The sequence below is a fragment of the Filicampus tigris genome, chromosome 3, assembly GCF_054856515.1.
Source record: "Filicampus tigris isolate MCC_2025a chromosome 3, RoL_Ftig_1.0, whole genome shotgun sequence".
Taxonomy (NCBI): Eukaryota; Metazoa; Chordata; class Actinopteri; order Syngnathiformes; family Syngnathidae; genus Filicampus; species Filicampus tigris.
This window is the reverse complement of record NC_141219.1, coordinates 2,545,648-2,606,595: the sequence shown is the minus strand read 5'-3', so window position 1 is coordinate 2,606,595 and position 60,948 is coordinate 2,545,648. Positions and strand designations below refer to the sequence as shown.

Here is a 60,948-nt window from a genome sequence, read left to right as displayed (position 1 = left end):
CAAAAATAACTCGCGGAAGATATTTGCTGCATCATTTCCAGGACATATCAAACATAACGAATTGGAAAACTGATATCCCACCATTTATTTTCCAATAAAAGCCTTTTTTCTTTTTTGTACCTCGCCCTCATTGCAACCTGACATTCAAACAAAGCAGTTGGGGTTCACCCCGCGATTGCGCTCTTCGGCTAAGCGTCCGAGAACCTGTCGATGACGGACATTCCAAGACGTGCGGTTAGTTTGAACGACGTTCCCGCACACTCGCTACGCTGAAACCGCCGTCTTTGCAGATGTGCCACGGTCGCCCTTCTCTGTCAACGCCTGAATTCTGTTATTTTCACTCAACATATGGAATAAGGCTTCACATTGCTAAGGCACTTACACGTTTGCGTACACTATCGTGGGGAAAGCTTAAGTGGAATTGTAGGTTTTCAACACAGCCAGCCTCGGATGGTGTGGTGAAAAAACAAACATACTTACTGCTAATTCCGTGAGCCTCGTTATTATGGCTGTGTGGCTAAAGCACTTTGAGGGCCTTGTTCACATTGGCTACCGTAAAGCTTCATGTTTGCTGCTTTTAACAGTAATTACTTGGAACGGGATTGTTATTTGTTGTTGCTCTACGCATTGGAGCGATTAATGGTATAATATTGTGTAAAGGACTGACCTCAGAAGCACAAAGACCTCTCCCAAAGCTAGGGTTGCCAACTTTCTCACTCCTAAATAAGGGACAGGTGCACGGTGCCACGGTGGTGTGAGCATGATGTATGAATTTTTTTTACGGTAATGCTGAAAGCACATTCACGTAAGAATGAGAAAAAATGAAAAAAATGGACAGTGTTTTTCACAGGACAGTGACGATATGTCACCTCATATGAAACCACAATTTGGCTCTTTTCATCAAAAAATGGGTGTAAGAAATCTGAACTGGAAAAGAGGAGTGTGACTCACCAAATGTATTTTTTCTATGGATATTTCTGGCTGCTTTTGACTGACTCAAGCATTCTTCTGTCATTTTGCGCAGCCAGAGAGAAGTCCTTACATGACAGGTGGAGTGATTGCCGCCTGTTCTGAGATTGACGCTTTATCTGATCTAGGATCTGTCCTGTGTAGTACCGAGAGTCTCCATTAGGAGCGCTGTAATGTGCTATCACTGTTTAAGAACCAGCAATGTATGTATGTTTTACAAGTATACGAGTAAAAGACATTGAGATGCCAACCCGTCTGTGTCCGTCGTTATTGACAATCGATCGCCATCCAAAGCTTTACTAAAAGTTTCTTATATTACAGGATCGGTAGATTGCAGTTTCCTGTATTTGCAAAAGTTGATATCAATCAATCATCAATCATTTAAGATCCCCTATGGGACAAAACAAATTAGCCCAAAATACGGGACGTCCCGGTTAATACGGGACAGCTGGCAACCCTACCCAAAGCAAACCTGATACCCCAAGTTAATTCGTTAATCATCTGGCTTATGGATGGTGTTAGCATTTGTATTCTCAGGAGGTTGGACCCTTTCATTGACGTCAACGTGATGCACAAGGTGAAATTAAATTCCTGTATCTACAGCGTTATCCTAATGCTCATAATCAACTACCAGGAAGAATTTTAGTTTGCCTTTAACTGAACTTTAGTGGACTCCTATGACCTTGATCTGGACCTCATCTTCACAGATATAGAAGAAGCACAGGATTGGGTCATGGGAAAATTTGGGTCTCCAAACAATTGATTTTGTTGATTTTACTCAATTTGATTTCATCATGTGGTTGCACCAAACAAAATCATCTGGTCCCCGGTACATTTTTAAAATCGATGATGAATCCACATAAAGAGAAAGTCAACCCCCAAAAAGTTCTTTGCAAGAAAATATTTCTATGCCGCCCCACTAGTTTAAAGACAGCATTCTTATTAATATTGCGCTTGCGTAATATGAGTTAAGTGGTAAAATCCACCCGTTTTTGTCCATCGCAGGGGACGGCCATTTTGCCACTTACTGTTGACTGAAAATGACATCATAGCTGCTGAGTCCTCAGGGAACAGCCAATCACGGCGCCGCTTCAGAAAACAGGTGAAAGTGGCAAAATGGCTGCCCCCTGAGATGGACAAAAATGGGTACATTTTCCTGCTTAACTAACATTCCACAAAAGCAATATTAATCAGAATGATGTTCTTAGCCTAATGAAGCCACACAGAGCATATTATTGTAAAGAAAATTTTGGTTTGACTTCCACTTTAAGAAGTGTCTCCAGATCCAGACGATTTCATTTTGTGCTACCACGTGACCAAAAAAAATAAAATTGAGTTAGTTGAACAAACCTTTTTTTTTTCAGTGTAGCTAAAATTCTCGGAACGCACCTCATAGTCAATATTCAGATCACAGATTTTGGGACAATTATCTGCTTCCATCTGAATGTGAACAGTGTGGGGAAGGACCTCACAACTTGAGAGGAAAATGCAAATCCGACCCCGTCTCGGTGACCTCACTAATATTCTCCTGCATGCGTGGGCTATTAAGTCCCACAAACACTCCAAAATCACCATCTGCATGCAAGTAAGGATAATATTCATGGGTCAATAAGATAAAAAGCAGAAGGTTGTGACTGCGGCCGCAATGCTCCAGAGGTTCATGGTGTGACTACAGAGAGGCTACGTCTTGTTTCATTACCTTCTCATCCTGAAGGTCAGCAACCGGAGCGACGAAACATTAAGAACGGGACAGAGAGGGGAGTGCGATCAAGGGAAGGGAGGATTGAAATCAACGTGACTTTTAAAGCAGCAACGTTAGTACGACTGCAAATGTTACGGGTTCAGTCAGCGCAGCGTGGCCCCGTACTCGTCGGACTTGCACCTGGTTCCTGGTGCCTGATAAGGCAGATGCACAATATACCAAACAAGCAGAAGCAATTCAGGAGGGGGGGGTGGGGGGGGGGGGGGGTGGGAGTGGGCGGGGGGCTAAACAAAACAACAACAACAGTAATATAATCTTTTCTTGTTACCTGCTCCCTTCACTGCAGTTAATCAATCTCCACACAACACAACAACCGAGCCTATTAGGCTTTTATAAAACAAACCCCCGAAGAGCAAAGAGGACAGTCATTGACTTTAATGGGATGAACTGATCAACCATATCTAATAGAAATCATTCCCCCTGGCAAAAGCTGATGTGCAATTGAATTACGTGTGGAACACAATGCTTTTACTGCTTCTTAGAAAAACCTTAATTTGATCACTTTAGTACAGAGAAGAAACAGATCAAGTCCATAATGTAAACATTATTTTTGCAAGTTTAGTCGCATGCAGAATATGAAGTTTTTTTTTTTGTACTCCTCCAACTCAATACTCAAAATGACTACACAATCAAATCTTTTTTGTTTTCATCCCTAATTGCTTTTCATAGTTAATACATAATGATAGGTAATTCATTTTATCCATCATCAAGCAGACGCACAATTTATGAGGGCTCGTGTTTGTTGCGATAAATTAAAGTCTGTTTCATTTCGAACCAACGCTGGGCGAGTCTGTGGAAATTGTGCTTAGTAACGAGTGGAAGTGCAACCATTAATCGATTATCAAAGTAATTATTCATGGTAATCGCTCAATTGTTTCGAGACCTTTAATTCAAAGTTGTCCAAATCCTCTGAATTTCAGCCTCTCAACAGTAAATATTCTCAGAGTTCGCTCGTCCTCCATGAATGCAGACTGATAAGCTTTGTGTTGATTCCAAATAAAACATTTGCAAACATCTGCTTTTACTTTGAAAACAATGATCGACATTTTGGCCTCGTTATGGACCAAACCAGTAACTGAATATAATTAATTTGTTTGTGTGTTTTCTGCACTGTCATCTTGAAATAATGGCCCGTTCTAGAATGAAGGGATGGAAAAGATTAAACATTGTGATTTTTATCCAACGCATCAATTAATTGCCAAAATAATTGACAGATGAATTGATTGTTTAAATAATGGTTAGTTTCAGCCCTAGTAACAAGTAAACACATCCAGAAGTGGTATCGGCTGTTGAACGTGGTGGTGTGCCCCATAAAATGCTTGCAAGACGGTTCGATACTGTAAGTGGTTAGGTCTTTCAATTTGCTTACTTAGTGATGAGTAAGGCGGCGCGGTGGTCGACTGGTTAGCACGTCCGCCTCACAGTTCACAGGTCGTGGGTTCGATTCCGGCCCCGGCTTTCCTGTGTGGAGTTTGCATGTTCTCCCCGTGCCTGCGTGGGTTTTCTCCGGGTACTCTGGTTTCCTCCCACATTCCAAAAACATGCATGGTAGGTTGATTGGGTTCTCTGAATTGCCCCTAGGTGTGATTGTGACTGCGGATGTTTGTCTCTGTGTGCCCTGCGATTGGCTGGCAACCAGTTCAGGGTGTACCCCGCCGACTGCCCAATGAAAGCTGGGATGGGCTCCAGCACGCCCGTGACCCTTGTGAGGATAAGCGGATTGGATAATGGATGGATGGATAGTGATGAGTAAGCATGTCCAAAAGTGGTTGGATCAGGGATTCCCAAACTTTGGCATGTGCAACCCGTCCTCCACAACGGACAATAAAATCATTAAATGTGAACATTCTCTATAAAATGTATCTTTAACTCCGCTTAAACGCAAACTTGGCTTTGACTCCTTTGAAGGTGTGCACAAAGGAGGGGGGGTACAGCAAGTAGTGGTTGTTGAAGGGGTGCGTGGCTTAAAAAGTTTGGGAAAGAAAAAGTGAGATTTTAGGTTTTGAGCGGCAAACATTTAATTGTTACTCAAAAATGAACAAAACCAAAAAGGTTAAAATCTGGGATTCATAAAGAGGAGTGCACGTACCCCACCCTCCAAAACACAACATATTAATATTCCCTCAGTAAAATGCATGAACTCCACTTGATTATATATATATATATATATATATATATATATATATATATATATATATATATATATATATATATAAAACACAAGTCATGTTGACAGTGATTCAACGTGATGCTTTGGGCTTTTTTTTAAAATTTTATTTTATTTTTTTTATACTTCCTAAGGATGTGTGCAGGTGACAGGGGTTGTACCAACATGCGCGATGGCGAAGGGGGCGCGTGGCTGCGTTTGGGAAGGACACCGTTACATGGGCCGTTTATTCTCCTTAAATAAATGTCAACAGTTGACAGAACGTACATGAAGCATTTATGAGAACTTGAGCTCCACATACACAACAAGAAAATAAAGGAATACAAGAAAAAGCACATCCAGTCGAAAGTGGAGACAAAGTGGCCAATTATGGGACATCGATCACGTGGATGGGGAAACCCGGTTTAAAAAAAAAAAAAAAAAAAAACACCCTTTTTTATTAGCCTCTCTGGTTGGATGAAGGCGAGTCTTAAAAGTTTCTTCAGGATGGGCCAGCTCCCTTCAGACGCATCCAGAGCAGAGCGGCGTCGGGTCATGGAGACTTGTACTTAAGTTACCAAGTACGTGCTTTTACGCCAACCTTATCTTTGATTGTCTTACCAACAAGCCCGCGAAGCTCTATTGTTTTCTTGACGAGACATGTTCTGCTTGATTTTCTTAATTGAGCTTGTTGGGTACGCTTAAGAACTTCTTTATCGAGTCTTGATACATTTGTGTCTTGTAAAAAGTATGCATTTGTTCCGCCCAAAATGAGATTGCAACTGCACCTGGCAAAGTCGATTTCTCGCCTCGCGTAAAGGCGCAACTTTTACGCACGCTCACTTAATCTCTCCCCACCTCCTTTGCCCTTGGCAGCCCATGTACGCGAAGGTGTCGCCGGCTCTTTTTCCCGTGGAGAGCACCCGCCCGCTCGCACGCAGCCCGCTCGCACACCGCCCGCACACCGCGCCGAGTGGACCGTGAGAGCGCAGCCCTCCCCTCCAAAGATGAACATCCAGGTTGTGCCCGAGAACAAGCTCTCGTCGGTGGCCCCGCTCAAACAATGCAACGTGGAGAAAAAAGAGGTCGAGCTGTTGTTGGTCAAGGACCAGAACGGCGTGCAGTACACCAGCTCGTCCATCGTCCCCGCGCCCAGCAGCCGATACGCGGGGCCGCCCGGGTCCAACTCCGAGGAGGAGCGGGAGTTGTGGGGCAAGAAAATTGACTTTCTGCTCTCGGTCATCGGCTTCGCGGTCGACTTGGCCAATGTTTGGAGATTCCCTTACCTGTGCTACAAAAATGGAGGGGGTGAGTTACACACTTTTCCAATCCAAAGAGAGCATGGCCTGAAATTCATTTTACTGCGTTCAAAAATTCACCTGTTCATCGAATAGTGAAGAGACCTTTAATGCGCATTTCTGCTCAGGGATGCAAGTGAATATAACTTGACATCTTAACCAATAAATAATGTGCTTCGCTTTGCTTTGCCACATGCACTCTTTCAATTTGCTGTTTATGTTCAGGGATGTACTCTAAGTGTATGTTTCAAAATGTCCATCTTAACACAATATTGTCCTGTACAATTTTCTGAAGTCGTGAAACACTACAATTACAAATTCATGGGTACAAATGATAAATAGTGTTAAGCAACACACATGATGATGTTGATAACAATTACCAATGCAGTTCATTCAGCGCAAATGCGGCAAAAACCTTCGATTGAGTGTGGTGGTCTAACACTGTTTCGCAACCTTGATTGAGCCACAGCACACATTTTACATGAGGAAAATCTCACAGTAGACCATCAAACCAAAATGTCACTTTGCTGAAATAACGACCATCTTGTCTCAATTTACTCACAAATTGACTAACTCAATGTGAGATCTGGACCTGTTTAATTGAACGTAAACGTGTACTTGTCGCATGAAGCCAGGACTTTTTCTGTTGCATGAATGGCGGCAGGTGCATATGTCGAGTTATTCTACCTTCTTCCAGAGCATTTCATTGTTGTTCAGGCTGTCACTATACATCACTGGCATAAATTCGAATAGACGCTCTGAGCACGCGCTGCTCCAGTCTGACCGTTCGGAAACTCAGAGCATTTTCTAAATGTCCCGGTCGGTTATTCAGGGCGCCCTAAAAAAAGAGTGCCGGAGTGTCCGACTTCTGACGTAGTGGGGACACGGTCGGATGGAAACAGTTCAAGCACCAGCTGCTGATTGGTTTATAAAATCATCTGCGTTCGGAAATTAACGAGAGGGGAAAGCGCATGGCCTCTCCGAACACACACACACAAAGTCTCGGGGTGGTGTCAGGCCATCCGATTTAATTTCCGGAAGCACCCATAGTAATCACTCATGAATAATTTTGGGACAAATTGAGAGAAATTGCATAATTTCCCGTAGTCCTCCTGATGATCGCCCACGGCACCCTGGGTGGCAAGCACTGGACTAATACATTTGAGCGAGTACTGTATGCACTTGGTCGTAGATCACTGGATTGTCCCGGTTGGGCACTTGGTTGATGGCAAAGTCAAACAATAAGGCGCTTCATGGCCAGACAGGTATGACAAATACAAATAGTTCACGTATCACACGCCGACAGACATAGAATTAAGAAGAGACTTCAGACACACTCTGATCCACTACGCACCCTTGGCTATGGCTGGGCCAGCCAGACATCCATCTTATTTCAACTGGTGAAAGGCTTTCGCGGCACAAAAGAGAATTTGGATCTGTTCTCGGTCGGAGGGCAGAAGTGACGGCGAAATGGCAGCTGTTTCAAGTAAGATGCCAGAGGCCGTGTACGTTGTATGATTCCGTGCAAAGCCATTTGCCTTTCTCACCAGTCAGTCCCAGTGTTGAATGCTTTTTAGTGTTTCCTAATGCTCAGTCGTGCTGTCTGGTACTTGGAACAGTTTTTTGGGTTGTCTTGTTCTGCGACTCTGGTGCATTTTCAAGGAATGCAAAACACTACAAACATTTTGTTGCTGACATTTAAATTGAGCAGTTTGTTTAAAAAGTGCATTCTTGATTTTTTTTTCCTGCCTAAAGTTTCAGTCCATGAGTTCCATTTTAAGGTACTGTACGTACAAATGAATAAAAAAGACAATTAAGATGATACTACATTCAACTTCGATTAAACTTTGCAGCTTGTGCCGGCATTCCTGACGGAATGATGGAGCCACTTAAAGTGAACTGATACTGTGGCCTTAAAATTGTTTTAGCTGTAAACGATTAGTGCAATTTAAACCCATAAATAACATCTGCAAATACCAAAACAAATACTTGGAAATATATTTCACTTTTCTTGGGCACCACCGTTTTATTTTTTTTTTAATGTAGAAGGCAGTGAAAGCAGATGAGTAATACGATGAGTAATAAGAAAATGCACTGTGCCTGAGAACACTAAATTAAACACTTGGTATTGCTTTTTCATTTTTCTTTTAATTGAACACTTATCCAGAATGTTTTCTTTTCCTTTACCAGGATACATAATTTAACAGTAGTAAATTATAATTAACAATCAAAATGTACCTGAAAGGGACAAAAAATGATTAGGAGAAACATTTTTTAGCAATATCAATTACACGGTAACCTGCGTGTGCTAATGTTAGCTAGCTTGCTGACAAAACTGTTCCTATGTTAGAAATTAAATCGGCATCAGCCACAACACGCTTCCTTTTTAGATGCTTGTTTATCATCGCCGCGCTGCCATCAAAGGGAGGTTTGCATTGTGTTTAGTATTTTTGGGTGAAATGTGCTCAAACCTTTGGACTCTGGTGCTAAAACGGGTTAGCCATGACACTGCATCACCCACAGTGCTTCTGTTTACATCACAGATGACCCGAATTGCCACTACTGCTCATGCCCTTATCGGACAAGGCATACAGCTAGCGGGAGAAGCGCAAGATGTGGTAGTTATAACAGAAAAACAAAGTGCCGAATAACTAAATACATAAATAAAATTGTCGACCATTTAGTCGATGTCATTGTGACTAGTCGACTAGTCTTGACAGCCCTACTATAAAGTACAAATCAAGAAACAAGTGCTAGAAGCGAGAGGTGCACAGGTAGGTTTATGTTTGCTGTACAAGTCTAAGTCTAGTAGTTATGCATAAAATAGGCAGAGCTGGGCACTTGACCTGGGATTATAAAAAACAAGTTAAGACGAGGTAGGCATCAAATGAGTTTAAAAGACTTCCAATCCTCTGTCCGTCCGTCTACAAAATGGGCCACATCTGAGAATAAGATTATTCCTCAGTGATGCTCATGGCGTGTTAACTGGGATGTCCTGAAAGCACACTTCCAAGCACCTGGAAAATCAAGGATGTGGCTTAAAAGATATTCTTTAGCAATACAGGACTGTCCGGTGGTTCATGGAAAGTTTTGGATTGATTTTATGAGTTTGTAATATTTGAATGTCCCATGAAGCTGTTGGTTCACTCAGCAGGTTGGAGTTAACAAATGGTGGAAAGAGAAAACCACCTGAAGGACTGACCGGCTGCTTATATTCAGGCCGTTATGTCTAAAAATATCTTTATACAGCCACATGTGCCTCCTGTTGAACACCAGGATCTGTTTTTGTTGGCTTCAAATGCTGAGGAGGATTTGTTCCTCCGTGCTCCATGAGGGAGAGTGACGGCTTTACAACTTTCCTGATTTTCATAAGAAAATCCCCTTCTAGTAAAAGCAAAAACCTTTTACAATACAATAAAAGCTGAAAAGGGGTTCCGTGTATGGTGCTTTGACGCAGAGACTGCAGTTGGTGGATTCTTATTTTCTGGCAGAGAAATAAAAAAACAACTTAGACTGTTTGTGTCACTTTTGATTCTTTTAAAGTTATTGGGATGGATGGACAAACAGGCAAAACAGGCAAATTAATATACATAATAGACGTGTAGATGAAATCAAAGATGTCTGATTTGACAGCCATGGATGGATGGAAATAGATGGATAGACTGACTTAGGTTGGGTCACCAACATGGTGTCCGCAGGCACCAGGTTGTGGCCCACTGGACCACTTGAGTAGCCCGAGGGCCTGTTCTAAAAACAGCTCACTTAGTCAGTGTTAGTGGCGAGTGAAATTCCTGAATTCCTTGGAATGTTCAAGAAGTGATCATTTGAAAATGTAAACACTTGCAGAGATCTATAGGAATAGATAGTTGCATATTCGATGTTTACTGGATTTATTTCTTACGGTGTTGTGAACTTCCCAGTGTCTTCACATAGAGGAATGTCTTTATGTATCATTAATAACCATAGGTGGGCATTCCGTCAGTCTGTCTGTCACTGATGGTTGCCCATTTTGCTGACGATTGGCGAATAATAAAAAGTGAATGATAGACTAAGCAGTGATGGAAGTGCATTTTTATCCGTCAGAGTAATCATCAGTAACTGGGTCAAGTACCGATGGACCTCTCAGTCCGTCACTGACAGACACTTGTTTGGTTAGCGTGTTTTTTTGTTCTTTTTTTGAGGGGGGGGGGGGGGGGGGGGGTTACGGACTGATGGACTGACCAACTGATCATTACAGGTTGGTTCGGCTTGAAAAAAATGACCGACTGGTGAATGACGGACGGGTACCTAGGCCGACCGGCAAAATTTTGTAAAATGCCCACCTATGTTCAGAACATACTGTAAATTTACAAAGTGTATATCAAACTGGACTTTGCATTAATCAGTACCCAATAAGCAACTCTCTGTTTCAAAAATCTTGGTGAACCCTGAAATTAATAGACGATAGATACAGTCAATGGACAGAAAGACAGATGGATGGACAATTGGACAGACAGTATGACGGATGTATCGATAGATGGACAAAAAGAAGGCCAATCGGACTGACGATGGATTGATCTATGGACTTGGATGATGGCAGACAGATCGCTAGAAGAATTTACAGACAATGATGGATGGACGGACGGACATAGACACGTAGATGGACAGAAGGAGCTATATGGAAAATTTGAAAGAATAACGTTGGGAGATGAATGGGAGGACAGACGAAGAGACAAACAGAACGATGGATCGAGATATGGATTTCCGGATGGACTTGACTACATGGACGAACGGACATACAGTAGCTTCGTAGCTGGCTGGATTGACGGGACTGAATGCAGTTCGTCAGCGCCGTGTTTAAAAGTCAGCCTTAAAGCTGTGGGATGAGCCATTACGAGTTCATCATTAATGACATGTTGTGCTTCTACCGACACTCATCATTGACTACTTTGCATTGGGGAGGGTGGGGCAATAGTCCAAATGTGTGTATGTGTGTGGCCCCCAAGAGGTCTCAGCTCCACCACGGCACTAGCCTGTCAATCATATCAGCCCGGGGCAAAAAGCTATTTATTACTGTACATAATGTGTCGTTTGGAACATGAGGGAAAATCCAATTACTGGAGATCATTTCCTCGTTGTGCCGCGTGGCAGCCTTTCCTGCACGCACATGTTGGCGTTCCTAGAATGTCAAGATGGCCACCTCTTCAACATGCAAGTCCTCCGGCTCATTCTGTCATCAACTTGTTGCCTCTCATTACCATGAATGGCCTTGTTCCGTTAGTTACTTCATTCTATTGTCCACCAAATCACTGTGACATTTCCACATCATTATGTCACACATCCACAGGGCGCTACGCTCACTTGATTGTCTTTTTTTTTCCTCCTTTTATTCTCAAACGCAATTATTTCTGTTTTTCTTTTTTTCAGGAGCTTTTTTGATCCCCTACATTCTTTTCTTGGTCATCGCGGGGATGCCATTGTTCTACATGGAACTGGCCCTGGGCCAGTACACGAGGGAGGGGGCGGCCACCGTGTGGAAGATCTGCCCCATCTTTAAAGGTGAACTGGAACTGGAGCACCACACACTGTGCTCACACAAAACTCATCATCAGCCTGTTATTTCCTTTGACTTCTGCATGTAATATAGATAGAAAACAATAATAATATAAAACGTTGCCTTTCGGGAAAAACAACAACTACTAGATTCTCCCTCACTACAACACAGATCTCTACCAATGTGCCGTGACATATGTTTCACTTTGATAAAGGTGAAAGGGTCCATCATGATGCAAAAGCGAAAAAGTGAAAAATAAACAAAAGTGAAACATTTGCAGACTTACTTGTGTTTGTCCATCGTTTTGTCAATCATCTGCTTATGTCCTGGTTCATGGAAGAAGACAATGAGACAACAGTACTGACCCTTTCTTTTTTTTTTTTTTTTTTTTTACTCTTGAGAAAAGCAAAATACTCTATAGAGCCTCAGAGAGTAAAAAGTCAATGTCCCTAATTCAGACCCGGGCAAAGTCCGGCCCCGGGGGCCACAACCGTCCCACCCACAGTCTTTGACCGGTCCTCACAGTGACGATGAAGTCAAAGTGATATGTAAAATATGCAATGCTTTTATTTTGAAAATTGTGCTTATATTATATATGCACGTGTGGACACGAGTACAAGCGAGGTAGCGAGCAAGAGCGATGACTTGCGTCTGCAGTGTTGCCAACTTAGCTACGTTTTCGCTATATTTAGCGTATTTTCCAACCCTGTGTCCAAAGTCACAATGGCACAAATCGCCGTTTTAAACCGCGCCAAGCTGTCTATGAAAATACCAAAACAAAGTCTAGCACGCCCCTGTGCAGATTTAGACCGTGCTTTGCGCCAGACTTTTGCTGCTAAAAAAAAAAAGGAGAAAGTAGTTGTTGCAAATATTGACATGGAGTCTTGCTTCCCAGGCGTCGGCTACACAGTGATCGTCATCGCCCTTTACGTGGGCTTCTACTACAACGTCATCATCGCCTGGTCACTCCACTACCTGTTCTCCTCCATGACCCGCGATCTGCCGTGGCTGAAATGCGACAACCCCTGGAACAGCCCCAACTGCACCAACCCCCAGGCCATCAATGGCTCGGTCTTGGGCAATGGTACCTCGTACGCCAAGTACAAGATCACCCCAGCAGCAGAGTATTATGAGTAAGTGACCTTTTTGTGTACATTTTTGAGTGAACTGAATTCATTCTTTGGAAGGTGCTTGTTCCTCAACAAGCGTTTACAGTAATTCGCTGTCCTTTCATTATGTCACCGGTTCATGGAGATGTCAAGTATTGCCTGAAGTTGTTTTTGCAACCACTTATAAAACTCAGATGCTGACTATTAAAATGTTTTTACGCGACATAACTTTATGTAAGATACCTAACAGAGCAGACATCAAGAGAGAAAATATTTAAGCAAGAATGTATTCACGATTATGATTTTCGAGTAATGATTATGTTGTGCAATTGACCAGTATGTGCTTTTATCCTATTGCATAATAAATGACAATAACTGTCCCACAGTCATGTTCTTGACATAATTTTAAAAACATGGACATTTTGACAAATTGTTGTGGGAGTGAATATCCATAAGTTGGTAGCTCTTTAAACTAATAAAAAAAGAATACTGCGTTTGTCTTATTAAAGCACTTTTAAGGCAGACATTTAAAAATGCTTCAAAAAAAGGCTACCTAAAAGTTCAAATGTGATCTTGGTAGCGCACTAACAAGTTCCATATTTGCAGGCTGTCCTTAAGATTGCTGGTGCTTCCCTAAAGGGAACTCAGTGGAAGTTCAACTTACACTGATGACTCTCCAAGCCAATAGTTCTTTTAGCTCCACCCCTCCGTTAGGTCCTCCAAGGGTCATGCTAAATTTGTGACAAAATATGATGGAAAGAGCGTTCGTATGTTTATTATTATTGTTGTTTAATGAGCAATTGTGGGTTAAATGATTTTGTGGGTTTTCTTCTAACAATTCCTCTGGGGGGTTAATTATTAGCTCACTCTTTTGAAATTGTTTTGTTTCTTCATCATGACAATTTTGAATTTGTGGTTGGAGTTGGCGAGGCCTGGAATGGCTTGTATCATACTGAGAGCTGTTTGCAATACTCTGTTGGACAGTTTCAAAATTCCAAGGCAAACATGAGTATCTGATACTCAAATGCAAATCGGTCTAGACTAGCTCTCCACTGCAAATGACATTTGCGATATTACGTTGACAGCAAAGTCATATTTTGGTGAGTTTGAATTGATTTAATGAAAATATCATGATATAATGAAAATATCATGATACAACGATTTTTTTTTTTGTTTATGTTCTGGGGCTGATTTGCTGCATCCAGCACACAGAATCTTGAATCTCCAATTAAATCTTAAGATTTGGTCTCAGTCGGACGGTGGTTCTTTCAACATGAGAACACCCCAAAACACACACAGATGGCAAAAAACAAAACATCAGACCATTCAGCAGAGCCCTAATCAGAATACGATTGAAAATCGGTGGAAGTGTTAACAAAACACCCTTGGTGCAAACTACTGACTGGTGAGGAAATTACCGCTTACGAAAATATCGATTTTTATTCATAATTGCTTTGGTCCATTTGTTCAGTTTCAAAACTAATAAGACTTTTGCCGATAAATAATCAAAAGTGTGCATTTTTGATACAGCACTTGTACTGATGTGCATTTGTACCAAGCCACTCATTTGTTGGATGAGTGGAGCTCACTCAGTCATGTGGATTACTGATGACTGAAGCAAATGTACACAGATGCTGTGCATGAGTTTACTTTCTTTTGAAGTGTTGTTTGGAGCCAAATAAGTCGATGGAGCAAAGTTCCTATCGACTGTGAGTGTATAGTGGATAAGGCAGATCTGTTGGCCCGAGCGCTTTCTGTCAAGCGAGTCGCAAATGAAAGAGAATCTGTGATTGTGATTTGCCCGAACTTTTTTTGCTCTTTTTTGACGTCATCACTTATTCCTGTTTTGTAACACAACAAAAGGGCACTTCATTGGAAACACACAGAAGAACTGACTGTGTAGTAATATTATTTCAAATTTGGGATACAGTTGTTGACTAGCAGATTAGTCGTCCCCAAATTGTTGCAAAAGGTAACCATTTTTTTTTTTTTTTTTCAAAAGGGCGAACCCATTGGGGCAATTCATGCATCAGTTAACTCATTCACTGCCAGACATTTTCAGACCCTCATTTTGTTTGAAAAACTTTGAAAAAAAATAATTCCTGGGATTGAATGGTTGGACTGTGCAAAGACAAACCAATTTGTCTTTGGCAGTGAATGAGTTGTTAAGGATGTGATGTCACGTAAACAAAGGCTGGCCCCCACACAGATAAGCATGAGTGAATCCCTCATCCAAACCAGACCCGATTACCAAAGATAGGACTAGTTTCTTTGAGCTTTTTTTTTTTTTCTTCAGAAAAACACTTTTATAAAAAGATTCAATCATGCCGGTGAAATTGGTGTTTGTGTTTTTATTTAACTCGCATCAGCGTTCCATTTGAAGGTGCCGTTCTTGTCTCGTTACTCTCGTTAATCACCGTAAAGACGAGGCTGCATCCACCGGCATCATTGTGAAGCGAGCACAGCAGCAGAACCAGCTCGCTGTGTGATGATAAGAGAAATTGTGCTTAGAGTAACTGGGCCAAAGGGACTTGGTTTGATGTTACCAGCGAGCGTTTACGCTATCAACTGGATAAGGAGGCCTGACGGCACTGCAAGACCGACACGCAGCGTCCAGGTCAGAGCGTAGGCTGTACATTTTTCATTCCAAATGAGTCTGTGTCCTCCAGTGGCTATCTGGCTCCCAGAAGTCCCCCGAAAAAAAACAACAAAAAAAAACAACCTTTGAATGTATTATCAGTACTCAGATAAGGCCACATAAAAGTGCACTTTCACAGATCCCTCTGGTTTGGCCGCCTGGGTGTCGTTCTGCTTTGCGTGTCTCATTTGGGCTTGGATGTTGTGTTGTGTTTCGCCGTTTATCAGCACCGCATCACATGCCAACTCAATTAAATATAGAGGACAGGAAACAAAACAGAAAAATATATCGAAGTTGAACTCAGTCGGTCCTTGGTGCTTTTGCATCTCACTGGGACAGCGTAAAGTGGCTTTCTTGCAGATCTTGAGTGTTTCTGTCTGTTGAGGTTAAACAGAGTTAAAAAACGGGTTTTGTCCTTTCATGATATACTAGGCTTCATACGATCAGGATTTTGGAGTCGATCATCAATCAGCGACTTAAAAAAATAAATAATAATAAATAAAATTAAAAAAAAAAAAAATATATATATATATATATATATATATAGAGAGAGAGAGAGAGAGAGAGAGAGAGAGAGAGAGAGAGAGAGAGAGAGAGAGAGAGAGAGAGAGAGAGAGAGAGAGAGAGAGAGAGAGAGAGAGAGAGAGAGAGAGAGAGAGAGAGAAAGACTATACAGACTAGACTATAAGCCGCATCCACTCTCTTTCTTAAAAAATAATGAAACATTAAAAGCATATATAAGCCACACCTTTATATAAGCCGGACCTATGGTGAAAAATGTAAGATTTAACTCAGGGAGCCTTCCTTAGCCATCCCTACGAGGAGCTGGAAACAAAGACCTCACAAAGAAGACAAAGAAGATATATGTCATCATAAACCAAATTCATTTGTTCACCTCCATCTCACAATAGACTCTTGGAGCAGACAGCCAATAATAAAGATGTATTGTGTACATTGCTGTCAAATAAACCCTTGTTTAAATACCTCCATGACAGTTGTTGTGTGATATTAATATATTTTTTTGCAGCTGAATTCCATCTCCCATTTTTCCCCACTATGTGAGCTGCTATATTTACTGCGGAAGATGTGGTAATGGGCCAAGAAAAGTATTAATTTAGTAAGTGAGTACCTGCTATACATTCCAAGTATCTGCCAGTGTGCTGTCAAGCCCATATGTGCTATATAACATATTTATAGTGTGTTAAGAGGAAGATTCCACAGTAGATGCATACTTGATAGGCACTCGGCAATATAATGCTGCAGCTTGATAGAACCGGACAGTGTTATCATCCATACATTTAAAAAAAATACCTCCCTCTCCATATGTGCATAGTCTCATCTTGTTCTCATCTTGTTCAACTTTTCCAGTGAGGCTCCAAACATGAAATCTGGCATTTGCACTTGTAAGACGCAAAAGGAGCCTGAGGTGGTTTTGATAGCTTCTTTCTGGAAATAAATAATTTTTACAATGATTTGGAGTATGTCTTGAGACATTTTTATGCCACATCAGGCGTCTTGTGCCGTATTTCGTTCAAAAGCAATCGGATTCTTGCTCTGACGTGGCCAAACAATACACGGAATTGACGATTGCTTGCAAATGGCGAGCGTCGATTGATTTTGTATTTGACGTTAGACGCCTTTGTCTCATTCCGAATCAGTTCTCGCTTGACGTGGACAACTATTGCTGTAAGATTGGACCGCGTTATCATGCCATGTGTGTGTTTGGGTCCATGCAGACGCGGCGTGCTGCACCTCCACGAGAGCAGAGGCATCGAGGACCTGGGCCTCCCCCGCTGGGAGCTGTCATTGTGCCTGGTGGTGGTGGTTTTCATCCTCTACTTCAGCCTATGGAAAGGCGTCAAGTCCTCGGGGAAGGTGCGAGAGCCCACCACGCCGTACTCTTCCCGTACGACAGCACGGTTCCATTTCTGTCCGCTTTTGCCTCAGGTGGTGTACATCACGGCCACCATGCCCTACGTGGTTCTCTTTGTGCTGCTCATTCGAGGAATCACCCTGCCGGGGTCCATGGATGGCATCCGGGCCTATTTGCACATTGACTTCAAGAGGCTCAACAATCTGGAGGTCAGCAATAAGGCGCACCAGCTAAATGCGGCTATGGAATACTCACGCCATTTTCCCATTGTGATCGGTTATGTTTGGAATGCTTTGTTCTACGGTTGTTGTTGAGACTTTTGTCTTATCCCTCCATGGGATGACACAACAAGTCATCGGCATGAATTGTTTGACTTAATTTTTACATTTCCAGATGCAACTGCCTGTTTTTTGTTTTGTTTTTTAATCCAGGCTTTTGACTGGCAGCAGGCCATTTGTTATCCCCCTAAAACCTTTATTAGTTGCACGGGCAAATGTAAAAAAAATATAAGCGCAAGTTAACAATTCTACTATTAATGTATCAAAAACAATAAACCTCTTAAACAAAGGGTAGGCAATCTCTTGTGCTCCCGCAATTTTGCAACTTCAGGTGTTAATTGAGAATTCTCGAGACTCTGAGACTTCTTCCAGAGCAGGAGATGTTAATTCCTGCACGCCACAACCAACCCCCAGTTACTTCACAGTGGGGCCGACATGCAGAGAGCTCATCCTCAGGCGCAATTTCCAATTTTTGCAGATGAAAAGATTTCCCTGGTGGTTTCATTTATACTCCAGAGACCCAACTAACATGTACAAACAATTAAAAAGTACATTTTTCCATAATGTCACCTTTTAGTCAGGTCTCCTGGTGCTCATCTTCAAAATTTACAGCTAATCAACAGGTGGTCAAACAAACATTTTACGAGCTTCTCTAAAGAAAAAAACCCACCAAAAAGCCTCTCCAGAGAATTGATTGTGCAATTGCTTCTTATTTGCACACAAGCTTCTATCATATTGACTTATGTAATCGTATTTGGAAATACAGTCTGTAGAGAGGTTTTCTTTCTGTCTGACTTAATCAAGTTGTTTGGTACCGAATTAAGACCTCGGGGATAATAAAAACGTATTTCCAATGACATACTGAAGATAACGTCTCGCTAGCTGGGCTAATTAGAGAATCTTATTGGAATAAATAGAATTGACTTGTGGCACAACATCACAATATAAATCTTTGTAAGCAGAAAAATAGTTGTGTTTTTGTTTTTTTGCCCAAATTGTTGAAATTTACAAAAGTATTCTTTTTTTCCCCCCCACCTGTGGAGTGACGGTAATCTTTCAGGTGTGCTTACCGGTCTTATAATATTTTGAGACGTATTTTCTGTGGGATTTTATGGGATATTTTTTTGTAGACGTGTTATTTATTTTACTGGGCAAAACCATTTAGTAGAAGCTGTCTTTGTGTTGTTTTTGCCAATAGGTGTGGATCGATGCAGCCACGCAGATATTTTACTCCCTCGGAGCAGGATTCGGGGTGCTCATTGCTTTTGCTAGCTACAACAAATTTGACAATAACTGTTACAGGTAAGTGTACTGCACAACAACCTACTTCTTAAGCTTCAGAAAACAGATGAGCCATGATTGGTTGTTACCTGAGCCCTGAGCAGCTATGATGTCATTGTCAGTCGACAGCAAGTAACAAAATGGCCGCTCACTGAGATGGCTAAAAACGGGCGGAAAATGGGCGTCGACAGAATCACCCTCTAAAACCGGAAGTTTTCCCAGAAATTCAACACAAACCAAATAATTGTTATCTCAGCCCCTGTAGCAGATTGAAACAATAATTCCAAAAGAATTTGAGATCTTACACATGTGGTTTTCACACAGGCCCAAGTTTATTACTATTTACTGTTTCAATCAAACATGTAGAAATAAAGTGTCAGTGCATGAGAGCCCTATTTTTAATTGTTAAAAATCGACTGGTAATTACCATCCTCTGTTCTGTTCCAAAGCCGTCAATATCGCCATTGTCTACTCTTAACCGTATATTACGATCGACTGGTTCCACTGGTTCAAAGTCCATAAGCGTATCACGACCGTCACTTATTTCAGAGCTCCCGCGATCGTCTGCATCCACCATTTCTGCTCTGTAAAATTCTGGGAAATCCTACGACGGCTCACGACACCGTCACGTGTATGTTCTGATGCATTTCATTGGCTAAGAGACCGAGAAATTGATTTTTAAAAAAGAAAAGAAAATGACGTATCCGCTTTCCCGTCTCTAAAAGTAGAACGGTGCAACAGCGCGAGTGGTAGAAATGCGGTCGCGCGCTCCTGGCCTTAATGGGTTAACTCATATCCACTAATGCAATATTAATCAGAATGCCATGTTGAGACTAGTGGAGGGTATGTCGTCTTCCTCCCATGTGCCAAAAAACATGAACGTTAGTTTGATTGATGATTCTGAAATTACCCACAGGCGTGAATATGAGTGTCAATAGTTGTTTGCCAAATGTGCCCTGTGATTGACTGGTGACCGGCCTCTCACCCGATATCAACTGGGATGGTTTGAGTCTCAAAATAGCCGAATAATGAAGCGCATTTCACCTCCACTTTGAACACCCTGGTTGAAGTCGTGGTTTCGATGGGGCCATCCAAATGAGCAAGCAAATGAGCCGCTGTTCCCTCTGCGCCCTCGACTTCCGGTGCCAAACCAAACTCAAATATATCGTTTCTCCACGTCGCCTACTTTGGCGAACATTTGAGTATGTGTTAGATATTAGTTAGTTTAGCTAATGTGCATCCCATAAAAGTAAATGGCAGCTCTGCTTGCCTTTTGGATTCGACATAGTGTCACATTGTAGTCCAGACGTCGCTGCCAGGTCATTGTGGTTTAAATCCGTTGGGGGGTTGTGAGAATATATGAGCTACTCACACATGGTGTAAGGGGAGGGAAATTAATTTTTGAGAAGTAGGGTTGACATTCTTCTACATTTTGAAGTCTGTGTGTGATGGGCGTGTCAGACAGTTGCGGCCGACTTTGCTACTAGAGTCCAATCTGCTCCCAGCCTGCAGGACAAAACAGTTTTTGAAGATAGAATTGGATTTTTCCAAATGATACTGAAGTGACGCTTGATTAGGGACCCCTGACCAACGGAATGAGAGGCAAATACAAGGACAGCGTCACCTTTGGTGTGGGGAACAAACAAAAATACTGCAATAATAATACACTATTCATATTCATGATTCTCAAGTTACTCACAAATGTGTAAAACTTGGACCTGTTTAATTGAAAACAAAGCTGTTCATGTTATAAGCGTGGCAAAATGAGGATACACGCTTGGCGAGAACGGAAGGCGTGTCCCAATTCTCAGAGGTTCTCGGTCAAATGTCAGGAAGCGGCGACACCTCCGAGATGTCGGCAGCCAGCTCATGCAATCGCGGCTCACCTGTTTCTGAGTTTGGCCATGTGACGTTCGCAAGCTGAGCCGTGACTGGTCGTTACCTGAGCCCTGTGCAGCTGTGATGTCACTCTTAGTCGACAGCAAGTGGCAAGCAAAATGGCCGCCCTCTGAGATGCATCAAAATGGGATTTTGCTCCTTCATGTTCCACAACCGCACTATTAATCACAATAGTGTGTTTACATTGTTGTAATCATTGTTGACTTGACTTCTTTTTTAAATTGAGTGGGTGTGGCTTACTTTCAGGTACTCTCAATAGTCTGGCATTTATAAAGAAATGGAATTGGGTCATTTCCCGTGACACACCTGATGTTCTCTCACCACATTGAGCCAACTCACTCGCGAACTAACTGACAATTATTCAAATGATTTGTACTAACTGACGATTATTCAAATAATTTGTATTGACATTTTGTCTCTCCAGGGATGCTCTGTTGACCAGCACTGTGAACTGCGTCACCAGTTTCTTCTCAGGGTTTGCCATCTTCTCCGTGCTGGGCTATATGGCGTACAAACACGGCGTGAAAATTGAAGACGTGGCGACCGAGGGTGAATAAATGCATCGTTTCCTCTCAATTGTATTTGTCACCAAATTGGATTATCAGATGTATGCGCATTAGGTTGTGTATTAACTATAAACTTCCTGGAGCAGAAATTGGCGAGACACTGATTGTGTTGCCAGTGTTCCCCCGAATAGCACGTGTTGCTATTAGGGAATTCTCTTCTCGTTGCATGTCTGAGTCTGTCATATATTATGGACTAGCGCTTCCTGGATGTCGCTATTTCCATACTTTGACAAAGTCAAGCCCCCAAAAATCTTTGCAATTTTCAGAATATGAGTTCAGCAGTACAATCCACCCCTTTTTAGCAGTCTCAGGGGCGGCCATTTTGTCACTTCTGTCGACTGAAAATGACATCACAACTTCTCAGGGCTCAGGTAACAACCAATCACGGCTCAGATTCGGAAAACAGGTGAGCCGTGATTGGTCGTTACCTGAGCCCTGAGCAACTCTCATTTTCAGTCGACAGCAAGTGACAAAATGGCCGCCCCCTATCGTGGAAACTTTTGACGTGGGGATGTGCTTCCAAGATGCAAAAAAAAAAAAAAATGTGACAATGTCAGCTTTCCTCACTTATACATATGTCACAATTATATCTGAGTTTTTTATTGGTCAAGTGGGCTGGAAAAATTGCTTTAGTACACTTGTTTTATTGGCGTGCCGGTCACCATATGGAAGTCTGCGCTTTTCAAAAAAGGAAATGGAATATGCAAATTATTTTGCGAAGGTGCAAGTTATGAACCCCAGTTTGAGGAAGAAAATGAATGTCTGGATCGATAAACTATACACCATGTCTTTCCATGTTGGTTTGTGTGCATACAGGGGCCGGATTGGTGTTCATCATCTACCCAGAGGCCATTTCCACACTGCCGGGCTCAACATTTTGGGCTATTGTGTTCTTCATCATGCTGCTGACTCTCGGCATCGACAGTTCGGTGAGTCACGACCGACAGCTCAAACATCACAGATTCAGAATGAAGGTATGGATGCAAATTTGTACAGGTGCAACAATTAATCGACATCTAATGGTTTATCAAATGAATTGATCATTATTTTTGACAATGGATTAATCGTTTCGAGATCTTGTTTCATTAAAAATTGTCCAAATCCTCTGAATTTCAGCCTCGCAGCAGTGAATGTTCTCAGATTTCCGTAGACAGCCATGAAAGCAGACTGATTATGTTTGTGTTGTATCAAATTAAACTATATGTAAACATCTGCGTTGAATTTGGAAAACAAGGATCAATATTGTTTAATATTTTCTGACGTGTTATGGACTAAACCAGAAACTGAATCATCATCGGTTTTGGTTTGATTTGAAATAGTCTTGAAAAAAAAGTATTTTACAAAAATACCATGCAGTCCTTTATATATATTTTTCTTTTAAATTCTGTCATGAGTAAAACACCTTTTCATTACATAATTTTTTTATTTGTCATGTCAATGATTTGAAAAATAACAATTCATAAAAGCTCACGGTATTTACATTATCTGATTGTTTTACTGATAAAGAAAATCAACTATAATAATTTTACAAATGGTGTGAGCTATTGCTTTAATATTCCAATACTAATAAAAAATAAAAAAACAAAATATTACAAATGTATTAAAAAAAGTGTAAAAACAAAAATTCATTGCATTTTTTCCCCCTTTTTATTCAGTCTAAAACTGACCCAGGATCTGTTCTACAAACCCCCCGCCCCCCTCCACCCATTTGGCCTGCCTTAAATTTGGTTCCAAATAATAAAGGAAAACATCTGGTGTCTGTTTTGTCCATCAGATGGGCGGCATGGAGGCTGTCATCACAGGCCTGACAGACGACTTCAAGATCCTCAAGAGGAACAGGAAGCTGTTCACCTTCGCCACAGCCTTTGGAACCTTCCTCTTTGCGCTGCTCTGCGTTACCAATGTGAGGATCACAAGGTTCACCAATCCCCTGGGCCTCAATCCTGAAATAGGCAATCGCTTGTCCTGCTTGGACAGCAGGCTCCAATTACTTACAGTGGAACCTCCAAAGTCAAGGTTTCTATTCAGAACCCGAATATGAAACGAATAACCCTTCTGTTTCGAAACCCTATTTTGACAGAATTCAGATTGTAAATTGAAACCCTAAAACGTGAAGCTTTAATCCCAAAGCTAAATTTAAAACCTTGCCCCATGTCTTGAAACCCTATACTGAAACACTAACCCTGTCTTGAGTTTTTAACCCAAGTTGGAAAGCCAATTATGAAACCCTGACCCACCCAAGTTAGAAACCCTCATTTAAAGTCCTAAGCCTGGCTTGAAAACTTAACCGTAGGTGGAAACCCTCATTTGGAACCTTAAGTTTAAAGGTTTAATTAATTCAAAAACCTGAGCCTAGGCTGAAAACCTGAATTGAAACCCTTCTTTAAACCCTAACCTTGAAACCTATACTGAAACCCTAACCCTGTCTTGAAATTTTAACCCAGGTTGGATACCCAAATAGAAACGCTCATTTAAAATCCTAAACCTGGCCTGAAACCCAAGGTGAGATTGGAAACTCGATTTTAAGCCCTCATTTGAAGCCTTAAAAGTTTAAAGGTTTAATTAATTTAAAAAACTGAGCCTAGGCTAAATCCCGAAATTGAAAGCCTGCTTTCAAACGCTAACCTTGACTTGAAACCCTAAAGTTTTGCCACTTTTTGAGGAAATATATATTGCAGATATTGCAAAAATTCTGTCTCAAAGTTAGCCAGTTATGTTATTAGCGTGACGGCATCATTTATCAAGGTTGAATTCGTTTGTCTATTTAGCACAGTAGTTGTGATTGTTTTAACGCATTATAAAAGCAAAACGCTTCGTAAAAACAATTTCCAAGTAGCTGGCAGCTGTTTTTAAATCTGGTGAACATGAGTCCGGAAAATTCTGGTCATAACTGAGGCTGTGACCACATTTGTAGGCTGCGTCCTCCAAAGGCTAAATTTATCGTAACTTCGGGCCTGACTCGACCGCACGCTGGTGTCCGAATTCACGCGGCCTTCAAATCTATCCTTCAATCTTGGACACAGCTAATGCCTCTTGGTATTCTGCGAGCAGCCAAAATGACCGATTTGTTGTCTTTTTCCCCTCTTCATCAGATCCTTAAATTAAGAATAAAATATCAACACTCACCTATTTGTCATCGATTATCCATGACGACCCGCCAGCACGTATCAAAGCACGGTGGAATAAAATCAAACGTGTGGCCGCCTCCAAGGGACACACATCTCATGATGCCTGGAAAACCACAAAGGCGCTCCTTCAAGGCAGCCATCAAAAGACGAACTCTGATTAGCCGATTACCGTTTAAAGAAAAAAAGCATCCAGGATGCAAGGTCTGCTTTTTTTCCTCCCCAACTTCAGTAAGACTCCCAACGGAAGCAAAATTAATTGATTGGCTTCTGTTCTTGGAATCAGTGAAATGATTCGAAAAGTGAACCCATGTCCTCCGCCTGCTCCATCCCTCGCATGAGATTTGGAATGCAAGATAGCGAACGAGTCAAAGAGCCCACTCACTAAAATGACTGCTGACGAGCACCACCGAGGACTTACTTATGCACTGGTGAATAATTAGATCTGTAACGGGAGACGATTGAGTGCTGAGTGCAACAACGTTTTGATTTATCTGCCAAGCAAACAACAACAAAAAAACCCTCAAAGACATCTCCTTGCCTCTTTAGGGGGGAATCTACGTGTTGACTCTGTTGGACAAGTACGCCGCCGGGACATCCATTCTCTTCGCTGTGCTGATCGAGGCCATCGGCGTGTCCTGGTTTTATGGTATGGAATTCTATTACCCCGTGTCCCCGCCTTTGGAACAACCTCACCGCGTCGTCTGTTTTCTTAATTGAAACGGAGCGACGGAAAACCGTCGCAAGTGTCTACGGAAGCAACAACCAAAGCATTTTGTCCTTTTAATGACAGGTGACACTTAAGAGCATGACATGTGTTTTCCTGTAAATGAATAGACTCCGATTGCAATGATTCGACGCAGGTTGTCGAGAACTGCAATGAATTCTTTCATAAATACTGTAGATGCAGCTTTTATTGATGGACCTGTGTAGATTCTATAATTAAATAACGATTCAATTTAATCATCCTTTTCAAACTAGTTTTTTTTTTTTTTCAATTAGCGATTGGCTTTGCCTAATCGGCTTTTCTTTTTTTTTTTTTTTTGCAGTATATTGGCTTGTTCACCTTTGTGTGACCTGTCGGGTGTGGCCCGGCAATACACATGCGAAGGATTAATGGAGACACTCAGCGGAGATTAGAAAGGAAATTGCCATTTTCCAATGCCAGATTAGAAATCTTTATTCTTTAATTTGGTTTGGGAATTCACCGAGAGCTCTTTTTCTCTGAATAGTTGATGTAACTGTGGATTTAAAGTTTTCTTAGATGGAAAAATGCTAGTCATTATTTTCTTTTTATGGGGAAAAGAAAATACTCGGCTGTTCAAAACCATTAAGTGTCTATCAAACAGTATTGAGTGGCTAGAAAGTCACATCAAAACTTTTTTTTCACCATTAATGTGACCTATAAACTGCACTACTCATGTAAATGTGAGTCAGCATGCTCCTCCCACTAAAGTGCAACTGGTGAACCCCCACATACATTTCAAATGTTCTTGTAGGCTTTTCCTGACATTTCTTTCTTTCCATAAAAAGCCTGCAGGCTTTGCGTTAACAATGACTGAATGATATTTGAAACCTCTCATAATTCCGTGTACCTTGAGTAGGGATAGACCAATTATCTGCCGGGCCGTATCAGCGTCGATATTTGGCATTTGACGAATATTAGTGTCTGCCTTTTTTTTTCTTTTTTTTTTTTATATCTGGTGGCTAATAATAAATCAATTTAAAACTGTGTTAACTTCAAGAAGCTATTTATTTCAATTATCAGTTAACTTTATGAGATCAAAACAAAGATTAGTCAAATTGTATTCGTCGTGAAATTTTGGAGAACTTTATTTACTGCAGAAAACTATATGGAGCTATTGTTTACATTTTCATTGAACTTTTTAAGACACTCTGATGACTCTATATGCTCCCTGAACTTTGTTTGAATTTTACAACTAATTTGTATATTGTCCAAAATGTAGAATAATAATATCAACATTATGCAAATCTGAAAAATTGTTCAAAAAACATATGCTTGAAGACGTTTCAACAAAGTTCAGAGTTTTAACTTTTTTTGATTTTGACAATATTTTATTTTGACTGAAAATCAACATTGACTCCAAATACCGATTATCTGCCTTCTTGACTACTAATAATCGGTATCACTCCTAAGAAAAAAAACATATCGGTCCCTCTGTAACCCTGAGGCCCCGCTTTTTTCATACCATTACATATAAGAGTATAAGTGTCTTTGTCCAATGAAAATGTTCCTTCAAATTTGGTAACTTTCTTTGAGACGTCGCCACCATTGGCAGGTCTCTCGTCCAATGATGCATCAATTGACTGACGAACTGGCTGAGAAAAAAAACATTTCTTATCATTGCGGCTAAAATATTTTTTTAAATGTAACAGGTGGTGACGATTTGATGTGCATATTTTGTTCGTTCAAGTGGAACTTTTGGGGCATGGCGTCTATTCGAACAGAGGCCACAATTGGATGAAATATGGCAAAATATGCCTGCTTGTATTGTGTTGAAATCCAATTATTTTCCAGGTATCGTAATGATTCAAAGCACGGACATCGACTTTTCCAAATATAGCACCAGAAGGACCCAAAGAGATGGTAATCCATTGGCAGCCTAGCCAAGTCAAATCAAAACAAGGACTAATTTTTAAGGACATGATTATTAGGAACCATGTGCCAAGCCATCACGTCAGCTCAGATCACATCTGGGGGGCTTTGAGGGCTTGTCCTTTGGGATCACAGAAGTTGACTCGAAAATTTGATCATCTACTTCCAGGCGTGGACCGCTTCAGCGAAGATATTGAGCGCATGATGGGCTTCAAGCCAGGACTTTACTGGAGACTGTGCTGGAAATTTGTCAGCCCTGCTTTTCTTTTGGTAAGGGAAATACAGTATACTGTATGCTATGTATACACACACATCCCTGTTATGTACGGTGCAATGTTCATGCAGTACATGGCGTATATCGTCGCTGTCTGGCGGAGAACTCGTATGGGCAAATATGATCAAATTAATTTTTTTCCACAAATCAGTCCATCTATAATTTTTCTGCAACTTTTGCCAATTTAAAGTGGTGAAAATAGCAAATACACCAACACACACTACACTTTGTTTGATAAGTGCGTTTGATATATGTTTGCAGAAGTGATGGCCAAACTACTTAGTTTCCTTGTTTTGTGGAAGCTGTGTAGCGTAATTGTCGCCTATTTTTAATGTCTGGGTGGTTGTTTTTTTGACAATAACCAGTGAAAATAGTAAGCTTCAACTGGATTAAGTTGGCTTGTTTGTTTTACCCATCAAGGCCGGTAGAGCATGGCCGCGTTTCTACCACTAGAGCCAAGAGAGCGTATACGTCTTTTTTTTTTTTTTTTTTTTAATCAATTTCTTGGTCTCTTAGCCAATGAAATACATCGGAATATAAACGTGACGGTGTCGTGAGCCCTCGGAGGATGTGCCTGAATTTTTGTGAGCAGTAAGGGCGGATGCAGATGATCGCGGGAGCTCCTAAGTAAGGTTGTGATACAGATGACGTGCTTGTGGACTTTGAACCATTGTAACATGATATATGGTTAAGATATACTGTATGTTCACTGTCAACCGTCTGCATGCTTGTTTGCCCTTGAGGCACATCACACACGGTGCGAAGACGTGCCAAAACAATGCAACATGTTGAACATCCCCGATTTGAGGTTGGACGTCCTCCCGAGCGGTCGAGATCAGTCTGAGCACACCACACACGGCAGGATTATCTGCTAAAATGATCTTTGGAGCCATTGCGACAATCGCGGCCGACCTAGGCTTGTCGGGACGGGAGATTCGAGGCTAAAATCCGACTGATTATTCTGCCGTGCGAACCGGGCTTATGTCTCCGTTTCATTTTAATATCCACTTAATAGACAGGGTTAGTTAGTTAGAGGATAAGTGGTATAGAACATGATTTTATTATGGTTCAGTGCTACTGAAACGAACCAAATGCATTCAATATGACATTCACGCTCCTGTTGCATATCAAGAATGTCATCGGGAGCAAACCACAGCCGACGCTAATGTACACACACGCCAGAAAGGCTGTAGCCAGCCGTCTGTCTAATGTACTTAACACCTTGACAATGGCCAGGTCAACGCGCAACAACATTATGGCCTCCACTTCTGTCGCCAAGCCAACTTGCCGCAGGCGGACACAGTGCAGCTCCGGCGCTTTCGTAACTCATTTATCCCGCTCGTCCTTCAAAGGCTCAAACTACTGGGAAACCGCGGCGGGAGACAAAAGCACTTAGCAGCAAGTGGACGCAATTGTTGAAGCACTGAGAAAAAGGGTAACATGAGCTTGGATGCCTGAAACATCTCAGCAGGGATGGGAAGTAACCAAGTATAAATACTTGATTGAAACTGTCAACGATATGCGCTCGACTCGGAACGAGCCCAGCTCCAGAGTCAGCAGCTGGCTGACGCCCAACCGTGAGCTTACATGTGGGAAATGTTTGCATTTGTTGGCTCTAAGGATTCTTGGCAAATCATTGTGTCCTGTGTAAACCTAATGTCCACGAGCTTGACGCCTACAAGAATTCCCCGTCAATTCTGAGAAACCATATCGAGGGACAGCTAAATAATTACTCTTTCCTTAGCTTGGCCCTGGTTAATGACATTAGTTTTGTACTGTTTGAACGAAGGGCGGCACGGTGGTCGACTGGTTAGCACGTCCGCCTCACAGTTCAGGGGTCGTGAGTTTGCATGTTCTCCCCGTGCCTGCGTGGGTTTTCTCCGGGTACTCCGGTTTCCTCCCACATTCCAAAACCATGAATGGTAAGTTGATTGGACTCTCTAAATTGCCCCTAGGTGTGATTGTGAGTGCGGATGTTTGTCTCTGTGTGCCCTGCGATTGGCTGGCAACCAGTTCAGGGTGTCCCCCGCCTACTGCCCGAAGACAGTTGGGATAGGCTCCAGCGCGCCCCGCGACCCTTGTGAGGAGAAGCGGTACAGATAATGGATGGATGGATGTTTGAATGAAACCTCAGTCCCCTAAGTCATTCGCTGCCTTTGACGGATTTACTTGTCTTTTCACAGTCCAGCCGTTCAACGTTTTCAAACGTTAGGGTAAAAGAGAGTCTGAAAATGTCTGGCAGTTAATAAAAACTTGATTTCAAGAGGTAGCATGATTCATCACATAACAGTTAAAAACAATTCAGTCAGTTTAAAGGCTGCGTTAAGTGGCGAGCCTTCAAGTTATATGACATGAAGAAACATCCGGTAAAAATAGTTTACTTTTACTCACAAAGTACATTTCAGAGCCTGTACTTTTTTTACTTTTACTTCCACGTTGACGCTTTACACTGTACAGAAGAGTCGCGATTGTTTTACTTTTGCTGCTTCGTATGCTCTTTTTGTTCACTATAGTGATGAATCAGAAATAACAACAAATAATGGAGCACGCAGCACGCAGGTAGCTCTAGCTTGGGTGGACGGGGGCCGCAGGGGCCCCAATTTTTTTTTCCAATAATATGTTCTATGCAGGCCCACTAGTTGGAACAAGGCATTATGACTAATATTGCATGTGTGGAATATAAGTTAAGCACCAACATCCACCCATTTTTAGCCATCTAAGGGGCGGCCATTTTGTGACTTCTGTCGACTGAAAATGACATCACATTTGCTCAGGGCTCAGGTAACGACCAAACAAGGCTCCCCTGTTTTCTGCAGCTGAGCCGTGATTGGTCGTTATCTGAGCCCTGAGCAGCTGTGTCATTTTCAGTCGACAGAAGTGACAAAATGGCCGCCCTCGGAAATGGCTGAAAATGGGTGGGTTAACTCTTATTCCACAAACAATATTAATCAGAATGCTGTGTTTAGACTAGTGAAGGTGCATATCCCATTTTCTGAGTAACAGCTGCATTACTTTAAGTCTTTTTTCTGCTTGTCCTTCCCTTCGATGGCAGTTTGTAGTCATCGCCAGCACGGTGACCTCGTCGGGCCTCAAGTACGACGATTATGTCTTCCCCCATTGGTCCAACGTGTTGGGATGGGGCGTGGCCATGTCGTCCATGCTGTTCGTCCCCATCTACGCTGTCTACAAGTTCTGCAGTGTGCCAGGAACCTTCAGAGAGGTCAGTGAAACTCTTTTGAGCAAGATAAATAGGTATGAGCACTTGTGAGGGTAGCTAGTGTGATGTTTATAGATGCCAATTGCGGCGGAACATGTTTCAAAAGACGTTGCATAATGGAAGCCAGCGTAATTGCTGTTGTGGTTACGCTTTGAAGCCGGAGGGGGTGTCTCCCCCCCTTTAAAACATGTCCAAAATAATCATTTTGCTTTCGGACTGAAGCGCTCAAGAATTTACGATGGCAATCATCAAAGTACTGGACAGTCGTTTCATCCCTTCTGTGCCAGCGTCGCTCCGCCGTTATGATAATAAAGTGCGCCCGCATCCCGGTATCCTCATTGGCACTTCCTGTTGCTACTCTGCACTCAAACGTCTGCATTGAAATAATGTAAAGTTTTAATTGCAATTCAGCCGAGTTCATTTCTTCATGTATATGTATGTATTTGTATTTGTATTTGCTTTTATTTTGTTTTACTCTGCTGTCTGCAGCCAGATCGGCTTTGCAAAAGGGAATCCGTTTCAATTGCCTTACCTGGATAAATACACCGTGTTTCAAATTGTGATGCGTATGATGTCTTTCTACGATTTCTTTTTTTTTTAACAGTAGATGCAAATGGCACTCAGCATCATTTAGAAGTCATCAACTGTACGAGCATAATTTGAATGTTTTGAAACAAACCTTCCAATGATAACAGTAACTTTTTCAAAGTGTTTTAAGACATTTTATGCATTGTAAAGAACTGAAATTAGTCCATTTGTTGAATTTGCAGCATTGGGAAGCTCTATTTGCTGAAATCAAAAGCTACTTCAATCCAAAACATCTTAACAGGTCAAATTACATTTTAACAGAGGGCGTCTTATTTGTTAGCAGCTTTGTTTTGAGTTTCTTGAGTTTTTGCAGCCTCTGCTTGACTTTATTTGAATGATCTCAAAATAGCCTCCCAAAGCTATGCTGTTATCATTGGGAGGTTTGTTAGAAAGCATTCAAATTATCAGAGATGGGTACTTGACTCTTTTTTGCCGGTCCGTCTTCCGTTAATTCGACGTAACAGCGCAACTGGGAATAATATGCAAAATAACTCTAACATTTAAAGTACAAATGGACGGAGCGATGTTTTGTTGACAGGGAAGTCACGACAGTTTCTTCTTCTTCGACTACTATTTCCTGTATATTTGGTCAATCTGCGCATGTCAAAATAATTTGTTCTGATGGAATGTAGGATGCATGAACACGCAAGTTTGAATCAATATTTTCAGTGTCCATGAAAACAGTGTATCCAATCGTAATTGGAATTACATTTTGTCCATGTAAACGTAGGCACTGTCTACTGAATACTTGTTCTGATTGTTGACACCGATGTAATTTGATTGTTTTGCAGAAAATAGCCTATTGCATCACTCCTGAACACGAACACCACTTGGTGGCGGAGGGAAACATCCGGCAGTTTAAAGTAAGTCATTTTTGCCAAAATATGTCTGCCATTCTTTAGAATATTTCAGCAAACATTCCCAATTTCTTTCTGTTTTTCAGCTCAGGCACTGGTTGGCCATCTGATGAATACCCCCAAGGATCTTCTGTCGATTCTCGCCAACCCAAGACAAGAGGGGCCTTTTTTTAACGCAATTGAAAAACCTTACCTAGCAAGGTTTTTTTTTTTCAAGCACTTGATATCAAAGCAGTCCACAAGTCCTGTCACGTCATTAGATACATGTACTAGTAGACAGTGTTTAGTATTGCATTCATTCCACTCAACTTCAGCAATGTCGACTGTTATCTCCTGTAAGGCACTGAATCGAAACCAAAAGATGACACACAACGTACTTTTTTTGTTACCTTTTTTGGCCTTATGAATGTTATTGTTGTTTTTTTATTTAAGTGACCATATTTGCTAGTTTTTTTGGGGGGCTTATCTGTGCCTTAATCGAGCGAGACACTCCGTTTATTTTTTAAAGTGCTTTTCGGGAGCGGTTTAAAAAAATTGTAAAAATGAACTGTATTGACTCAGGAAGCCGCAACATATATATTATGAGTATATATCGATACAAAGACACGGTTTGTGGATGGCAATCTCTCTCCGGAGGTTAATGGTCCTACAGGGCCTAACAAGGGCGCACTTTTTTTGAGTCACTGAATTGCAAAGACGAGGGAAATCAAAATATCCACGCAGAACTCCAAAGAGAAAAAAATGTGCTGAATGTGAGGTGAAATTTCAGCGCAATAAATGGTGTTAACTGTTTCAAACTGTTTTCAATGAAGGAGTCATAAGACCACTCTGAAAAAAAAATATAGGTACATATATTATTGCTACAAGAATAAAAGTAAGGTTTATGAGATTTTATATACCGGTATATATATATATATATATATATATATATATATATATATATATATATATATATATATATATATATATTCTAAATGTAAAATAACTTATTTCCTTAACTTATATGACTGTTTTCCTTTAAATATATGATTTCGTTCTCGTAAGAGTTAGATCTTCTTACCTTAGAAAAGGTACAGCTTTATTCTCAGATGATTAGCAAAAATAAAATGTATTCTTGCAATTTTGTGACTTTATTCTTGTAACATTGTTTTTTCAGCGTGGTCCTAACACTCCTTTATACTTTTTGTAATGTTGCTGTGTGTTGTCCAGTGCTTCTAAGGCTTGACAAGAGAGAGGATTGTTTGTTGGGCTTTTTAAGTTTGCGTCAAGCAGGGTTTACCCCAAACAGACCTGACCTTAACCTAAATGCGCACGTACTGTCATAACATAAACATCCAATATAGAAGTGACGTTACTATACATACAGTCATGATGAGAAACATTACATTATTGTCAACATAAATAATTGAATCGGCATGATTCAAACGTGTGATGATTAATAAAAGAATTGTCAAACCCCACCCAAAAAAAAAAAAAAAAATGCCCACTTTGGGCTCCTGACCTGCAGTTTGGAAACACCGCTATAAAATATGCTGGAATGCCACAAGCATCTACGGTTTGTTTTTGATTGCCATACAAGTGCCATGATAAAAATTGCCTTTTTTTTATTTTAATTTATTTTTTAAAATTGACTTGTAAACTTTACAGAAAGCAGTGAAGCCACAGAGTTTATATATATATATATATATATATATATATATATATATATATACATATATATATATATATATATACAAATATATATATATATATATATACAAATATATATATATACATATATATATATATACAAATATATATGTATACACAAATATATGTGGAATACATAAGAAGATATAAAATCTATATTCTTTTGTTATATCTAATCTTGTATTTATCAAATTGTTTATTACAAAATGTGAATGTAAAGTATTTCAAATGTCATAAATGTCATATCACGTGTGCTTGATGTGTTGGTAATATTAAAAAAAAAAATCCAAACTATTCTCCAGCGTAATCCTGGACTATATGGAATATGGACTTTCCTGGACTATGTTTACAAAAATATTGTGTTTAATAATACACATAACCGATAATGTCCTGTTGAACGTGAGTGGCCAATATCTATGAAGACGTAGTCACACTATCATAATAAAGTATTTCTTCTACACTCACTTTCCTGCCATCTGCTTTAATTGGTGAACTGGCATGTGTCCTGGTATCACCTTGGCTTTCTGCCAGTAGCTCCTCCAAACTCTTGCTTCTTCCATCCGGTATCTCAAGCCACACTGTTGATTCTGAGCTGGGAGTTACAACTGCAACAACAACAAAAAATACTGGTTTGCTACTTTCCTACAGCTCTGTTTGCACTTAAACTTCTAGTTTGAGCAATCTGAATCGGAGTCAGTTTAGGTTGTTTTTATACTTGGGAAAACTCCAGTTTCCCTCATTCCCGGCAACAGGAACCTGCCTTAGTGTGTTTTGTGTTGTTGCTGAGTGTGGGCCTTTCATAACGGCTGACTGTGCTGTGCCTCCCCTTTTTCAGCCTGCTGCACTACTTTGTGGGCTGTCGTCAGAGTGACCTTTTCCTACACTGATAAGACTAACATAAGACTAACAGTGTCCAATCCTGTATATTCGGTCTTTGATCGATCGGGCTCAGCTTTGTGTCCACATATCCACATATAAGGCGTAAACAAGTGTTGCCATACCACAAGTAGATATAAGGTGTACCCGGGGGAAAAAAAACAACCCAAAAAAAAAGAAAGTTTTTCCCCAAAGTAAAGAGAATGAATTTGAAGAAAAAAAATGGAATTTTCCATGAATCAACCATATATATTATCCAAGTGTTCAAAATACAAGACCAAAAAATATTGGCCGGTGGACTTGTGAGAGGGAGGGCTGCACTGCTTTGGTAGTTGTCACATTCGCCTTCAATCATGGCCAATCAAAGTGGCTTTTTCCATTCCTTTAAGATGTGGTGTGCTAGTCGCATTTTGGAAAACCGTTGTAAGTTGACACAGTTTGTCGCTATATCTACAAATGCAAGTTAAACCTCTACCATGCACAGCGAAAGCCGTATACGTATCAGGAACACCCCAGAAATGACACCGGCTTCTCTGGGCCCGAGCTCATCAGTGGTGGACCAACACAAAATGGAAAAGCGTGCTGTGGTCTGACGAGTCCGCATTTCAAATTGTTTTTGGAAATCATGAATGTCGTTTTTTCCTGCCCAAACAGGAAAAGTTCAAAAGCCTGCACCTTTGATGGTAATGTATGAGATGTGGGGGTCACTTGCCAGCAGTCCAGGCCAGTTTCCCATTGAAAATGTGTGGTACATTATCAAGCACAAAATACAACAATGGAGGCCATGGACTGTTGAGCAACTAACAGCCTTATATGTGGGCACAACAGGAACGAATTCTACCTACAAAGCCACAACAATTTGTGCCCCCCACAACAATAACAATAACAGAAAAATAGATCCTGAACATAAAATAGCACACTAAAAACACATCCATCAAAGCAAATACTGTAAAAACGTAACCTCAAGCAGAAGAAGAAGCAGAAAAAATCACTTAAGAGTGTCCAGAAACTTTAAAGTCTCCTGAATGATCAAACATTTTTTCTTTACGGCTTCTCAAAGGTCAAAAGAGCTCCAACTTTAGCCAAATGTGTTAAGCCGATCGAAGTCGATGCGCAATCAGTCTTAATTGGCAGCCCCGTGCAGCTCTAATGTGATTGGGCCAAAGCACTCTCATTCTTTAACGTCCTTCTTGATTGTGACCACTTGTTCCATGCGCTTGATCCAATTGTCAGTCGGAAAGTTTGCTGTGTCGGCAAAACTCAAGCTCTGCCAGCCTCTCGGGGATTTGACCAGGGATGACAAACTGTCATGATGACCATAGAACCGTACATATACTATGCTATACCAGAGGTGGGCATTTTACAAAAATGTGTCAGTCCATCATTTGTCATCATCCGTCAGCAGCCTGAGTACCCGTCCGTCAATCCGTCTATTTTTCAAGCCGAAGCAAACTGTAATCGTCTGTCGGTCAGTCCGTCATGGTATTTCAAACCGCGCTTCCGTCAGTAACGGAACACCTGCAAAACAGGCATCCGTCATGGACGGAAGACGGACCGCTCTGTCGGTCAGACGGAATGCCCACCTCTGTACTATACTATACTATACTATACGATACTATACTATACTATACTATACTTTAGAGCTGTTAACTTATTTTTGAACAAAATCATGAAAAAGGTTAAAATGGTACTGAAAAGCAAAGCCTGTGCAGTTAATAAAAAGCACAATAAAAAATAAAATAAGGCAAATCTTTTTTTTTTTTAAATATGAATAAATAATGAAATGAAGGAATAAATTCCATTAGGCAAAATCTTTTGCTGCTCTTCGACCAATAAACTCATGTACACGTTTTGATAAGGGCAAAATCAGTAAGGGCAAAATCATTAGCACATTTTCACATTTTTCTTTTAAATACATGAGATAAAGTCAGGCACACGTTGAAGTTAAATCACCAAAACACTTTTTTTTTTTTTGCTCTTCAATCAAAAATATGGATTTAAAAACCTGCTACCGAGTATAAAATCCATGCCAACAAAATAGCACCGAGTACTTGCTTTCACTACACTTGAAAGTAATCGTGAATACTCCAAGCGTTAATGACACCTTTGCTGTTCTTGGCAGCCAAGAAGCACTTAATAGCACTTTTGGAACACTTTGAATATGAATGGCCAGAGGCCGCCTCCATGATACGCTTCCTGTTTACACCCCCCCCACACACACACACACACTACGAATGAGGATCTGCCGTATGTGAACACCATGTGTTTAATTGACCCTTTCTACCACCTTCATTCCATCCCTCTTTATCCACAGAAGTGATAAAGTAGGGCCTGCTTCCTGTCTTGGAGACACAAATCTAATAGACGCCACATTCTGATGGCAACAAAAGATACGGCCATATATGGCAAAGGCTTATCGCAGTTCCCTTTTGACCTCGGGTCGAGGAAATTAATTTGCAGAAAATAGGAAACATGCACAGCGAAACAATGTAACTGGTGGGAAATGTTACTCGAGTCCAGTGTGGGTCAAGGCTGAGGAAGAGCACGGCATACAGTGCAGTCGATGGAGAACCAGAGGGGGCAAGTAACGTGACGGAAAAATACTGTATTTTGTTCGTGAACTAAAGTACATTTGGAGGTATCTCTACTGGAGTTTATTTTTCTGATTCCTTTTTTTTTTTTTTTTACTTTTTACCCAGCAGAGTCATCTGCTATCTGGGTACATTGATGATCTCACACGCCAATAATTGTAAGAGCACAACTTCAAGTCACTCAGTGTGTTGAGTAAAACTCCAGCCTATTCACGTTTGACAAATCTCTGAAACCAGTCTCGGAGTTTTGCTGAACACTTCACCTCTATACATTTTTGTGCTTGTTTTTGTGCATGTCAGCCATGATTGCAGGACCGTTGATTGGTGGTGGTTTGGCTTTGCTATGAGAAGTTGCAATTATCCTTCTTTTGCTTTCTTTAGGTCAAGTATTAAATGGGGACAACATTACTCATGTTTATCCTCGAAAGTCAATATCGTTAAAGGCACTTCTGAGAGTTCCATTTCACCACAAAAAAGTTGATATTTTCCATTTAACTTGATAACCATTATAAGCAGTAGATGCTATGCTTTCAAAAATGCATATTGGTCATTTCTTATATGTAAATTAAAAAACATTAAGTGCAAACAGCAAAATATGCTGACAGGGTGGACATTTTTGGGCTAATTTTAGCACTTCATTGAGCACATGTTGGACCTTTACTTAGCAACTTATTTCTGAAAGTTTTTTTTTTTTTATATATCAATTGATATTTCACTACGACACAGTGGAAATATTAAGGTTGACAACATCCCAAAACACACACAATGCGACAAAAATGTCAAAACACAAGTGTATATAAATATTTCTTCTGCTACGAGCCACTGTTTTAGCCTCCATTTAAGAATACAAAATGCTTTTTGCAAATGTCACTGAAAACATCAGCGGGTGGCTTAAAGGCGCAGTGACCCCATAATGACAGGGTGGACAACAATTTACAGCTTTACAGCAAAAGTCACATACATTTAATTAAAAAAAAATGGCATGAAGGGCACATATTTCTAAGAGGCTTGTACTAGTATGTGTGCAAATGTTTAGCCACTTATAATATACCTCAGAGTTTTATAGATTTAGTCGTTTAGTTTCCATACTTACTTATTTACATGAGGCAGGTCGTTGCCTTGACAGTCAGAGGCGGCTCTGGACCATTTATCATAAACGCAGGCTAGATGTGACTCAGTTGAGTTAACCCCTCAAATGAAGTCAGGTTTATTTCAGATGTTTATTTTCATCACTGAATACCTTTGGGAAATTCTGGTAGTGTGGGCCGCACACACAAGGAGGTTGTGGTTTCTAAGGAAAACATGTAACAAGTTGTGAAACATTGCACATGATGTCACATCTAATTGAGGAGGTCCACCTAGTCATTCTTTGAATTTCTGGCCCTCCTTTTCTTTTAATCTGTTTTTCTACCTTCTACTGCCATGTTTTACTTGAGAGTGTAATTGCGTTCCAACTGTTGGTTTTTTTTTTTTGTCTGCACTTCATCACACATTAACTGTCATCCCTATGTTATGTTGTCCATTCATTTTCTGGGAGGACAGCTTGTGCACACAAGTGCTTTTCGAATATATTTACCACACGAGACGTATCGTATGCAGTTTTATCTCCAAGTGAAACTGGAAAGAATGAGCAATATTACACCTGATTTATTCCAACAATTTTCTCCATAGGAGAACATCAAACCTTTATTCATGGTCCACGCAAATGACATTTTAACATTCTTTATGCACGTGTAAAATTAAGCTTTTAATACGAGCATGTAAAAATCAACAATAAAACACTGTGATTGTTCGGTCGCTACCTTGTATCGACTTTTTGTCGGATTTAGTTAATTCTGTATTTTTGTTGATTCCAGAGTGCCTTGTTTTCTTTGATTTACAGTTTTGCAATGAAATACTTCTTAAGTACACAGTTGCCTTGCCTCCCTGCATCCTTGCAATTGGGTCCTCAACCCTTCCAGACCATAACACCAAAGATGATAATCTGGCCTAAATTGAGCCTGATTCCACCCTCCAGCAAAACCAGCAAAAGGCCCGGTTGTCGGATAGGTCTCAAAAGAGATTACCGGGTATGTTGACCATATAAATAAAATTGTATTGTATTGTATGATTATCAAATGGTGTGGAACATGTTTGATTTTTATTTATTCTTTTGATAGCCTAACAGTTGTAACTGTCCAATATTTACCATCACTTGGGGGTAGTGAGACGATCGCTCCTTGATGTCGTCATTTGATGGAGACGTCACGTACTTTAACGGTGCGTGTCACAAATGAACCGTCTGCTTGGCTGAACTATCCCCACAGATGTCCACTTTAAGCTTTGTTTCTCGTGGGATTGAATTAAAATCAAATATCAACACTGTTACGCTTCACAACCATGCAGATGCAAAGACGATTGTGATTGGTCTGCCCTGAAGCCATCTGCCACGCCCCCTCCACCTTTCAATTTATTTGGAGTGACTTGCAAATATGTTAAGCGTTAACTTGCTTATGTATTAGTATTACATTGAATGGGAAAAAAAAGAACCATCAAAACGTTACATTGCCAAATGCAGTTGAGAAATATAGCAACCTACGAACCATAGAAACGGGCAGTTTCGGCGTAGTAACTATGAGGCGGTGTAATCAAGTCATTTTGGAATCAAATAGTACATGTGGTAAGTCACAGCTGGTCCGTTAGATGCGCCGCAAGGTTTGACTTATCCAACTTACTTGTCAGATAAAATCAAAGTGGGCTCGGGCGTCTGCCTCCTTTTGATGAGAGACTGATGGGAACACAGAGCGTATTAACTATAGTATGGAGGCAATAAAGCAGCTTTTGACAGGCTTGCTGAAGGCGATATGGAATATATTCTGTAATTTATCAATGAACTATAGGTAGCTCTTCATAAAATCAATGGTGTATAGAACCACAGCCCTGCAATACATCCTCTCTCACAATGTATGTTTAAAAGATGCATTGGTTTAATTTTCTTTCAGGGGTGTAGTCGTTGTTGACGTAGCTTGAAATGTTTTTGTTCATATCATCCAACAAAGAGTGCAATTATGCTCAGAAATCACTTTGAGTTGCTACATGTAATCAGATAAGCACCACCCAATGCGGTGAATGCGGTGTGAATACGCATGATAAGAGGAGCAGGTTTGGGTCCCCAGTTCTTCCCTGGTTCTGCCACCTTGGCTTTTGATGGCACTTCCAAAAATAGTCTGACAAGAATCATTTGGATTTCGGAGTGACTTATAGGAACAAATGGAACTAAGAATAATTGGTCCTATTGTCAAACTGACATCATTTCTTGAGCATCGTCCTTCTTTTGAAGTGAGTCTCGCAAAAGAAGAAGCAAAATATGGGGGCTCACTGAGCTGATGTCTCAAGAGGTATGCTGAGGTCGGGTGTGACGTCATGCATGATGGCGGTTCTAACACAGAGGTTTTGTACCACTTTATAGTTGTTGTTTTTTTTCGCAGGGGCATTCGAAAAACACCGCCTGTTACTTGTTTTTTTTTTGTTGTTTTTTTTTGCATAAAAGCCGCCACAAGCAGCCGTTGCGGGACCGTTGCGAAATGTCCTGCGGCTGGTACGTCAAGCTATTGATGCCAGCCAAAGTTAATTGGATTGACTTAAACCCCCTCAGGCTCAGTAGAAAATCCAAATCAATGTCATTGGCCGACAGAGGCAAGAGGAGCTGAGCCTTCATTTCCTCTTTGAGCCAGATCATTAATTTAACTTTGTTTTATGATAGTTTGAAAAACAGACATGTGGGAAAATCATGCGAAATGCCGGTAAATATTTATTTTGTTGCACAATCAACATAAAATAGGCTAAGCGTGACAGTTCGCCACTATCGTGAGTAATTATATATAAATGTAATCTCACAAATATTCTCCAGTAACAGAAAACATGTCTTTTTTTTTTATGATTTACACTTAATTAGGTATCTGTCATATCTAATCAGACTAAATACAGCAAACAATACAAAATTAACCATGCTCATTTTTGACTGACAGGCTAGAATTTCTTTATTATCGCGGTTTTAGGGCTGCACTGCATCATCATGACAACGGTTTCATTTTATCTTAACTCTTTTGTAGGCACTCATAATGTTTTGGCTGCAGCTCTGCAATAACAGTATTTTGGCTTTTCAGTCATAAGCCTGACCTCTAGTGGTCATACTCAAGCAGTAAAATGGGCCAGCAGTTTGGATACGTGCGGTGAGGCGAATCAACGCTCACATCTAGTGGTTGACAACATTAATTACAATTCAGAGGTTTTTTTTTTTTTTCTTTCTGATGGCTTTTGCAAAACTCTTTAGACAAATACGAAAACATTTCACTAAAATGGCAAAACATCGTATTTCTCTTGCAAAAGCAAACAGGTCTTGCTTAACTCTACAAACCTTCACAAGCATGGAACTTTTGTACAAAAAAAATTTAACACAAGCAAAATATTAGTCAGCACACAATGCGCCAACTAGGGAGAATTGAAATCATTCTCTGTGCACAAGGCACGCCATGTCAGTTGCTACGTTTGTCATCGTTCTGTAAACATACAGGGATCCAAATTTCAAGGATTTAGATTCAAGGTGTTTTACTCTACTGCAAACATCAAAACAACAACAAATAGAAAACAGCGTCTTTCCATGACAAAACACCCCTTCCCGCCCTAAATAAATAAATAAATAAATAAATACATACATACATTTTGTGTCTTAAGTGCTCAGATTGCGAAGTGAACAAATTATTGACAGTTTTATCCTGTGACAGTGTGGCCAGACATTTGACAGAATAGTGTAAATAATAATAGCCATAAATGTGTATAGTTTAGTGAGTTGATCTTTTGGAAATTGAGAATAAGTGGTAGGTTGCAAAATAACTCAGTAAGCGTTTGTGCTTTGAGTTTTGTAAACTCTACGAGTAATTTTGCGATAGATATGGGTTTTGGAAATTGTGCTACAAGAATCACTGTTAGCATTCAGAAAAAAACTGTAAACGCCTATATTGAACGAGATCCTGACGTCATCAAAATACAACGATTGGTTAACCTACGCCCTTATTTACACAAATAAACACATTAATCGCCGTTATCTACTATAGTAATATACTACTGTGCAGTGAAGACCATAAAGTTGTGTTTTATTAAGAAAAATTGCTGCAGATATATCGGCCAATGTCGTAATGTAAAATTAATTTGCATTTAGTGTATTTTTAATATTTCGTCACCTTGACAAAATATATTTTCTCCATTTTCCCCTTTTCAGAAAACAATAAAATCTGAACCAAATACTGATAATATTAAATTTGAATTTCATTTCAGGGTTATGATTTGTTTAACCAAGTTTGTTTTGATGGCCAGCATCCTGAAAAGAGATTTAATTAAGGCAATAATAATCATTTTGTGAAAATATTATTCAGGCTAGTATTTTAAGACGATGGCGTGACGATGTCTGTTTATGTTAGTGATTTGTACAATTTGGGTATTGTTATTATATGCCCTCTGTCAATGTAAACGCAGTCACATTCCATATACGTAATCGGATAGCAAGTAATAAATTGGCCACTATAATTGATATGTTTTGTTAGGAAAGCTTCACAACCATAAATGTAAATTTGCCAATTCCAACCCGTTATTCACATTATTTTTGATTGAGGTAGATAACTATTTTAAGTCCCTTGATCTAATAACAGATAAAAATGGAAATCAATAGTTGCTTTACATTCAGAAATGTTTAACGAGTAGCTCACGTTTTGAAAGGTGAATTGTTTTTGATTTAATTTACTTTCTTTATTGTATTGCAAATTTTATTCATCTTAACATAGAATTTATTGTTGATATATTGTTGTATATGTATGTAAAATATGTTATATTGCATTGCCTGATTTGTTATGTTGTAAATATGTGTCAATCTAAAAAAAAAAAAAAAAAAAAAAAAAAGTCCAACAATAAAAGTAAAAGAGAGATCATGAAGTGCCACCCAAGCATGCTCTTCGGGGGACTTCCAAACAGAAGTTCTGCTATGATCCGCCGCTTTTATGGTTTTACGACCAGTCTTGGAGAGCGTGGGCCGAGAGTTAATGCTTGTGCAAACTCTTTCCAGTTTTTAGGTACAACTCTCATTGATTCTGGAACAACCCCCCACCCCCCCACCCACCCACCCACCCAGACTGCCACGTAGCAGTCAAAAGGCCCACAGAGCAGTGACTGCTCGCCTCGGACCTTGAACACACAACGGTTGACTCTGTTCCCTGAAGTCAGGATGCACCGTTTGCACACACAAGCAAAGCCGGGGTCACACTTGAAACTTTGCAAAGGGGAGGATGACTTCACATTTACGACACTCCTTCTTTCCCAGGAAGAAGAACTCCGCCGAGTAGGGGGGCCGGTCCGTGGGCGTGGATTGCAAACAGACCCGGTCCGGAGGAAATGAGCGCAGACTGGTGGAATTTAGTTGTCTTTAGTGGGAAGAGGAGCTAACAGCTAGCCTGCTATGCCCAGCTGGAGTTGGGAATGAAAACATGCCTCATTTTACGGTGGTACCCGTCAGGGATCGAGCCCAGTCTGGATATGACAGTCTGGAGGGAATCAACGCGGTGGACCACGGGGACGGTGGACCACCGGATAACCAAGACACCGTCAGCTCTGACGGTAAGCCGCACAACTTTGTCAAAAGTGGCGATTAGCTGTGTGTGGCGAGCCCCTCTTCTGAACAGCTGCTTGGGCGGTTACCATGGCGATTCTACCGAGGCCAGAAACCAGGTTTTCAAGCTCCCGTGTGTACACGAATGGCGACAAAAAGTTTTTCAAAAGTAGACTAAACCCGGACACAGTTGGAAAGGGTTGAGAAGTGGCACAACTGCGGGGGTGTGCTTGTTCGGAGGGAGGCGGGGAGGCTGCGTTGAGGAGCACACACCACAAAAAGGCCTCAAGAGGCGCCTGATACAAAAGATGGTGCTCATGTCTTTGTGCCAAGGGAGGATTTGCTTTGACCAAAATGGGCTGCAGCACATTTCTGCCTCAGCTTGTCACTCACGTGTTTCTACCCTGTTCAGACAAGAAAGACGGGGGAAGGATCCAAAACGAAGAGTGGGTGCAAGGCAAGAGGAGTGTGATTATGTGGGATTTGTACATGCGCTCAAGGAAAGAAAAAACATGTCGTGGAATAAAAGACTCACATTGGGTGCGGTCTTTGAAAAGAATATGACAGAACCAAAGGCCACACTTCGTACAAACCCACACAGTCTGCCTACTTTAAAAAAAAAAGTATTTCAAAGTGAGTGGTATGCACACTGACACGCTAAAGGCTCGCCGAAAAAAGTTCAATCAAAAATAAGTAATCTCCCTTGTACCATATTTCATTGAACACTTCCTCTGGTTTTTCTGAAACATTCACAGGTTCCTTTTGTGCACATAGTTACCAACTTTCTATTATTACCCTTGTAGTGGATCTTAAAACACTTTACACATTGCGTTGCGTTAAGAAATCACAGCAGAAAACAAGTGCAAAGAAACATTTAAAGGCAATTGCAGGGTTCAACAACAAGTTCAGTGACGCTTACCTGACTAGGCCAGTACACATTTCTTAAATAAATACTATGAAATCAACACATTCTTGCTTTTTGAATATTTATTTGCCGTTATTTTGAGTTTTCACCATTGATCAAACTTTTTTTTTTTTTTTTGCACAGCAGGTCCTTCCATAAGGAATGGCTTGAACAAGATGTATAGCCCCTAAAAATGTCAAATGTTAAATATTCAGTTAGATTTATATGCTGCAAAAAATACCCAGATCATGCTAAAAAAATACACAGACGTAATATTTTCTCTGCGAGTGTTGCACACTACTTTGTCGTTTAACGTGTTGCTGTGCAGTGAGCTTCCCATCCCAGTTTGCGGGCAGCTGCCATGATGACTCCATGCTGTCGAAAAAAGGAAGTGAGACTGTGGTGAATGAGGAGAACAGGCGCATGCTATAATAAGGCCGTGTAAACAGTTTGCCAGATCGCTATGGCGATGCACCGCAACAATGGCATCAGTACAAAAGATGTCGCGGAGCAGGACCTTCTCGGTTCATGGTGCGTTGATGTCATTGCAGGAAGAAGATTTGTGTTCTCACAAGTGTTACGTACGAACCTACGTGTGAATGTTTGTCTTGTGCGTGCCCTGCGATTGACCTCCGGAAGGTCCCGGGTGTACATGCCTCTCGGCCATAGTCAGCTGGGATAGGCTGCAGCTCACCTATGACCCAAAGGTGGACACGATGTGTAGAAAATAGATGGATGGGTAGACAGTCAATGAAGTATTTGAGTTTAAGGTACAGTAGGTTTCTGTTCTCTTGTGGGAATGATGATCTTATACTCGTAGCCTGGGAGGAACTGACACAGTGTAACGTCATCCTCAGCCTATGAACACAGCTCTGTCAGCTCCAGTAATAGGCCGCCGCCGTAACACTGAGATCATTGTGGTAGAGCCAGTAGAGCACTCCCATACATTCACCACATTGGGCAGATAGTTTGCAGTTGCGCAATATGGACCATTGGCCACCCCGGCCAATGCTTTCCCTCCTCTTTAGGTTTAACATAACATGGAAGTTTGGCTTTGGATTATTCCTGTTTTGTGATGTCAGCATCGAAGGATACAGTGATGGCAAAGAAGGAAAATGTAAAAAGACCATAGAACAGCAAATTGAGCTGTGCCGCATCGAAAAGTAGAGTAAGAGTTAATCTACCCGTTTTTAGCCATGTCAGGGGGCGGCCATTTTGTCAGTTCTGTCGACTGAAAATTACATCACTACTGCGCAGGGCTCAGGTAACGACCAATCACGGCTGGCCTGTTTTCTGAAGCTGAGCCGTGATTGGTCGTTACCTGTGCCGGAGTCGTTTATATCTACAAATGCATTTTTTAATGATAAAGAATGTTTTACTTCGAAAATATTTTTCCACATGGTAGTCAATTTAAATACTGTGTATTATAATAGAATTGGTGTAATATACATTTTACTCTGGCCTCACTTATTTAAGGAGTTGATTTCTTACAATTTTTCTACTCGGCCTTTGTCACTCATTTAACGGGTAGACTTTAGTTGATGTCTTACAATAGCGAAAATAGATGATTACATAGACGGGAAAAAAATGGGCTTAGTCTGACTATTTTTTAAAGTTTCCCGTCTATCGTTTATCGCCTGCAAAATGGGCGTCTTAGGCGGACCGGTCGGTCACAAAGGTGGAATGCCCAGCTCGGCCATTTAGGGTGCTGTGTTTATTTATTTAAAATTCATTCACTGCCATTGACGAAATTATTTGTCTTTTCACAGTCCAGCCATTCAATCCCAGACATTTTTCAAAGGTTAGGGTAAACGAGGGCCTGAAAATGTCTGGCAGTGAATGAGTTAAAATTAAGTGCACTCTGTGATTAATTTGGACAGGGTGTCGACTAGAACGAAGAGCACTACTTCAGCTAATACGGTATCATCAAAGCAAAGATGATTATTGAGGGGAGAATCTTTCTGTATTTGGAAGGATATCAGAATATCAGAGTATTTATGCGGTGGAGTAGAAACCGTACTAAATAGGAAATAGATTGAGCTAATCTGCTTCTCAGTGTTAAAGCTTTAATTCAATAATAATAGGGGAAGTTTAGCAGATAAGAGGCTTTTCCAATAAAAAGCCGATGGACACACTGTTGAGAAAAATCTTGTTTTGTACCCAAAAATGAAACACAAAGGTTCCCTTATAAGAAGTTAAATATTAAGTTGCGCACGTATCACTTTGGAACAGATGTGACAAGCTGATATTAGCTCTTTTTGCAATTGATCTGTTTGTAAAAGCACTCGCTGAAAATGCTAATGTGACTTTTCTGACATTTCGGTGTTATCAGCTACGCTTTTTTTTTTTTTTTTTTTTTTTTACAGATCTTTGCACCGTAGCTGCAATTAAACCTGTGACAGCAAAGTTGACTTTATCAAGAGATGGTTTTAGATATAAGATCCTGCGTGTTTACTCGGAATTGTCCAATGTTTTGCTCTTAGCCATTCTTGGGTGTGTTTTGGGTCATTATCCTGTTGCAAGGCCCTTGAGCTGCAACCCAGACCAAACCTTCTGACACCGAGCAGCACATTTCTCTCTGGAATACCTTGAATAGTCTTGAGTTTTCATTGTCCCCTGCACAGATTCAAGACACCCTGAGGCCAGATGTAGCAAAGCGGCCCCAGAGCATAACGGAGCCTCTTCCGTGTTTCACAGTAGGGACAGTGTTCTTTTTTGGGGTATGCTTTATTTTTGCATCTGTGAAGCTAGAGCTGATGTGCCATAGGACATTCTCCCATATTCTCCCAATTTATTTGAAGCTTTTAACACATCTTCATCAGGGGTGCCAATCATTATGGAGGGTGTTGTATACAAACAAGAACAGGCATCTTGCTTTATCTTGGCAAAGCAAAACTATAATATCAGAGAGCGGTCTGAATAAATATGGGATTTATTTCTCAACTGCCCGCAAATGAATTTGATAATCCTGAACATGGAACATGTTAGTGACATTAATGCAGATGTTGGCCTCCCGTTGTCATTTGTGTCTTTGCTACAGTAAAAATGGTCATGGGTCAATGTGAACCATTTAGTCTTGGAAAAAGGACATCATAAATTTATGTAAACCAATAGAAGAAAAACGATGTTAATAAGTTGAAGATTTTTTTTTCTTCCCATTTACAAAACGTGTTTTGGTAGATTTTTAAACAATTTGACAGTTAATTTGACCTGTAACATTACCAGAGACTTATATTGCGCTTCAATGCATGGACACCAGATGACAGTGTTGTGCTCTTATTTTTAATTCTCCACCTTGCTGCAACTCATCCGTGAAGCCTTTTGATTGTGATAGAAACCACATGTATGTATTCATTTGCTAGTTCTGCCCTCTAGTAGCATATGCACCTCACTGAGACACCTTAACAGTCACGGAAGGTAGCTCAAGGCTCATTGCCGCATTTGCCTCACTATCATGCGCCGCGTGTTGCGTCAGGCCCCGCAGTGGGTGTTGACCCAGGGTGAGCGGGTGTCCTGGATAGTAGTTGGTGATGTGAGTGCAGCGTGCGCAACACGGCTCATAACTATGCTGAGCCTCAGTGACACCAGCAGCAGCACCTCTGCCACACTGAGCACAGGTGAGTGAGGGCTACACATCTTTATTATTAACCACTGGTGCTGCAGGAGATTATACCTTGAAACTCATTGTTTTTCCCACAAGGCTGATACAAGACTTATTGTGTCGTTTTGGGATAGTACATTTGCACGCATACATTTTTTTAGCCAGGGTTTGATTCTGAGCCATCCCGTGTGTTACTTGAAGTAGATGTAATGTCGTGTAGCTCTATTAGGCAAGGAACCATGTATGGTAACTACGGTTGCTACAGGCCTCGCTATTTGTGTGGAGTTTGCTTTGTTCCATATTCCCAAATCGTGTGCTAGGTTCAGGAAATTGTCCATAGAATCCCCTCCGAAGGTATTGGAACAACAAGGTCAATTTTTCTTTATTTTTATGGTAGACTGAACACATTTGAGTTTTTGATTGAAAGATTAATATGAGACAAAAGTTGAGGATTCCAGCTTTTATTTCATGATATTTACACATAGTTGTGTTAAATAACTCGGGACAGAGCATCTTTTGTTTGAAGCCACACACTTTTCGAGTCAGCAAATGTATTGGAAAAGACATAGCATAAGATTATTAAAAACAATTAAAAGTGAAAAAAATGGACTTGACCATACTTATTCATTCTTGTTTGTGTCTGTGAATTAATATTTTGGTTCTCCACTTCAGGAGGCAAAATGCATGCTCAATTGGGTTAAGCTCTGATGACCTTCCACTTTTTCTCCCTGATGAAGTCCTTTGTTGTGTTGGCAGTGTGTTTTGGGTTATTATCGTGTTGCATGATGAAGCTTCTAGTTCTCCCGATTTGTGTGGATGCATTTTTCTGCAAATTGCCCGACAAATTGCTTTTGTAGACTTCAGACTCCATTCTGCTGCGACCATCATGACTTAGGTCATCAATAAAGACTAGCGAGCCCGTTCCAGAAGCAGCAATGTGAGCCCAATCCATGACATGACCTCCACTACGCTTCACATGTGGTCTTGTGTGTTTTTGATCTTACGACGACCCTTTCTTTCTCCATACTTTGGCTTTTGCATCATTTTGGTAGAAGTTAATCTTGGTGTCATCAGCTCATAAAACTTTGTTCCAAAGCTTTTGTGGCTCGTCTCTGTGCTTGTTTTCATTCTTTTTCAGTGCATGCCAAATTGTTATATTGGCGAATGCCCAATGTTTGTGCAAAAGCTCTGATCGATTCCCCTCCTCTCTCTGCTTCGAATGGATTTCTTTTGTTTGCTTAACAGGAAATACAGTTTTCACAGTTGAAACCCAAAGCCAAAAACAAGGACTATCTAATGTTTAAGCACTCAATCTAAAAGGCAACATCGGAGCAACTGGAAACTGCAATCAGTCACATGTTCCAATACTTTTGCTCACTTGAAAAGTGGGTGGCTTCAAACAACAGGTGCAAAAGGCTATAGAAAATGGAATGGATGGAAGTTATTGCAATGGAAGAACGTTAATGACAGATGTATGTTTGCAAAATGCTTTCATCTTATATCCACTGTATTTTCCGGACTATAAGCCGCTACTTATTTGCTAGGTTTTGAACCATGCGGCCTATATAAAGGTGCGGCTTTCTGTGGATTTTTCTTCTGCCGCTAGGGGCGCTCTAACCGGAATTACAATACCATACGATTGCCGTTCACAGGATCTGACTACAGGTGGATGAGTTCAACAGACGAAGGCGCTATGCACTAGGTTATGAATTAGGCGATATGCGGAAGTAGAGCACTAAAAGGTGGACGTTAACTGACAACCTCGAGTGGCAGCGGGCAGTGAAATATTATTCTAATTAATTAAATAATTATTTTCTCTTGGCTCCGTTCTGTTTTAATCACAAAAGTTGCTGTCGTGTTAAAAGGCGACTATTAGGAAAGAATATTTTCAGGTACGTACATGTACATTTACAATTGAAAATTGTTCTGTAAATGCAGTAAATATCAAATTTTTCAACTTAGGCTTCGGCTTATATAAAGATACGGCTTATACCGGGTAAATGGTTTTATCGTAATTTTTTTTTTTTTTAAATAGAGTGGGTGCGGCTTCTATAAAGGTGCAATTGTATATTGTTTGTTTCCAATGATAGGACATGGCAATCACAAAGAAGACAGCCCGTTTCTCAACAGTCCTGATGAGAAGAAGAAGAATGATTTCTACGATAGGAACCTGGCCTTGTTTGAGGTATTTTGTGCATCTTTGTCTCTCAAATTCAAGTAACTCCCTTGGCTTTTGTTTTTTGTAAGATTTTATTCCATTTGTCCCCCTGTTTTTTCGTTCAGGAAGAGCTGGACATCCGACCCAAGGTGTCGTCTCTGCTCAGTCGCTTGGTCAGCTACACAAACATCACCCAGGGAGCCAAGGAGCACGAGGAGGAGGAGAGCGCCGAGGCCTCGCGGAGAAAGACTCCCAAGGTCAGTGCAACGGTGCAAAGACGCCTCGTAAAATTAGCCTTCGCCCATAGGCCTTTTTCCCCAGCCACGTTCGGTATGAAAACTTGCTGAGAGATTGTCCGGCAAGCTTGGCTTTAATACAATGGACCCTCTCAGCACTGATCACATTAAAAAAAATAAAATGAAATAAAAATGCATTTAATCTGTTCAAGGATCAGTCTGTTACCATCATTGGACCTTTCACTCAACGTTATTAAGGTAGGTAACAACAAGTTAACTGCAAAATAATAAATCACTAAGGCATGTACTCAGGCCTAACTCAAGAAAACACATCAGAATCATTTCTAAGACTGGCAAATATGAGCACACAACTCCATGATTGAATAAATTGGGACTTCTGAAATGGCTGGCTACAGATGGACTTAGAGCATTTCTCTTAATGCATTTTTTTTAATAATGAAAATATTCAGGAGAATTTTCAAAATACTCTCAAATTAAGAATTGCAATTATCCCACCAGGCAAGTTAATCAGTTCCAGCGAGTGCATGTGAGAGCAACATTTAAAAACGCACCGCATTTTAATAAAAGGTACCAAATAATGGAATGAACTAACATCGAAATGTCAGAACAAATATCTAAAATTAAGAAGTCCCTACTAGAAAAATATCTACTCTGTTCAGCATTATTCATGATTCTATGCATATATTGAAATTTCATGTATTTTTGTTTTTTAATTGTTTTTAAATATCAATCTTGATATATCAAACATTCATAAAACTGAATTCTTTCATATGCTTTGCTTTTGCCTTTTTATTGTATTAAGGGTAACATAGCACTATCAATATTTACATATCGTCACTGTCCTTTGAAAAAACACTTAGGTCCATTTTTGTTTTTTCATTTTTCTTATTTTTACGTGAATGGTGTTTCCACATTACAGACATCGCATGAACGTGGAAAAAAATTGGACATAGGTGTATTTTCACAGGACATATATTGTTGACGGCACAGACATGGGCACTGTTACAAAGGGAGATTAGGAGTTTCTTGTGACTGAATAAGTCTTGTTGCAAAATTAGGACTAAACACAAATTCTTCTTGTCGGCGTATTAATTTACCATATTGTACTGAACAGCCAGGGTGGAAATGTGTGGACATCTTTTCTATGTTGTAAAAAAAAAAAAAAAAGTAGTAGTTCCGGGGTTTAGGGTTCAAGTCTTGGCCCTGGAGTGAAGTTTACTTTTTCTCTCTCTCCCGCTTCCTCCTACATCAAAAAGCATGCGCATTAGAGCCATCAAAGTCTTGAAATTCTCCATCGTTCTTCATATTTGTTTGACGATATGTGTACTGTGTTTGGCTGGCGACTAGTCCAGGATGACCTCTCGCCCAAAAGTCAGCTGGGGTCGCTCACCTGTGACCCTAACGTGTTCAAGCAGTGTAGAAAATTGGATGGTTGGGTGGACTGGATTGAGTTCGCTGTTCATGCAAGAGCTGGAACAGTCTACAGTGACCTTTTTAAAGCGTCCACCAATCAATAATGAGCATCAATACTGCTGTTTCCTGAATTGCTCAATAATCACTCCCCATTTCTCTCTCTTTCTCGAAACCTCTTTCTGCCTCCTCAGTCCCCCAACATGGGCACTCTGATGGGCGTCTACTTGCCGTGCCTGCAAAACATTTTCGGGGTCATCCTCTTCCTGCGGCTGACGTGGATCGTCGGGGTGGCCGGCATCGTGCAGTCCCTGCTGATTGTTGTCATGTGCTGCACATGTGTAAGTACGGACAAACACAAACTAGGCTAATATGCCGGGTGGATGTGGGTCATGAGCCTGTGCCTTCTGCCTACCAGTCAATAGAAATCTACTCACGAGCCACCACATTTGGTATACCTGCCCAATACAGTAGCTGTTTTAAAAATTCAGAATGACAAATACACTACAGACACTGCCACAGAAATCAACAATATATATTTTTTTGTAGTTAATAGTGGCTACTGCAGCGTGCGCCTCCATTGCCTACCACCGCCTTACATAATCAAGCTTGTATGTATTCCCAGGACAGGGCATTAATATATTGATTATTTCAGCAGGGATTATGCTCATTCAGTTGGAAGACGATGTGCCCGAATGTCACTTTGACGGGTGGATGTTAGCATGCCGCACAGATGTTCCATCGCAACATCTGTGCCAACCTTTTTTTTTTATTTTATTTTTTTTTTAACTGCACCGTCTCTTTCCCTTTTGCAGACTATGCTCACTGCCATATCGATGAGTGCCATTGCAACAAATGGTGTTGTTCCAGGTAATGTGTGGATCACTCTGGCCACAGATAGAGTGATAACCTTGCATTAAAATGACATAAAACGGCATTTTGGAGCATCTGGTTTGTAACATTGTGTTTCCTTTTTCTAGCTGGTGGAGCCTACTTCATGATCTCCCGCTCTCTAGGTCCAGAATTTGGAGGAGCTGTGGGCCTGTGTTTCTACCTGGGCACCACCTTTGCTTCGGCCATGTACATCCTCGGAGCCATTGAAATATTCTTGGTCAGTTTTAAGCAGAGGAACCATATTTGGTTATGTGAGATAGCGTTGAAAACGCCAGGATGTCTGTGAAGAGGAAGGAGCACGTTCTGTGTTTGCTAAATATTGCCCTCGGCTCTGATAGACACCATGCTGGCTGCGTCATTCATTGGGAGAAATGAATATTGCACGTCAACGACAAAGCACTTTTTTCTCCTCAGGAAAACAATTACCCTGAGTTGACTGTAATTTTGGTACCTTAGCTACAACTGACACATGATGTGGGAGGCAGACGTCAGACCTGCCATCTGCAAAAATGAATTTAAAGTTTAAAGACAATGCTTGTGTGGAGAACATATCAACAGTATTAGCTTATATTTATTATAAAATATTATATATATATATATATATATATGTATATATGTATCAAAATATTCTTTAAATTTTTTTCCACATTAATTCCAAGATTTTACTCAAGTAAATATCAGTTCCAAGTTTCGTAAAAAAATGTAGTTGAAAAATCAAATGAAGCGCGATCCATTATGGAAAATGTTGGGATTACGTGTGGATGAGTGCATGCCATGTAAAGAGATGACAATGTAATATATTTCTGTATTCACTTCCTTTCTCAGCAATATCTGGTGCCTCAGGCCGCCATCTTTCATGCTACAGACCACCACGGCACTGACAGCGCGATGCTGAACAACATGCGCGTCTACGGCACCATCTGCCTCAGTCTCATGGCCGTGGTGGTTTTTGTGGGTGTCAAGTATGTCAACAAGTTGGCCTCGCTCTTCCTCGCCTGCGTCATTATCTCAATCGTCTCAATCTACGCCGGCGCAATCAAGTCTATCTCTCATCCACCAGAGTTCCCGTAAGTTTGTGTCCAACTCTCGCCGCGGCTGTAGCGCATCCCACTGAAAGCTGTTTGAAATATTTTGGTGGTCTTCTTTCACCGTTTTAGGATCTGCATGCTTGGCAACCGGACATTGGTCCGAGATCGTTTTGATGTGTGCACAAAGACTGTCACCGCTGGCAACGTCACAGCACCCAGTCAACTGTGGGACTTGTTCTGCCTTCCGGGGAACATGAGCAGTGCGCAGTGCGATGACTACTTCTTGCAGAATAACGTCACAGAGATCCAGGGCATTCCCGGACTGGCGAGTGGAATATTTCGAGGTATCGACGAGGGAGTGAAAGTTTAGTCGAACTCGCTGACGGACGGCCGTTGAAAATTAGAGGCGGACCGGCCTATAGACAGGTACTATTTCCTCCCCCCCCCCCCCCGGAACTGACCCTTGTCTTCTGTTTGTGTCAGACAATCTATGGGGCGACTACCTGCAGAAAGGGGAGATAGTGGAGAAGGACGGCCTGGCGTCGATGGACTCCCACAGCACCATGGAGAACTTTGGATTGTACGTGTCAGCAGACATTGCCACGTCCTTCACATTGCTGGTGGGCATCTTCTTCCCATCGGCCACAGGTAAGACAGTGTCATGTACCGGCTCTGACCGGACAAGTTTCCACCTTTGGAGGTAATATCAAATCCATAAAAGGGACAAGGCAGTTGATGTCAAAATATTATTTGGTAAGTTAAGGTTTCTTTTGAAGTTGGCTTCTTACAGCGTTAGCGTCGTGTTACTGTTATTGCTGCGGTTAGCTTGACTTCCTCCTGACCGTGTGCACGTAAATAAGCTTTTTTTTTTTTTTTTTTCTTCGTCTAACAAGATACTCGAATCTCCCGATGATTTCATCATTTCAGTCCTGTGAGGACTGTAACAGTAAAAAGCCTGCCACTTCCTCAACATCTGCACCAAAATGTAAAAATGCCTCACCCCTCGCTTTAGTTAGGTGTCTGTTGCTGCAATTTTGCAGGATCTTTGTGTTAAAGAAGAGACCGTTGGCTGTGCTACTAGGATTTCTTGTGAATTCCATTGACTGCAAAGACGTTTGACATAAAGGTTAACCATCACATTGACCTTGTGTTTTGAAGGCATCATGGCAGGCTCCAACAGGTCTGGAGATCTCCGGGATGCTCAGAAGTCCATTCCCATTGGAACCATCTTAGCGATTACCACCACTACTCTTGTCTGTATCCTTATTTTTGGTCACCATATCAAATCAAAGGTTTTGGTTGTCGATTCACCCGCCGTAAATCGTAAATCCCTTGACTTTTTGTCTCAAGATCTAAGTTCTGTTATCCTGTTTGGGGCCTGTGTCGAAGGGGTGGTCCTAAGAGACAAGTAAGTCCAGTTACATCCTATTGCAAGCCGCCATTGAAGTGACCAAGTGGTATTCTTTGTGTAACTCACCCAGCCTGTACCTTCAGGTTTGGCGATGCAGTTCGGAACAATTTGGTGGTGGGAACTCTGTCCTGGCCATCCCCTTGGGTCATTGTCATCGGTTCCTTCTTCTCCACGGTGGGAGCAGGTCTGCAGACGCTCACTGGGGCTCCCAGGCTTCTTCAGGCCATCGCCAAGGACAATATCATCCCTTTCTTCAGAGTGAGACATTTCACCTTGTGGATTATACATTTCATAACCGAACCCTAAGACCTAGCCCTTAATGCTAACAGAGAAATAAGGCAAGATTTGTGCTTTGCTGATTATTTTTGTCTTCCTTTCAGGTGTTTGGTCACGGGAAGACCAACGGTGAGCCAACATGGGCCCTCTTGCTGACGGGCCTCATAGCTGAGCTTGGTATCCTGATTGCCTCGTTGGATATGGTGGCTCCTATCCTTTCCATGTACGTTGACTTGCAGGTGTATGCCTGTGTAGATTCAATCAACAAAACCCATTAAAATGTGATCCAATAAAACAATATTTAAGAGTGTCAGTTAAAACCGAACATTATTTCTTTAGAACTGGCATCGTTTTTCAAGCGGTACTTTTATCGGATCGTAACGTTTTGGCTGTCCGCTCGCCATTCTATTCAGACATGTTTGCTTTGATTTTCCCCACAGGTTTTTCCTGATGTGCTATCTCTTTGTTAACCTGGCCTGTGCCGTGCAAACACTGTTGCGCACCCCCAACTGGAGGCCGAGGTTCCGATATTACCACTGGTGAGAGCAACCTCAAACGGCTTCATTGCGCTTGGAAAAGCTTGATGGGGCTTTTGCTGGAGAGTCTATCTGAAGAAATGATCATGAAGTTGGCCAACGAGATTGCCGGTACTAGTTTCAATGCGTTCTTGATTATGTTCCACAAAGGACTCTCTCCTTCCTCGGAATGAGCATGTGCTTGGCCTTGATGTTCATCTCCTCCTGGTATTATGCAATTGTGGCCATGGGCATTGCTGGGATGATCTACAAGTACATAGAGTACCAGGGGTATGTCCGTAGCGCCATTGCTGTTTGGTAGGGCTGCGCGATATTGGAGATATGCGATAATGACTACAGCGATATTGATATTGCGATATTTAACATGAACCTTAAAAGGAAAGACAACCCAAAAATATTTTGTTCAAGAATATGTTCTATGCAAGCCCACTAGTTGAGACAAGGCATTCTGATAAATATTGCGTTTGTGGGATAAGAGTTAATCCACCTTTTTTAAGCCATCTCTGGCCATCTTGTCACTTCTGTCAACTGAAAATGACATCACAACTGCTCAGGGCTCAGGTAACGACCAATCATGGCTGACCTGTTTTCTGAAGCTGAGTTGTGATTGGTCGTTACTTGAGGCCTGAGCAGTTGTGATGTCATTTTCAGTCGACAAAATTTACAAAATGGAAAGGGGTGGACTTTGCTGCTCAACTCATATTCCACAAATGCAATATTAATCAGAATGCCGTGTTTAGACTAATGGAGGCACATCGAACATATTATTGTAAAGAAAATGTTGGGGTTGACTAGTAAGAGTTTGTCCAGAAGTGCCAATGCAGACCCAGATTGTTTTTGTAGTGATCACATCAGGTGCACCGGAACAATCTGCTGCTGCTTTACTCATATACCACAAATGCAAAATTAATCAGAATGCCTTTTTTCAACTAGTGGGCCCGCTGGGAACATATTCTTGTAAAAAAAATATTTGGGTTGATTTCCACTTTAACGATGCTCACTTAGATTTATATCTGATTGGTCAAATTGAGATAAAAGCATACAATTCCATAAGAAAATTATTTCATGTCTTAGCGATATGCACATTGCATAGGCCATTATCGCAATATCGATATTTATTGAATATATTGCGCGGCCCTACTATATGTCCACATTAGTCTTGCCGCGTTTCACGGCCTTGCCTTTTTCCACTCATCCAAACAGAGCAGAAAAAGAGTGGGGGGACGGCATCAGAGGACTATCCCTCAGTGCTGCGCGCTATGCCCTGTTGAGGCTCGAAGTCGGACCCCCGCATACTAAGAACTGGAGGTGCAGCTACGCTGAAGTCTTCCTTCAAATTATTGATGCCAGACCAAATCATCTTGAAAGTAATTATGTCCCCGTTGACTGGCCCAACAGACCTCAGCTGCTGGTGCTGTCAAAGCTGGATGAGGACCTCCACATCAAATATCCCCGACTGCTGACCTTTGCCTCGCAGCTGAAGGCGGGCAAGGGTCTTACCATCGTGGGATCTGTCATCCAGGGAAATTTCTTGGAAAGTTACGGGGAACTCCAAGCAGCAGAGCAGGTAAATGAAGATGTTTTCCCAATGGTCACGCATTGCGTCTGAGCAGAACTTTGAGCACGCTTATCAGTGGCGGTGACGAATGGTACATTTACTGATCAAGATTGATTGATTAATTCCGCCAGACCATCAAGAACATGATGGACATCGAGAGGGTGAAGGGTTTCTGTCAGGTGGTGGTGGCGACCAAGGTGCGGGAGGGCATCGTCCACCTGATCCAGTCCTGCGGTCTCGGGGGCATGAAGCACAACACGGTGATGATGGGATGGCCTTACGGATGGAGGCAGAGCGAGGACCCTCGAGCTTGGAAGACTTTTATCAGTGAGCCCTTGAAAAGCAGCTGCATTTTTTTGCACTCGGAAAGTCAATGTAGCCGCTTGGTTGGCCTGCTAGAATGCAAGTATTGCTCCGTTTAATGTTTATTTTCAGCGCTTGTGGAGTTGCAATTCTCTGCCAATTTTCAAACCGTTTAGCTTGATTTTTTTTTTTTTTGGTCTGGTCAATAGCGATTTTCATCAGCACATCAATCCTGTTGATGTTTAAACCGTGTCAAACAAGGTCAAACATCAGATTGTCAGCCGCAGCTCTGATGGTGACTTATTTCACATTTCAACATTTAGCTTTTCAATCTTGGCATACAGTATATTCTTATACCCCACCATGACCACCGTACTATATTATTTATATGGCACATTTCACACTCAAGGAAACGCAATGTGCTTCACATAATTAACAGTACAACATTTAAAAACAAAAGAACTCAAGACATTTTAAAAACAAAGTAAATAAATACAAAGTAGCTTACTAAAATTTGTAAAACAACTGAAAGCACAAGAAAAAGATTTTTGGAATATGTATTTTACAAGTGCTTTAAAGGGGAAGTCAACCCCAAAAAATTCTTTACAATAATGTGTTCTATGCAGCCCCACTAGGCTAAACACGGCATTCTGATTGATATTGTGTTTGTAGAATATGAATTAAAAGAATATTAGTTAAGTAGCAAAATCCAACAGTTTTAGTCCATCTCAGGGGGCGGTTGTTCTGCCACTTGCTGTCGGCTGAAAATGACATCACAACTGCTCAGGGCTCAAGTAACAACCAATCATGACTCAGCTTCAGAAAACAGGTGAGCCGTAATTGTGTGTTTCCTGAGCAACTGTGATGTCATTGTCAGCCGACAGCAAGTGGTAAAATGGCCGACCCGTGAGATGGCTAAAAACATTTGGATATTGCTGCTTAACTCATATTCCACAAAAGCAATATTCGTCCGAATGCCATGTTGAGACTAGTGGAGGCGCATGGAACATATTCTTGAAAAGAACATTTTTGTGGTGACTTCTCTTTAAAACACCTCAATCAAGTATGGGGGAAAAAAAGTATACCTGGATTTAAAAGCATTTGCGGTACAATTCAATGGCAATCTTAAGCATTTTTCTCTTCCAACTTACTTATTCGAGACCTGTTTTGGGGAGTTTTTCTGATTGATTTGAAACTTTAAAGGATCGTCATAATCCATAAACTCTATTGGTTTCGAACAAAATCTCACCAATGATGACCTGCGTTACCTCCAATTGAAGTACAGTTTGCTAGTTTTACATAACTGCGCTTTACTCAGTGTCACTTTTAAAGGCCTAAACTTTATGATTAACAAAATAATTAGTTGCTCTTGAATTTTGAACCATAAAGTGAACATCCTGGTATCATTGCCGCATGACATATTGTATATTGGAACATCACGACTCTATGCATCCTCATGTCCTGGGCCGCTCTGCTTCAATTAAGCCCTTAATGGCCTTCGTGTTCTCTTCTGCGCCCAGACACAGTCCGTTGCACCACTGCGGCCCACCTGGCTCTAATGGTGCCCAAAAACGTGTCGTTCTACCCGAGCAACCACGAGCGCTTCACTGACGGCAGCATTGACGTGTGGTGGATCGTCCACGACGGGGGGATGCTCATGCTGCTGCCTTTCCTGCTCAAGCAACACAAAGTAGAACAACACAAATCCGATCAATAATGCGATTTGGATGCGAGTTTAGCTACAAAGTTCTGCTTTTTGTTTTTCCTAGGTGTGGAGAAAGTGCAGAATGCGTATCTTCACGGTAGCCCAGATGGATGACAACAGCATCCAGATGAAGAAGGATCTCGCCACATTCCTCTACCAGCTGAGGATAGAGGCTGAAGTGGAAGTGGTGGAGATGGTAAGAGGATAGAGAGAGGAGAGACAAGTTGATTGACCACGCAATCACGTCAACGCTATTTGGAATTGACAGATTTGATTGACACAGTTTTGATTCATTTATGGTACCCAGGTGGCTATAAAGCACATTAAAAAGAAGCAAAGCTCAAAAGTGGTTGGTTAGCTGGTTGGCTGGCTATGGAGGTAGGGAGGTTAGTTAGGGATTTGTGAGTGGTTTGGTTAATTGGGTTGATGGGTAGGGAGTTAAGTACGTTGGCTACTAAAGTAGGTGGGTGGTGGTTGGTTGGTCCTTAGGTCACAAAGTTGGACAGGTTATGTGTGTGTTTGGGCAGGTGGGTAGATAGCCGGTTGATTGGTGAGTCAGCCAGCCGGTCAGATCAATGTTAGTGTTAGGTCAGTAGATAGGCAAGTAGTTGGTTGTGGGGGTCGGGAGGTCGGTAGTTGGTGATTGGCCCTTGGTCTGTCTGATCTGCATATCAAACAATAGAATGATGTCCGGTGGGTTCTATTGTCATTGTCATGTACTACTAGAAAATTGACATTTAAAAAAAAAAAAAAAAAAAAAAGGGAAGTCAACCCAAACATTTTCTTTACAATATGCTCTACGTAGCCCCACTTGTCTAAACATGCCAATTGGATTGATATTGTGTTTGTGGAATATGAGCTGAGTAGTAAAATCCACCCGTTTTTAGCCATCTCAGGGGGCGGCCATGTTGAATGTTTAGACTAATGTAGGCACATATTGTAGTACAGAAAATTTTGGGGTTGACTATTAAGAGTTTTTCCAGAAGTGCCAATGCAGACCCACATTGTTTTTGTCGTGATCACATAAGGTGCACCGAAACTACCAAATCAGAGCCAGCATAAGAGCTGTATCATGAGTTCTGCATTC

The 60,948-nt window shown here is 41.2% G+C and overlaps 2 protein-coding genes across 2 annotated transcripts in view; both read left to right on the top strand.

Moving 5' to 3' along the window:
* Nucleotides 1-5,330: 5,330 nt before the first annotated feature.
* On the top strand, nucleotides 5,331-33,691 carry slc6a2 (solute carrier family 6 member 2). Its single transcript, XM_086025751.1, has 15 exons — nucleotides 5,331-5,458; nucleotides 5,754-6,185; nucleotides 11,582-11,713; nucleotides 12,604-12,841; nucleotides 17,192-17,330; nucleotides 17,403-17,537; nucleotides 18,805-18,908; nucleotides 21,211-21,335; nucleotides 22,169-22,281; nucleotides 23,127-23,255; nucleotides 25,027-25,126; nucleotides 27,264-27,364; nucleotides 30,421-30,588; nucleotides 31,965-32,036; nucleotides 32,117-33,691. Exons 2-15 carry the CDS (start codon nucleotides 5,885-5,887, stop codon nucleotides 32,138-32,140), a joined length of 1,881 nt encoding a protein of 626 aa, XP_085881877.1. The 5' UTR covers nucleotides 5,331-5,458; nucleotides 5,754-5,884; the 3' UTR covers nucleotides 32,141-33,691.
* A 9,693-nt stretch (nucleotides 33,692-43,384) lies between these two features.
* Nucleotides 43,385-60,948, top strand: part of slc12a4 (solute carrier family 12 member 4) — a 20,415-nt gene continuing 2,851 nt past the window's right edge. Inside the window, exons 1-20 of the mRNA XM_086025427.1 lie at nucleotides 43,385-43,828; nucleotides 50,416-50,510; nucleotides 50,609-50,740; nucleotides 52,345-52,491; nucleotides 52,966-53,020; nucleotides 53,131-53,261; nucleotides 53,870-54,111; nucleotides 54,202-54,416; nucleotides 54,556-54,720; nucleotides 55,231-55,329; nucleotides 55,423-55,480; nucleotides 55,567-55,741; nucleotides 55,864-55,982; nucleotides 56,200-56,298; nucleotides 56,446-56,565; nucleotides 57,499-57,603; nucleotides 57,694-57,862; nucleotides 57,985-58,180; nucleotides 59,677-59,846; nucleotides 59,926-60,057. Coding sequence (XP_085881553.1) covers nucleotides 43,699-43,828; nucleotides 50,416-50,510; nucleotides 50,609-50,740; nucleotides 52,345-52,491; nucleotides 52,966-53,020; nucleotides 53,131-53,261; nucleotides 53,870-54,111; nucleotides 54,202-54,416; nucleotides 54,556-54,720; nucleotides 55,231-55,329; nucleotides 55,423-55,480; nucleotides 55,567-55,741; nucleotides 55,864-55,982; nucleotides 56,200-56,298; nucleotides 56,446-56,565; nucleotides 57,499-57,603; nucleotides 57,694-57,862; nucleotides 57,985-58,180; nucleotides 59,677-59,846; nucleotides 59,926-60,057 — 2,754 coding nt within the window. The 5' untranslated portion in view covers nucleotides 43,385-43,698. The remainder of the gene's footprint in view (nucleotides 43,829-50,415; nucleotides 50,511-50,608; nucleotides 50,741-52,344; nucleotides 52,492-52,965; nucleotides 53,021-53,130; nucleotides 53,262-53,869; nucleotides 54,112-54,201; nucleotides 54,417-54,555; nucleotides 54,721-55,230; nucleotides 55,330-55,422; nucleotides 55,481-55,566; nucleotides 55,742-55,863; nucleotides 55,983-56,199; nucleotides 56,299-56,445; nucleotides 56,566-57,498; nucleotides 57,604-57,693; nucleotides 57,863-57,984; nucleotides 58,181-59,676; nucleotides 59,847-59,925; nucleotides 60,058-60,948) is intronic.

What these genes read in the sequence shown, in the direction of transcription:
- slc6a2 (XM_086025751.1), top strand. Translation starts at nt 5,885, where the DNA reads ATGAACATCCAGGTTGTGCCCGAGAACAAGCTCTCGTCGGTGGCCCCG. An exon ending in GCGTCAAGTCCTCGGGGAAG is followed by an intron (nt 17,331 to 17,402) that starts GTGCGAGAGCCC and finishes CTTTTGCCTCAG; the next exon opens with GTGGTGTACATCACGGCCAC. An exon ending in GAAACATCCGGCAGTTTAAA is followed by an intron (nt 32,037 to 32,116) that starts GTAAGTCATTTT and finishes TCTGTTTTTCAG; the next exon opens with CTCAGGCACTGGTTGGCCAT.